Source organism: Galendromus occidentalis, unplaced genomic scaffold, assembly GCF_000255335.2.
Source record: "Galendromus occidentalis unplaced genomic scaffold, Mocc_1.1 scf7180000077427, whole genome shotgun sequence".
Taxonomy (NCBI): Eukaryota; Metazoa; Arthropoda; class Arachnida; order Mesostigmata; family Phytoseiidae; genus Galendromus; species Galendromus occidentalis.
Genome location: NW_003805415.1, coordinates 177,590 through 246,643, shown reverse-complemented (window position 1 = coordinate 246,643; position 69,054 = coordinate 177,590). Strand labels below are relative to the sequence as shown.

Sequence of the window (69,054 nt, the reverse complement as noted above, 5' to 3'; positions counted from 1 at the left end):
CGCTCCGAGTTTGCTCCATCGAGATTGTTATCTTCACATGGCTCCTAAGAAGACTCTCCTGCGCCTGGTAGATCAGGTTTACGGGATCGGGGATAACATGAAATTGAAGCTTCAGGGTAAAACCTTGAGCTTACGCCCTGATATAACGTTTTCGAGTATTCCTAGGAGCAGGGCACCATAAGCCATAACTTCCAACGCCTGTGATCATCCTCTTTGTTCAGTGGAATGAGATCTCCACGCCGCAGATATTAATGATTCCAAGTGACAGACGCAATTTCCATTGCAGGTCTGCCTGCATTCGCAATCAAGGTTTCACGTGTGACCCCGCAAGCGAATTCAGCAATGCGCGACTGATTCGATTCACGTCAGCATTCATTAACGATGCATCGCAATACGAGTCGACGCTCAACTCGGATTTATTAAGGCAGTTCAGTCACATAGGTATATATATACAAATACTTGTCAATATTTTAAAATGCCTCGGTTGTTCAAATTGGACTTTCCAACCGTTGAAGTTATTCCTCGTGTGACTCATTCGTTTCCTCTTGAAGTTCTCGAGCAAACTCCGTAGTGGCTCAATCAAATTCCTTTCACACATCTTTTACAGTCGAATCCAAAGTTGTATGTACGAGCGTTTAAATATTTTTTACACGTAGTTTAAGAAGTAGAGCTACCCGGTGGAGTGAAGTCAGTGGCCGTCAACGATCCGCGACTCGAAACTTCATGGCTTGTGCATGAGAACTGGATATTCTCAAGCTACGATTCAATGCCTACTCTTGTTTTGGCGCGCTCGGATCCGTCGGCTTGACGTTCTTCTTCTTCAGGATGAGCATGAGTTCTTTAGACATGAAGTAAGGCTTCTCCCTCGAGCCGTCGTGGCGTTCGCAATCTTCCAAGAAACAGAGGAAGAGTGTATCTACCGCCATGTTGTAAACGTCGAAGAAACATGTTGCGATCACGTACGATCCGACCGCAATCAGGCACACGGGGAAAAGCGGGTAATTCAAGGTGGGTATGTATTCGTTGAGCCTTTCGTCGCTCGCTGAGAACACATAGTACGAAACCGCAGCCGAAGAACCCACGACAGCGAGCTTCGACGCCAAGAGGAGAAAGTCGGTGACCTTGTCTACCACAACAACGCGAACGATGTTGCGCATCAACAAGAAAAATGATTTTTTCGCGGATGTACAGAAGTTCTTGCCGTAAATCGCGCACATGATGTAGGCATTTCGATTGACGAAACGCAGGAAGTTCTCCAAACACCAACAGCAGCATCGACAGCAACAGATAATGGCTTTCGAGATCTCATTATCGTAAGCTTTCACCTTCTTCTCAAGGTACTCGATCACGGCTCTGATGAATGATACCACAGCGATGATTAGAGATCCGAATGCTAATGTTCCAAGATGATAACGGGTCGTGGTCCACATTGCGCTCGCGACGGTCAACGTCGGTATGTCCTGAAATCAACTCATAGACTCAGATAACTTTCTTTCTCATCGGGACCGAAACTTCCCTCTTATTCGACGAGAATGCGAAGTCGGAATAGATCGAGAATCTCACCTTCTTCTGACGGGTCCAGTAGTAGCTCGCGACGGAGGCAGCGAGACTCATTTCTCCGTAGGCCACGATGAAGGCGATGACCCAGAACAGCCCGAATGTATTGTATATGTGCGTGTAGTTCACGTGGGAGCTCAGGGCCTTGTCTCCAACCAGGCAGGTCTTGTTGTTGAAAGCAGAGTAGCCTCCCATGCCCTCGATGCATTTCTCGAAAACACTCGTGTTATTGGTCCCAGAATCGATGGCGGAGTCACCCGATGGCAGTGATATCAAAAGGCTGGAAATTGATTCATTGAATGATTGAATTTTTCCAAGAAATCCCACAGATATCAAATAGATGGTCCCTCGCTCCGAGAACTCGCAGCTTCGTCTCTAGACGTCGGACGAGATGCTCGGTCAATACTTACAGTGATATGCCAGCCCAGGCGAGGAATACGAAGAGCTGCAGGAGATAGGGGAAAACAGGGAACACCAAAGCCGTGGGCATGTATCCGATTGCTCTGCAAAAAAAGAGAGGGTTTCAACTTGGAGTCGTCGGTTCAAAAGCTTCGGGCCCAAGATAGCTCAGCCATTCGAGCTCCCGGAATCATCCAGATCCTGACTCACTTCGCAGCTTCCTTGATGAGCGCTATGGCGATCCGGATCCGGTTTCGGAGGAAAATGATGACGAATAGAAGGATGAAGAGTAGAATCGATGAGATCACGCCCAAAATGAGCCAGGTTTGCCGGCTTCCAGTGTAGTAGGAGATCTTTCGTGAGAATCCTAAACCTTCATCAGCTCCCGGTACTCCTTTCAGCGAAACATATTTTACCCAGGAGAACGCGGTGCCTGCGCAAATATGATGGTTGATCGACGTTAGACTCCCCTGTGTCGACCGGTGTGACGGATACGAGAAATATAATGAAAAAAAGATTTCTCGGAATAAATAAAATATACAAATTATATAAAAATATATAACTCACTTGCAATCAGGAGCGCCAGAATGCTTAGGATTCCAAGCCAGATCATCCACCCCGCAGCGAATCTCATGAGCACGATCCAAATTAAAGCAAACACCATGGAACACACCAAACCAATGAGGATAATTTTCCATGTGTTACTGAGATCGACCAGAAGACGCTCAATGTATCTGCGCGCATTGAGAATCCTGTCCATTTTTCGCTTCGCTTTCTCGACCAATTCGTCGCCGCTCACATCTTTCTTGTCTTCCTCGTCCCTGACAGTGAAAGTTTCGCCGATCTTGAATTCATCCGTCACTGTCGTGGGACTTGGGACGCAGCGGCCTCCGACTGGAAGATCAATCGACGATTCAGTCAGTTTCGAAGTACGATTCGAGAAGGAAAGCGGACTCATTACATTTCCCCGCATTATCGATGAGCTCACTCACTGCTAACGCTGGCGATGTAATAGTATGCGCAACTGGCGGGCTTCCCCGTTGTGAGCTCCGAGATGGATTTCGACATGTCCGTCCCGGGAACACAGATCATGTGTCGTTTTATTTCCGCGGCGTTCTCGGGATCCGACGTATAGCTCGTTGTGCTGAACGTCTTCGTCGGGCATTGCTCCACGCACACCTGTATCGAATGAAAGCCTCTGAGTGATCGGCTATGCTCGATGAAGCGCCCGAGCATCGGAAACTCCCTAAACATAGAGAGCTACGGAACGGGGATCGCTTGATCGGGAGCGCCAGATCTCACCTGTGGTGTGCGACATTTTGCGCTTGGTATCCATTCGTCGGTCTCGAATTTCACCTTACACTTGAATAGATCAAAGAAGAAGAGATAGGGCTTCTTCCTGGAAGAAACAAACGAGGACCTCAGTGGCGTACAGCGAGAATCAATCGAGCGTCCCGCACGCCCTCAGTTCCGTGAGGAGGTGAAATGCGTTGAGAGGACTCGGAGCTAGAGGACGTTAAGGGTTCGACGCGGATCCGGCTGATCACGACGCCGACGCCTATTCTGATTTCAGAGATGCACAGTACTATTGCTGATCGCTATCGACGTCAAGCTCTTGTCAGAATCGCATTTTTTTCAAACATGACACAGGGGATATGGCTCGTGACTGCCGCCTCCATTCGCTCTTCAGCCCAGACGGATGTAATCTGGGAATTGACCCTTTGTTTATCTTCCTAACTCACTCATTCTCTCCGGTACCACAGAGGTTTCCATTGCTGTCCGAAGGATGGATGACGCGCTCTATGTTGCCATTTTTGATCGCTAAAAATAATTGCGTAAATGAAGTGTAGGATTGGCATTGTGGACTCGAATCGATAAGAGATAACCTTTCGAGTAGGAGAATTTTAGATGACTCACCTAAAAACGCAATGGCTCCCCATCCTATGACGAATACGATGAAAAGTATGAGGAAAAGGACATCGGTGCAGCTCCTTCGGAAGACTGGACCTCTGAATTCCGGGTCATACGGAGTGGGTTCCCCTGGAAGACAGAAACCGGGTTCAGTATTCACAGATTCTCATCGAACTCTTGCTTGGCGTATGCTCCTGCATCCGTGTCCGATTCGGAAAACCGATGCCCGGAGGCTAGATCGGATTTTACGCAGGGAGTCGTCGTTGTCGGTGGCCACGAGGTTGCTTTCAGACTCCGTTCCGGGTCGGCCCGAGCTATTCATGATATCCAAGTTTTAAATACAGCGTCAGCAAGTTCCTTGACTCGTCTGACAAAACAATCTCGAATGCTGTCCCTATTGGTAGCGGTAACAGCTCTCCAGCCGTCCGAGGGTCAGGTCTATGGGAGCCCGTAGCGAAGAAATTATTCCGCTCGTGACCGGCAGAACATATGAAACCCTTATACGAATCTAATAAAGCACACGGCGGATAGAACAATTTTTCTCTCAATGGGCGAGTCGATCTCGATCCAATCACCCAATCAATTTCATGATCCCAAGGTCGGGGAGGGTCCTGAGACGTCCCGACCGAATCAATGAACCACATAAAGGCCCAATAGCCTTTTGATTGTCCGTCTATTGAAGCGTCACTGGCAGGCTACGACCATTTTACTTGAGTTCCACGGCATCGTAGTCGTAAATGATTATTGGTACAAGCCTGACTAGATTCGTCCGAATGCCGAAGTCTATCGTTTGACAGAGTCGTGATTCGTCCTACCTATTCTATCAGAAGCGAGATCGACTATTTTCGGCGATGACAAAGCATACAGTCACCGCTGCGACCACCCATTGACAGCGTAGTTGAGAGTTAAGAGTCGAGTTTCGTCAAGAGCGTGACAACAAAGGCTGTTCTGAACAACAATCCTGTCACCAGGCCATAAACAACTTGTTGCTAGAAGACAATTCTCTAGATCAACGCTCACTTAATGATGCGCTGAGACATCGACGCAACGCTATTGAGTTTTTTGTTCTTATATCTTACTCTGGGGATCCTCCGTCTGACACGGATACGAATGAATTGGGGTTCCCCGAATCCGCTCAATATTTCAATATTCAATTTAATGTTTCAGCTCTTCGCACTTTTTTTCTCCAAGGTAGAGCGGCCTAATAAGACATTCGCAGATCATTCGCAGGATACGGGAGGCTCAACGATAGGAGTGTCTTTTCTTTAGAGCAATGGACTGCCTAGCCGAGACGAAAAAGGGCCACTATACATCAGATCACCGTGGCTCTCTCGCGATCACGTTCGGCCCCGGGAGGCTCGGACCCGAATGACGGTCCCGGCGTAAGTCGGTCGCTGAACTAATCGAAACGAGACTGATCCGGAGATTGGTGAAGTTTTCCCTTATCGTCTCAAATTCGAAAGCTTCCCATGAATGACTGGGTCGGAGGTCGGACCTCTACGAGAATTCCGATGGAAACGCGTTCGATAATAATTAACCCACCTTCTCCTCGACGTACTTGATCGTACCGATGCTGAAGTCTGGGTCTGCACATGCCGGCGAAACTTTGCTCAGCCGGAATTCACCGCTGTCCTGGGAAGCGACTCCCAAGCGGACTGACTGCTACCAGAGGGCGCCGCGCGGAACAAACCAGAAAGACATCGACGCATCGAAATGCGAGGAAGAAAGAGCTCACGTGGTTCGCGAAACAATGCGAATCGACTATTGAGAATTCCACGGGGATTCGTGAAAATTTGCAGACACCAGGCGCTCCCAGGGTGACTCAGATCGATTGGGCTTGTGTGATACGATCATGGAATGTTATCGCGTAGGTCGTGCCGCACAGAAATCATCTCCTCTATTTCCCTTGAGAGAGCTACCCCTATGGATTCATAATGGCCTATATCAGATTTCGTCGCGAAATCGATACGGCTCGTCCGAGATGAGCTTGAGCTGATCTTAGTCACTCAGCCGAAAGCCACGTAGACTCACCGTGAGACATTTCCTCTTACTCCAGAGACTTCAGAATCGTATTTACAGCACATGAGTGGCAACGGATTTCAGAAGAATAGCTCAGCGATATCGAGCGGGATATCGCAGTGACGCTGAGTCACAAGTGCTGACGACCCGAGCCTCTCGTCGTGTCAAACGAAATTCTCACCGAGTCTCACCGAATGAGCGAGAGTTATGCCTGATTGAAGCCGTCAGCACGGGAACACGGATCTGAGTTCTGCTCCCGCTCTCCGAATAACTGAGTTTCAAGCGTTCGAGTCCCTGAATCAGCTTCTGCACTGGGAAGCTTTACGCGGAATCCAGATCAAACAGCTTCCCTCAAGCCGCCTGACAGAGTTACGACAAACCTCTAATCCCGATAAAGTGTCGATTCGAGATTGTGGCGATGGAGCTATTGTCGCCGCTTGAGGGAACTTGTGAGCTCACCGGTCGATCTCAAAGCGAGACGGGGCGATCATTCAGCGTACACCAATCTCGCAGAGCCGGGAAAATGGAATCGTCGAATGACACAACTTTCCCGCTGATACAGGGAGCTAACCCTTCCGGTCCAAAAAAGCCCGTATCCTCGACCGATGAGTTCATCGAGATATCCTCCTCTGCTTGAGTTTTCCACTTTACACACTTTATGACTTGGACTTGAAAGATCCAGATACAGCTGACATCTGACAGATGGAATTTTGATCTCAACTCTCCCCTCAGGTTTAGTGGGCAGCTCACCGTATACGGGATCGGGAGTACCGGCGAGTTTCTCCAGGTGACGTTCGACATTCGTATCCGCAGCGTGAACCGCCATCGCGGCCGAAGTTCAGCTTCCAAGCGCAGGATTGCTTTTCTAGAGAGTATCCGCTCTCTGAGTGGACAGCTCACCGCGGCGCAGGCGATCAAGGCTCACTAGGGCAACTACACGTTACCCACGCAGAGATTCCAAGTAAATTCCCGATCGATGAACGCGCGCCGTCGTCGGAAGTTACGGCTGAATAGAACGCACGCCGCGCAGAAGCAAACTTCGTTGTTTCTCCGGCGGCTGACTCGAAGAGAAAAAAGTCACTTCAGACAAACCGCGATGCGCGGGCGCAGAGGCGCCCGCGGCCGCCAGCCGCTGATGTCGAAGCGGGAGTGATGGCAATTTTCGTCTTCCAGTGAGTTTGCTCGGTACAAATCACTGCAGCGAGGCACATACAGAAGCTTATTTTCTGGTTCGGAGGAGATTTCCTGGCTCCAGCACCAACAGTACGATGAACATCAACCGCGCACCGGAAAGGAACGAAACACGCCGAGATACGTTTGACGTCGGTCAATCGACGACGCTTCGGAATCCAAGAGAACGCTTCCACTTGGAGAGGAAGAGCGGGCCCCGAGTGTTCCGTCCAAAGTATCGAGTTTTCCGCTCTGTTTCTCTCCTGGAGAGTGCTTCCTCTCGACTCGAGAGACCGAATTTTGCTCTAGTTATTAGCTCAAACACACGGGATCTAAAGTCGACGCTAAATGAAAGCTTGCGTGACCTGCCAGCCGTCAACAGTCTGACTCCGAATGCAAATACGGCAGATGACTCGAGCTCGGATGAACGCGGTCTAGTGCGACAGAACATTGACAGTTGCTCGCCTCCCTGTTCGGTCACATGCCTATTGCCTATTGTAAAACGACGTCGTCGTCGCCATCACGACCATTGTCATCGACATAATTTCCGTCAGAGCCGACTTCGGCAAAGTCATGTCGGGGCATCGTGTCCGCGAGCTCTCCGTTGATCTCTAGAATGTTTCGATACGCCCGTCACCCGCGCTCCAGAGAGAGAGAATGACGAATGCGCCTCCGATTCTGGGACTGACGGTGCGTCTCGTGCGTCTCTGGTAGTGAGGCTGTGTTGTTTATGCGATCGACGGAAGGGCAGACGGACAGACAGACAGACATCGTTGCCTAACAGAGGAGCGATCAATGCGGTCGGAAATTATGACCGCTGCTTGCTCGAACGTATCATTCGTCCCCTTTCTTCTCTGGAAAAAGCCATCGGGTATTCTGGAGGAATGTCGGGAGTATTTATTCGCAGCGCCGACATTGCGCGTTAAGAAAAAAAACGTATAGCATTCCTGAGGCACCGGAGCCACACAGAGAATGATGGCAATAAATCGCGCACTGGGAGATGGGTGGGGCGCGGTAAAAAAATTAAGCAAGATCTCCTAATCCATTCTTTTACTGTAACAAATCGTCGTGAAAGACTACTCAAGGTCCGAATCCAAGACGGGACGCGCCCTTTAAATTCCGAATTTCTCCTGGAAATTTTTTTAATCCACTGTCTCGGCCGGGTTCCCGGAGTTCTCAGGTACCCGAATAAGGACGAGGAGCAAGCCGGATAGTGGCACGAGAGATTTCTCGGTTCCCAGCGTACATTTTCGAAACATTCGAAGTCAGTGATTTTTACTAGGCTGCGACAAACTTCGGAGCGTTTCCGACTCTCTGAATTCCACTGGGCGTTCCGCTCCGACAGAGGAGACTTCCACAGTCGGGGACACTTCCCTTGAATCATTGTCGCATGGAACGGAACCGGGATTCGCCGCGATATCACCCTTTTCGAGTTTCCGTCAGCAGCTCAGAGAACTTCCAAAGATTCGTGCGAGTGCATTTCGCAGCCCGGGGAGATTGTTCAGGCCCGGATCAGGAAGGGCCACCAAATGCTCTCAGTGAATGCTAGGGCCAGTCTGATATCAGGCTGCAGTCCAAACAATTCGGCGAACACTTACTGTATCGAATGACGTCACCGTGACCCTTGGCATCGTGATATTGCCTGGTCGGCTCCAATGATTCATGGTGGGTCGTCACAATCCGCGTCGTGGTCCAAGTCAGGGCGATCTGATTTGAATCCGTGGTCCTCATTCTCATTTAAGTGGATCGGCTTCAATCCGGATTATCGAGCGACATCGTTGACTGTGTAGTGAGTGACGACAACACCGACCGATAACAACAATCAATACCGACCCCAATAGGCTGCGAGTCGGTCGCAAGTGATACCTAAGTAAGCAGCATTCGGGGCAACGAGTTCTTCTGGCGCTCGCATCCGAAGGGAATGCTGCTCAAGATTTCCTTTGTCGACAGAAATCATGAATATACAGGCCAGTTGCTGATGCTTGTGCGCATGTGAATCATTTGGCACAAGCTCAACAGCGGCGCTCACTGACTCAAATCATGCATAGTTAGCGTTCCTATTCAACTAACGAAGCCCTGGATCTTTTCCAGCGACAGCATTTCATACCGCCAAAGGAATGAGTCGCTCAGAGAAACGCGAATAGGAGCAAAGAGCCCTTGTTTTCCCCCACGGGTCGGGTGGGCTTGCGATCGATACGAATTATCACCCAAACTCTGGCCGAATAAGGAGGACCTCCGTGCTCCTGATGTTTAAGACTCGATCCGAACTCACGCTTCATTGGTAGAGGAGCTTTCCCAATGCCGGGTTTCGGCATATCGCAAGTATCGCCGAAGGAAGCGTTGCGGGAGACAATTAGATCAGTTTCGAAAGTTAAAATCCCAGCATCACATCGAGACGGCTATTGCCCACATCTCGGGTACGATCAGAAGCGATTGATGTTGTTTTTGTTGTCAGCCAACCAGAATATGCAAGTGCGACGCTCCACCTATTGTTTCAACGTCAACCTCTCAGTCTAATCCCAGCGCTTGGCGTGCTTCACACAACATCGATTCCAGAGCTCTCGCAATATATTCGCGAGCTGGTGATGCTAAACGCCACAACGGCTTCCGTATTGAGCGGGAAGATCTTGTAATAGACCTATCGGCCGTTCCATGGTGAGAACTCTCGCTGGGGAAAAGTCTGGGCGAAGCTCCCAGTGGCGGCCCTCAAAAGCCGAAGCTAGATAAGCACACGGGGAGTTTCTATTCTGATGTTGACGTTTGCTGCTCGACTCCCACTCAAGGTGTCGACTGGTGGTTGCTGTCGCGGACGCTCACGTTGGGATGGGTTCTGTGAAGCCCAGCTTCCACTGTCGCTTTCCGTAGTGACTAGCAGAGCTTTACTCGCGAGGTCACGGGCGGATCCGACCATGAGGTGCAGAATTTCTGCCCGACAGTGACAGCAGATAGATTTTTCGCGCTGCACACTTTTCCAGGACGTGACCGGATTCGTTCCGGCCGAAACGCTCAAGCGTCATTGTAATTTTGAATAGTTTTAGACGGTTCTTCAAAGGCCTCCTGCATCATTTGTCGACGTTCAATTGACACAACGGAATTGATTCATGGACGATGTCTCGCAACGATCGGGACATGGGAGTCTTTCCGTTGAATTCTCGCATCACTTTCGCGACAAAGGCAATTTTGAAATTCGAAAAATCTGCCATGTGATTACCTTGGAAGGGAGAAGTTTCAGCACCGCCAGATTATACAACTGCTTCAATCGAGGAATCCCACTTCCCACTCGCAAACCGCATTTTCGGAAACGTTCCTCGGAACCTCTTGCGAAAGACCTCGGACGACTCAGAAGCAGCCTATAATCGAAACACTAGAGGTTGCCGCTTCCCTGTATCGAAGGCCCGCTTAGGCAAATCTACCATTTGGATCCCATCCGACTAGGATGGGCAGATCAAATCTACCATTTGGATCCCATCCGACTAGGATGGGCAGATCATGGATCATCTTCCCTTTTTGAATCATATGATCGCGGCCTCCGACTCTTACCGAATCGAATGTCATAGATGAGCTGAGCTCAGGACGTCACGGATCCAAGTTCGATTTTCTGTTCCAACGTAGGGCCGATAGCATGGACAGACATGCGACAATCCCAGATCGTCCCGCAGTCTCATGGTGCGGAATCGCATGTGCTGCTCCGGAGCTGGCCTTCCTGAGTGAATCGTTCGCAACATCCGAGGCTCAGTCTCACGAATTACGCGAGTGCCCGACAATTCTCTGAGAGTTTGATGACAGCAGAGGAAATAATTGACATTACATCAAAGAGGAATTGCTTCCCATCCGGGTAGAAGAGTTCATGGGCTGCTTTCCAGAAAGTCGCGATCGCGGTGTGTCACCGAGCGCTTTGGTTCAGGAAATTATGCTCAAATACCACAGCGACGGGCAACAAGCATGACGTGGACAGCTGCGCAGTGAAGTCGGATGTTCTCTTTTCAGCTTGGCACCGAGCATTGTCATTCGCGAAGACCCGAAAAATCGAGCGATGAGACCTACGTCGCGCGCGGAAAAAAGTGAAAGTGGTTGGATCCCTTCCAGACCGACGTCCGATGAGTTCGATGCACTCGGAAGGCTATTCGTTTCCAGAGGAGAGTCGCGGGGAGGACGAGGACCGAATCGGGGCTCCGACGCGATACGTGTATGATTTGTTCTGATTTCGGAAACCGCAGGAGCGGGCACGATTGACGCATTCCGATAGACTTTGGACCAGGGGTGTCAAAGTCGAATCTTCGGCGGGCCACGAAGGAGCACTGGGAGAAGCCGGCGGGCCACATCCACAGATTTTTTCGACATTATTCTTAATTCACGCTGTTTGCGCGGAAAGCTGGAGGGAAACACATAAGTATATGCATGATGAGTCACAATCGATTCTCGATTTTTCAGAGTCGACTCGTTCTATTCGCGATTCGAAAACTACAAGGATATTATCCCATGGAATTCCCGAGGATCGGCCGCCTCTTTGACACCCCTGCTATAGACTATCGGGCATGAAGATGAACTCCTTTCCCAATGAACTTAATTTCGTTCACATTGCGTTCGGGTGGGGGCGATTGGCGGAGAAGGGCCGGAATGTGAGATTTCCAAGAATATATCCAAATAACGCGAAGCTCACGAAGAGCATTAGCCCTGCGCGCGGACCATCTGATCCCTCTCAAGTCACGCAATCAGCTTGGCGACTTTGAGTTCTTCTTCCTGATGCAAGCCTTCCTTTTGCTGGCTTCATGTCCGAGTGCTCTGTTCGGACCTAGTCACGATCCACTTCCGGCTATTTGATTTAAGCGTGACCCTTTCTCCAAGAACCCACAGTCTCTCTGAGTGCCAGAGACAGGCTGCCGCTATGAAGTCAGCCGCAGCCAGCAAAGCACCGAGGATCGAGAAGAAAGATCAGATCGGGAAATTGTTCGCTCGTGGAAGACTTCTCAATGACTAGAGAATGCTGGAATGCTGGCTAGTCTAGTGAATGCCGCATCGTACGGAGTCGAGGCTGTGTCATCGTTCCATGACCGAGAGAAAAGAACGACGCGTCAATTTAGTCGCTTGTAGGGCAATACGGAACAGATCTCCCGACGCTCCGAGCAGAGCACTTCCTTAGTAAGGAAACAGCTGACTTTCACTATCGGAGACACGAAGCGAACGGAATCCATTCACTCACTGAGTGAGGATAGATTCGATGACAGCAGCAGATCTCGCGATCGTGATGGCGCTCGAGGGGAAAGTTCGATTCGAGAGGTCCCTTTGAGTTCCGAGGTTTTGTTCAGGATTCATCGAAGCTGATGGAAACCTACCATCTAATTTCCGTCTCCTGAGGATCCGATCCTGGGGTGGGACATAGCAGCAACAGTCTGCGATGCAAGACATTCTCCAACCACAGCCTCCGCTCCTCAGAACTCATCAGTAACTACATACTAGTCCATCTTGAACGACTTCAGCCTTAGAGATTCACCATCATCACAATGAGACATTTCTGAGCTGAATAGTCTGTGCAGCTCGCATGGTGTTCTGGCGCTCACCGGGACAGGGATGACCCGGGAAAGGGGGATGCGGATTTCTCTTGCGGAAAGAGGGCTGAACCACAATTGCGATGGACAGCCAGACCGGGCGGGTGAGTGAGTGGGAGAGCGCCCGATGAAGGCAGATTTGTCAAGAACTACTATCATTCTCGACGAGGTGTTCATCAGTGGAATGACCGCGGACAGCGAGCCTCATTCCCGACCATAGGTCATTCCTGAGAGCATCCGGATATCTTCACAAATCGAACTGCTGCCAATTTCTAATGAGGGCCCATGCATCGGCCCTCCTTCCCTCCCGGTCGAGCTCGATGACCGCGTCATGATGCAATGCGTGTTTGAACAGCTTCGGCACAGCCCAGATCAGGATCGCTCGCGATCGGACCTTTTCCGATGACGCTCCATTCGGAACACAAGCAGCAATCGATTAGAATGTCTCAGGCTCGATCTGCCTCGATAAAAGGAGGATCTCTACGGTGCCGTATCTTCTCGCGCTCCGTCCAAGTTTTGATGGGCACGATTGCGGGCTGTCTCCGCGAGAAGACGATCGCGAACCCGATACTCTCAGATCCGAGCCGAGATTCGGCGTATCTTCTTGACGTAGATAGCCGGGAGTGCAGATCCGCGGGAGATTTTAATTATTCTCGATAGGTTCATTTTATCGAGAGTACAGAAATTGTGAGGCTCCATCAGCTCCAGAAAGACACTCCCAGCGAGAGGGTAAGGCATCGGACGCAACTATCCATCGAGTCTTTTGTCGGGTGCTCATCCTCGCAACGATACTCTTCACTGGTTTCTTTCGTCGGCCTTGAGTCACTTTCTTGCTTCGTAAGACTGAAGTCGTCGAACTTGATGGCATCGGCGGCCTGAGCCATATGATAGACGCGCGGCTCCTGTTGATTTCGTTCCCGCCCGTCGTCGCTTCGACGCTCCCTCAAGCAGGGGCGTACGCGGAGGGGGGAGGGGGGGGCGGGGGGGGTAAAGGGGCTATAGCCACTCCCCCTCCGGAAAAAATCCTTCATTGCATGTGCCATGTGCATATGCCCTTGCCCTCAGGCCAGCTCTGGAACGCCGCAATGTTCTTGAAAACCTCCGGAGGAGATCTAGGAGGCTGGGTGCGGATTCGCTCCAATTTGTTAGCGATTCTTATTCTTCTCCCGGGTATTTCGCATCTGAACTCTGGGGTCCGCTGTCTGTGACTTGGAACCGCGACAGATTCGATCAATCGAGAACACCGGGAATCGAAGGCAGTTTTTTTTAGGAGTTTCAGACGACCGCTGCGGGGACGTCTCAACCATCGATCGCGAACTCTTGGTTCGAGGGTGAATCCTTCCGAAATAAATATTTTTCGCGAGATGCGGTCGTTTTGACTGACGTTCAAGCAGCGTTCGGACGTACTTCATCGACTACCTCCGTTAGCGTGGCGCCCTCATGATTAGCGCGGTTCCGGCTCAACTGATGCAAAATCGATGATGTCTTCGGAGGTATACGCACCAAACGAAGCATGAATTAGAACAATCTTTGGTATCGAGCTGTGCTCATTATATGTGTGCCCATACTTTCCGCCACTGATAGCGAGCCTGTGGTGGTCTCGACGTCGGGTCACATCAGGTCGCTTCCGGGCTGACCTGGTGATGGATCCCTAACAGTGAACGTACCTACTCTCCCCGACAGTTGTTGCTATCAAAGCGCGACGTGCTGAATACGGAACATACAAACGATACACGTTCCAGGAAGTAACGCTCTGGCTTTCATGAATGCTGGAGAATCGAAGATCACTCGCAGGTAATTCCCTCCAAAACATCGCTAATATGGGCAGGGTAACATTCAGGGTTTCTTCTCTACGGACCTCCCTGCCCCTACAGCGAGGCGGTCATTGTGAATTCCGGGTCACACTGACTCAGGAGGAATTCCCCGTAACTCAGCCGAAAACCAGCACGCATTGACCGATCCAGGATCGGAATATGGCGTGCTGCTGACGTAGAAATCTCGAGGTCGTCATCAGAACGAGTCTTTCGCGCTCATGAGATTGATCCCTGGGTCGCGGTTCTCGACGTTCTCGCGCCGGCAAAATAGCTTTCATTCCCTCATTTCTGTGAAAGCACAAATCTCTATGTCCGCGGACTCAGTGCAAGTCTAAAAGGTATTCAACTTTCGAGCCCTGATGCGATCCGAGGCTGTTTCAGCTTTGAGGTTGATCAAGACCTTCACCCGAGGCTCGTTTCACATCCGCGTAAATCATATGTCCGCACTCACCGTACTGTTCATCGTACTCGAAGTCGGGTTCCATTTTGTAAGCAGCGTCGAGCTCCTCCCAATTGTCAGCCACGAGGATCTCCTCTTCGACAGGTTGAGGTTCCGTGGGCTCAGCCGCTCTCTCAGGCATCTCCACCGCAGAGAGGGATCCATTACTCTGATCACCCATTTTCCAAAACTGAAATCAAAGAACTAAGTCATTTTCGTGATGTTGAATCAGCGACGACTCACGTCAATATTCTGGTTCCACAGGACGAGACAAGTCCTCATCGGGAAGGTCTCGCGGGTCTCCCGAGACCTTCCACCAAAAATCGACGGAGTCGCTCCTTCAAGATCTGACTTCAGAATTTTCGAGTCTGCCCTCGGCATAGAACCCGCGGCGTGGCTACGGCTCGCTCCGTTCTTAGTTATTCAGCGAGGAATAGATCAACATCGCTAATCACCTCACTACCGATATTCACGCCAGTGTATCTACCGCGATCTAAGTGCAGGAGTTGTATCTCCGTCCGACCACCGAGAACCGGAGCGATCCTGGTACCTCAATATACATATTTTTCGCTGACTCTCGCTGCTGATTCGATCGGTACCTCAGGAAATCAAAGGTGGGCAACACCCTTCTGTGCCCGCCTTTCCCTTCTCCAGAGGAAGCCTAGGTGCTATGAATTCGCTCTGCTAGGCCGAAAACCTTGTCGTAGATCGGGGACGTTCTCTCGTCGGTGGATGGGGATCGATAGATCAAGAGCACAAACCTATAGTGTGGTTAGATCGATACCTTGATTCTGAAACATTTGTTTCACAAATCACGCTAATCTTTAGGTGATTTTCCGGGAAATAATCAGTCTTTCGTCACTGGAAATCAGCGAGGGTTTTCGAAATTCTCATCGAAGAACTCACGGCGAGGGTCGGGACAATAAGATGGCTTCAGAGCTGATCTATTTGAGTTTCGAATCCATTCGATTGAGCGTGTCGAGTTTTTCTCTTGGGCTCGTCATACTGTCAAATCATCTCTCTGATCAGATATTCCAGAGATGGTACGCAATATCTAGTCGTGGGGCGGATATTCGGAGCGGGAGAATCGACAATGTCACACTTCTCCAATCCAGGTGAATCAGCTCCGTCTGACGTTCCCGCCAAGCGGGATGGGACACGTACTTGTATTATCTCGAAATCAACCCGAAGTACCGAGGAAGCTTTATGAATTACCTCTCTCAGGCAAAACGACACGTCTACGATCGTGGAGTCGGATTACACTTGCTGATATGGGGAATAATCCTGGCGCTGTCTAAGAGCGCGTTCGATGGAGGAGTGTCGATCGAAGGAACATGCTTTATGAGAGTTGAATTAGCACGAACAGCCTATGAGGGTGAACTGATTTCGGCGTCCGAAAAGTACGGCGGCAGCACTTCTCCAGCGATGGTCCAAGGTTCTCAGAGCGCTACCGCGGTTCTCGCGCAAGCGATTCACGCCGCCGCCAAACGTATCGGGTTCGGGAACACGGTTCGCGCGCGGGAGATCAATAGGACCCGTCACGAGACGCTCCTCGGCGGAAATTCAATCGTTGACAGGCTCACAAGTCCGATACAAGAACAAGATCGATTTCTAGACGACAACTCCAATTTGCAGGTCGCCGGGACCCAGTTCCGAAAACGCTCTCGGAACGAATGCGTGCTGTACTGTGAGCAACGGGTGAGGCCCCTCGCAGAGGGCTTCTCATAAACAGAATGCAGCGCCCTCTCTAGAGTTCTGCCGCCAATCAGCAACAAGTCGTACCGGACCATACACCCTGAACTTGCGAAACCTCTGTTGGGTCATGACTCCGACCCCCATTCGTGGGATGCTTGAGAGCTCAGAGTAGGATCGCTCGCCAAGACGGGGGTCCCAGGTACCGTGGAAGAGATCCTTCGCTCGGATATTATCCTTCCATGGTATGAGTGCGAGTCAACAGCGGAGTGCTTTGACAGCGAATTTCAGCTCTGGGTCGGCGGAATGAGGTCAATCGGGGAGCTAGCCGCCCGGACTTTACGCCCTCTGAGATGACAGCCTCCACAGACACTGGACAATATTTAAACTATGGACGTATTCGACTAGATCTCAACCCATGAAATGAGGAGGCGGAAAGAGCAAGTTGTCACGAGAGCAAGTAGCGAACGATCGGTGGACATCACTATACCTTCCCTCCCGAATTCGAGAATAGACGGTGCACTATATAGTTATGTTGTACGGGGAAGGTCCTCTCCACCAGGAGGCGGTGAGAGCTGACTATTCCATCCAGCCCGGTGTACCATCTGCTTGAGGGAGTGCTTGGAGAAGACAGCACGGTCGTTTCCGGAAGAAGATGATCCAAAAAGATAGCGGGCAAAAAGGGGTACCTATTCGAGATCCGACACTACGGTAGAGGAACCGCTCCGAGTTGAAGCACTCACCTCCCACCACTTGCGTTGGCCATCGAAGTCGTAGCGTCGGTTCTTCATTCTCAACTGAGACAACCGGAGAGGCGAGATTCTGGAAGATAGAATATCGCGTTAACTTTGATTCGGTGTACATTCCCAGACACACTTTCTCTGCCGATTCGAAACTACGCTCACCCAAACTCGGGTATGCCATCTTGTGAACTCCGCTATCCGGATGAGGCCGAGCGATTCGTCACACGAAGAATTTCAGGTCATGGGGAGATGTGCCAAGCACATCCAAGAAGCCTCCGACGGGGCTGACGGATTGCGAACGAGCCCGTGTAGGCTCTGAATTCGCGGGAGTGAGCACGGAACATCCGTGATGGCCGCCCCGATGATGCAAGCAACAATCAAGACATGTCGGACATTGCTATCAGGAAGGAACCCAAATCGTATTCATCGTATGCAAGGCCCTGTCGTGAATCCTGGAACCTGGAGAAATTCCGAATGCGATCACCGCGCCCGCGAATGAGCTCGGATCACTTCTAGGTCCAGAGTTGTAAGTTCAGATTCTGGATCCGCATGACTCTCAGCTCTCAGCGAATCAAAGGATCGATCCGGAGAGCTCTGTACTTAGGTGTCTGCATCGTAAGGAGGTGTCTCCTAGCATGGAGCACTTCGTGAGACACACCGCTTCAGGTAATGAACTTCCTCTCATGAAGAACTCGCTCAAATAATGAGACTTCCGAGGAACGAGCCCCCTTACGTCACGTCGTTATCGTCGGACGGTTTCTCCTGAAGGGGTCCCTCTCGCGGGAGTTTCTTTACCCGAGAGAGTTCTTAAAATAGGACATTTGATATCTGTGGGGAACCGCTGCACGTAGCTTTCGCCATATGCTGCATATTCACGCGCAATGAGGGCTCCGTCATATGAGGAAATTAACGGTGATCATGAGTCCACATATGTCAATGATTGCCCGAGTTATCTCCGAGGGCAATCAGACGGGGAATCCTCCCGGACCGGCCATCCCTCTGGAAGCCCCTCTCTTACCATGGAGGAAACCACACATAGGAATGCCGAATGAAATACAAAATTTTCCAGCAGTGTGAGAAGAGAAGCTGCCCTCCAGTGCTACACGCATACGAGAGGAAGATGAGCTTCTTGAATGTTCTAGCAGGGTCACGGGATCTTCGGTGTCAACAGGCTGGACACCGAGAGCCAAGTCAGAAATGTCGAGACGGCAGTTGAAGAGATTTGCAAGACTTCCTCATCCTATCCAAGAGCGGATTAGCCCGGCTCTAATGACATTTTCGTTTACAGGGTCGGACGGCATATGCGCTCTCCGCCTTCCGATTATCATGATTACGGAGCTGCGGTTTTAGGGATGTCTAAGAATCAAGCCAAGTCAAGCCGAGAGCGAGCGATTTCGTGCTTTAAGAGAAAGTTTCGGGAGCTCGCCTACCGCTCAGAGTATTGGTAGCGAGCGTCGCGGTGCCGACAGATTTCCCGCTTATCGTGGTCGCCGGCTGGCGCTTTCAAAAAATGGCGCCCTGCTCTTTCCGGCCGCAGCTCTCCTTTCGTTCGCGTGCAATTTGGCCACAGTCGTCAGAACGATCCCCAACCGCAAGAATGCTGTCCTCGAAGGTACGCCACTTTAGGCAGAAATCGACTTATTGTCTCATGAATTCGTGATCTGTTGGCTGATATGTTGCTCCGTAGAATACGTCGCGTGTCAGAATTTTGAGGAATTCATGCAATTGGGCTCGATGTCACGCATCGGTCAAAGTCATCTAAAAATAGTTGTTTTTATCCCACCTGTATTTCTACAACATCGCACTCTAGCTCGCCCAAACTAGAAATTGCAAGGACTCTCATTCTCGAATTTCACTGAGGCTGTCCGTGATCGAGCTCAGTTTCGTGAAAGTTGAGTAGATGATCGTCGCCGCTTCGGGCTTGGCGTGGCAAGCACAACAAGTGTTCCGGTATGGAGAATCGGTACTCGATTCTGACAATCATAAGCCGAGTTTTACCCCATGTCGGTCGCGAAAACTATCGAACGCCACATGATGCGCTCAAAGACAACACGCAGAAGTAATCTTTGATTTATGCAGGGCTCAAGTTCTACCACGCCTATGTACAATACAGCGTTTTTCCGCGCTATTGGCTTGCAAGGCTCCGTATTTCTCGCTCGGGAATCGAATCTTGGTCCACACTCACCAAATATTGTCGAATCGCCTCAGATCTGAGCCCACTGTGAACTGCCGAAACTCAAATCAAACAACTTCACGAGCGTTATCCGCTCGCTGTACGTCACATGAAGGAGGCCTCCCTCTTCGTAGCTCCAACGAGCAACCGCTTGATCCGTCTACTTCACTCGCCGACTGTTTTGGCCACAGCTTCTGCTGGTGCCGCCGCCACCACCTTCGCCACCACGGGCAGCAGCTATACAGACAACGAGGCTCCAACGAAACGCTCAATCCACAGACAACTGGGTTTACGTTCATGCAGACGCTGACGTCGTTGATCGCGGAGTGGCGGTCTCTGAAACAGGCTGCGGAAGCGAGTTTTCACGAAAGTCGCCTCGACATCATTTTACTCGGCTGATTCCATCTCCCCAGAAGTTTCTTGAGTCATTTTCTTCCTGTGCTGATGAGTGATGCGGCGTTCCCTTGTTTCTTTTTTTTTCGTTTCTCGCCGGCTCTGAGAGCCTGGCGACATCTGAATCGGTTGACTAGAACAATGAACGATGGATTGCGAGAAGCGGAAAGGAAAATCATTACTCCTGCGAGGCCGCTCGCCAGATTCGGCGCTCTAGGAGGTTCTCTGTGATGAGCTCAGCTTTGGAACAATATTTCATTTTCAATCCAATTTCAAGCCTCGTTTATTGCTGGCAACAACGGGGTGGGGGAGATAGTTTACATAGGTAAGCTTTGATTAAATCAGGAGCTTCACGTATGCGTTCAGACATTCTTCTGAAGTCTTCTGCATACGCGAACACTCGATTCATCAGCGACAAGTTTGATTGATGAGGTCACGGATCAGACACACCACCGATCGGGCTCACATGCGTCTTCGATTGGAGTTGAGAATGAAAATCGAATTTTACCCTCGGAGAGCATTTGCGACCTAAGACGACCTGTCAACTCTCTCGTGACCGAGGCGGCCGGGCGGTTATAAATATCTCTGACGAGCCAAATGCGTTGCTCTGTGTAGAAGAGTCGGTTTCCGCTTGCCGCTAATGTTCCTCCCTTGCGTGATTCCTATCGATCAACGATTTTCGAGGAGCCCTTTCGTCGACATGACTCTATCCATCGAGGACTGACTGTATCTTGCGCGCACTGATTCTCACGACGTGTTCACGTAGCTTCCGAATGCGCAGCTTCATAATGAGATGGCGGCCCGTCTGTAATGATGAAATTCTTCGTCTTCTCAGGTGCTCAGGGTTTTGCCCGCGCAGGCCAGACAATGCTTCCGGTCGATGTCTGGAATCAGTTTCGGTAATGACAGAAAGCATTCAGACTGCATGACTCTCACTGATAGCTGCGGTAAAAGCGGATTCTATTCCCCGAAATACTTTCTCAGCGTTGATCACCCTTGGCAGATCTGACGGATGAACAGCGAGAGATGCAAACCCTGGCGCGAAAATTCGCTCGGGAGGAAATTCTGCCGAAAGCGGCTGACTACGACAAAACTGGAGAGGTAATTATACAGACTCAGTAGAACCTGATGACGTCGTGTTCTCGGACCCGACGCTCCCAGAACGCAGGCAATGCTTTTCCGCTAACTTTCTTATCGAGTTTTCATACATTTCAGTTCCCATGGGACATCGTGAAGAAAGCTCATGAAGTCGGTCTCATGAATCTCGGCATTCCGCAGAGTATCGGTAAGCGCTCCGGGGAATCTAATTCGATGAATCCATGGAGTCATCCACCCATTCGATAGATACCTGATTCGTACTAACTTGCCTCACGACCGGGAGGAGGAATTCGGGAAATGCGGTAGCGACTGATTGCGCGAATCGATGAAAAACTCGGAGCGCGAGTAGCCGCTTGGACGCTCTTTGAGCGAGTTATCCGTGACTGCCAGTACCGGAGTCCAGAGGGGGCAAAGATCATGGAACAACCTTTGGCAGGCGAGCGATAGCGCGGGAAGCTTTAAGAGAGCTGCGTTTCCCCGAGTCATGGTGTAAATGACCGCGCACTTTCCGAGTCGGAACTTCACGATCATAGAGACGATTGCTGATACGATTCCAGCTGGATGGAATCGATCTGGGTTCATATCGGGCTCCGCGAAGGAATGGCGACAATTGAATCTCAACGAGATTTGAACTCTGTAGGCGGTATGGGCTTGGGAGTTTTGCCTTCCTGCATAGTCACTGAGGAACTTGCCTGGGCATGCACTGGTATCTCAACGGTCATTGAAGCCACCGGACTGGGGGTATGAGAACCGCAACTTTTTCTCCAAGTGGATCTCACCCCGAGCTCAGCTAAGGCTTTGTAGAGACGGAAGATTTCCGAGACTATCCACGCAATAAACGAAAACTACCGATTGCAGGCGGATTGGGCCTCGGAGTCTTCGAAGATTGCATGGTGGTCGAAGAACTTTGTTACGGCTGCTCCGGTGTAGCATTAGCAATAACTTCCACTGAGCTCGCGGTGCGTTCTGCTTTTTCGAAATCAATGGTGGATCATATATGAACGATTGTGCCCGGTTGATCACGATTTAAAACATGGAAAATGAATCCCCAGCAAACTCCCGTCATCCTGTCCGGCAACCCCCAGCAGCAGAAGAAATACTTGGGACGATGCCTCGAGGAGCCCATCGTAGCTGCTTACTGCGTCACTGAGCCCGGAGCCGGATCCGATGTGTCTGGGATCAAGACTAAGGCAGAGAAGAAAGGAGACAAATGGGTTGTCAACGGACAAAAGATGTGGATCACGAACGGCGGTGTCGCGAGCTGGTACTTCTTGTTGGCCAGAACGAACCCTGACCCCAAGTGTCCGGCATCGAAGGCCTTCACAGCCTTCATCGTCGATAGGTGTGTTGCGTGAATTCGAAACCTACCCGGGCTTCGTAGGATGTTCGTTTCTTTTGCGTCTCTCCTGCTCACTATCGAATCGACTGGATGAATTTCTCGTTCCAGGGACTCCAAGGGTTTGACTCCGGGTCGCAAAGAGATCAATATGGGACAACGGGCGTCAGACACTCGGGGCATCACGTTCGAGGATGTTGAAGTGCCGGAGGAGAATGTACTTCTTAAAGAAGGAGACGGTTTCAAAGTTGCCATGATGACATTTGACAAAACGAGGACACCTGTCGCTGCCGCGGCCACCGGCCTCGCACAGAGAGCGCTTGACGAAGCTAAGAATTACGCCCTTGAGAGGAAGACTTTCGGGAAACCGATCGCCGCGGTAAGTTCCCCGGGCGAGAGAGAGATTTCTCGGCACTATCACGTGGTCGTCGCTCATTCTGAATTCCGACTCCACATGAGTCTCCAATCGACTCACTAATTCCTCTTTACTTGGGCTCCAGCACCAAGCCGTCCAGTTCCTCTTGGCCGACATGGCGATTGGCGTCGAGGCCGCACGTCTCACCTGGCAGCGGGCGGCATGGGAGATCGATCAGGGCCGAAGGAACACCTACTACGCCTCGATTTCGAAGGCTCTGGCCTCCGATGTTGCCAACAAGTGTGCCACGGACGCGGTTCAGATTTTCGGTGGAAACGGATTCAATACTGACTATCCCGTCGAGAAACTGATGAGAGACGCTAAGATCTACCAGATTTACGAAGGAACTTCTCAGATCCAGCGCATGATCATCGCCAGAGAGATGATGGGGGGAAAGTAGTCAGGCAGATTCCTCTCAGTCAGAAAATGTCCCGAACGGCGAACATCATGTTACGAGAACCCTCGTACGGAATCATACCAATATCTTCCGGTGAATGACCGTAGACATTATTATTCTTATTGACCTTGCAATAAAGATATGATATGTTTTTCCTGGTGAGTGTTCAATGGCTGCTCCGAGAATCACATGCGCATCTATGCCTCGAGGCTTCTGTTTCTCCTTCGACCTTGTTTCCTCCATTCGTCAGTGGACGAAAGGAGAAATCTCATTGGCTGCATTTGGAATTTTTATCGGAAAAGAAATAGAGGCCTCTCTGTACTTCAGAGGCTGACTGCATCAATCCAGCGAGGGGGAAGTCGCAGAGAGCCTAAGAAGACACTTTCATTCTGAGGATAGAGAGCTCTCTATTGATTTCAATGGGCATCACAAGAGAGCGGGTTCCATAAGCCGGAAGAATAGGACCTCTTGGATCGAAAAATATGTTGGGTGTAGGAGGGGATGGGTAGAGGAAGTAAGGACGGTGGCGCTAGGTGAAATATTTTCGGGAGGAGCCTGACGAGAGGAGTTCACCCTTGGTGCTACAGAGATTGGGCCTGGAACCCCTGCAGTACACGAGGCCAAGATCAACCGCAGCGACCTAGTCTCCGCAGACGGATGCACTTTCTCTGCACCCTCCCGTCTGCGAAAGGGCTTCGAGGACGAGCTCCCATAGATCTAGATACGTTCCCCGCCTGAATCTGTTCATCATAGCGCCTGACGGACCGACGCAACCGAGGTCGAACCTCGACTTATATCAATAATTGGTGCGCGTTGTTGCGACGTAAGTTGAGGCGCGACTCAAATCGAGGGAGGATGCTCCGAGGAGCTAGAAAACGCTTTCATACGGCCCGGATAGCGTAGACGGGGTTTGTATGTTCATCGCTTGGCCGGTTAATGGTCTCATTCAGAAGACATTCGATTGGTCTTACATAGCAACAAGTCATGAATTCAGTCTTTCTCTTTTCGGAGAAGAACTTATCTGAGCAACCTGCTCATCATCGTCTCCTGACTTGATGTCGAGCCAACACGATTTCTCGCTCTCCAATGCCGTAGGGGGGAAGGGACTCGTCTCGATCCGTCGGACACAAGGTGTCAACGCTGGTGATCGCTGACGTTGCCGCCCCCAATACTTCGACTCATTCGTACCTGCCCGATGTTCTGTCTCAGTCTTTCCGTCACGTATTTTTTTCCGACATCGGGTCGTCGGAGCTACACGTGTCATCAACTGCGCGGGCGAAGACGACCTTGAGCCCACGTCGCGCGTCGACCTACTTTTTCAAGGGGTGAATCTTGGGCTTGCAAACCAAAAAGTCATAGACGCTTTTCGAATCTCCGGCATTGATGACTCTGGAATCTGCCATGCGGAGAGAACTCGATGAGGGGAGTCAGAATGTACTAAAAGCAGAATGACTGGGACTCAAATTTCGCCCAGGATCATGGTCATAGGAACTTAAACCGCTCAAACGAAATAATTGTACTCGAGTGGCTCGAGGGGAACTCTCTGACCTGAGTTCCCGAGCTGGAGCTGAATCGATACTGTGTGATACGATTCTGACGACTTCGATACTTCATAATGACTGGGCGATTTAAATTCCGATTCGGCCAAAGCACGAATTCACTCACCTTGAAGGGTCCGTTGGCCGAGAATGTTTTCTGGTGGAACCAGAGCGTCAAGCACCATGAAAGAGTAAGACCAACAATTTTATAGTTTGACCGTCGGAAGCGGAAAATTCTCCCGATCACACGTAATCTTTCCCCCTGAGTGGAAGTGCCAGACTCTGCGGATCGATGGGTTTATCGAGTACACTGAGAAGGGCTCGCATAATCTTCGATTCTATGAGCACTGAGTAATCGGAAGTTCTCTTTGAGCGGCTCGGCTGATCGCTCCATGATCCTTGTGAGCAGTCCCTGTTCAGCTCAGAGTCCACGAAGGATTCGGCGAGCTTGGACATGCTCCTTGCCCACGTTTTATTAGTAATCCTCGAGAGCCAGTCTCTTTTCGTCGGAGCCCAATTCGTTACCGAAGAGAAGGGTTTGTTCCGAAACCTACGTTTCCAAGCTCCCCAGTCCACCGGTTCAAGCTCAATTTTGGCAGAATTGATTCCAGAGCCCATCATTGTCCACTGCATTCATCTCAACTGTGTGGAGCTCGAGAAAGTGTCACAAGCTTCGAGGCAGGAGGCGCGGAAATTCGCTCGCAGAGTGTGGTATGATGCCAGAACGCCTGTCGACGCTCTCGCAATGTTTGTCGAAGCTATCGAAGCCGCTCAAGGGAATGATGACCTCATTCGCTGCTACCGCAACGTCGCATTCTGTCTGGGCATTTACTACGATTGATAGCAACTTATTCAAGGCGAGTGAAGACCTCAGCGCTTCTCGGCAGCTTCCTGTCGAATCGGCATCGTTTCAGCGACGACGCGAATCATGTTATGTCTCCTGATGTTCCACGGCAATAAGTCAAATCAGCATCTTGCATCCGTGCAGACCTGAAAACATTATGGAGGATCCCTCAGGAATTTCGTTGACAACCCGAACCTGTGACCGACGATGGTTCTAGGCGCGGAAGCAGCGGCGGAATCGATGAGAGCAGCGCTTTGTCCAAGGGGCGTCTTTGGTTCCACATTCGTTTGCTCGATTCAATGGAGTCAAGAATGTTGCGGTTTGCATTCGACCTTCGATGGCACAAATCGGACTATAGAAGTTGAGCCCCACGAATTACTTACATCTGTAGCCCTATTCAAGTCCATTTTGCACCGCTGACTCACGATACCCTCATCCATATATCACCGCGGGAAATATTAGCAGTTTTCCTAGCGGCCTTAGACGCCGGATATCAGAGCGGGAGCATTCTTATCGGTGAGAGCAGACGGGATATCGACGCTTGGAAAGCAGGTTTTGGCCTTCGGACTACGATGTGTGATTTGAAGATCGAGTTTCTTTCCTCATGTCCGGTCAGATCCTTTCGTCTTGAAGCGTTCTCGATACCCATACCCGTCCAGTCCCCGGACAACGATCGCTGGGTCCAGCGGCAGCCTTCTATCGGGACTCCTTCCTGATCGAAGAGAAAAGTTTTAGCGGTGCGTAACCACAGATCACTGAAGAATCAAGGTCACGGGCTGGGAAAATATTTTTGATCGTATAATAGTGCAAGTTTTTTTCCGCGCTGAATGGTCAATATACTGCATTCAAGGACTGCAAGCTTCAGGGCTGTCCTCTCTTTCTATGTCACCGTTCATCAGATGCGCATGATTAGTTACATCCAAAATCCACATGTATAGAGCTCCGCCCTCTGAAAATGAGTGCTCCGAAGTCGCGCAGCTCAGGATTCTAGAGAGAAACAAATATCAGAAGTGAGGAACCATCGGAGGACTTCGAATCCAAGTTGAGTTTGACGTGGTGCCGCAGCGTAGAGAGCATTCTCACGAGTATTCCATGGACGGCGGCCGGACAGATGCAACCCCCTCAGCTGCCAAACGTTTTCACCTCCTCAGCCAAACAGCGGGGTCGGTGCGGCGCTCACCGACCAGCGGTGAGAGGAACGAAAGCAAGTTGCTATCTGCCTCTTGTGCTACGCCCGCGTAGACTTGTCGGACCGTGGTACCGCAGTGATGGCGGTCTTGTTCCTCATCTCGGTCGTGGTCCTCGCCGTCCATTCTGGTAAGCCTCACGAGTCTCGGTTCAAGCTTCGGGGTACAGTGTGGAAGTCTGGATCCCCGACGCTACGATGGAAGCGGAACCGTTATTTGCCATATTGCGGAAGCAGACGGCCATATTGGAGAACCAAGTCACCTGTGTACCGAGCCAGCTCATCCATCGGTTTGGCTAGACAACTCCGGACTCCTCAACAGCGGAATATTGAAGGCTCGATCCGCTTTCCGTGAGGAATCCACGCACCCGAGATGATGTTTGTCTTTATTCGTGGAAATCGCTCGTGGAATTCTTGGCCGACGTACCTGAGCAGCCTGGTGGCCTTGGCAAGCTTGCCGCTCAAATCTGTGCGCCCGCATTGTGGTAACATTCGGCTCCACGCGGTTGCGATACTTCTGGTGAGCAAAAAAATAAAAGTAACGTATTCGGGGCGTTGTCACCTGCCCCAAGTGGTGCAGAAGTTGTGCTAGAACGTTAGAAAAAAGAAGATCACAGAATGGTATGCTTCCAACGGATCTGGTTCTACGGGAACTTCCGGCGCGTTTCGCTATTACGGAAATCGATTACCACCTCTCGCTGATCCGAAATTCGGATCGATGCTCTAGGCTTCGCGCCGATATTATTCTGATGCTCAACGAAATAAAAATCGGCAGCGTGGATCCATGCCGCGCAATTGACCTGGGGAAAAAACCGAGAACACCCATAAGTGTGCACTCAAAGTGATTCCACAGACCTCTGGTTGCTCGACGCAAGTAAATTTTTCAGCGGCCTCATTAGAGATAGGAGTCGCGCCGGCTCCATATAACTGCCCGCCAGTCTCCTATCATGCCTGGGAGGATCCGAATGAGTGCGACCGTTACGTGCGTTGCGAAAATGGCACCGTAACCGATGCGCAATGCCCCAACGGCCTCGTCTTCAGCCCTACAGGCGGAGCCTACGACTTCTGTGATTTCAACTGGAGGGTCGATTGCGGCAAAAAAAGGTCGGTAGCTTATCGAATCATAGGACACAAGGATCGGATCCAGAACGCCGATCATCATTGAAGTTTCGTTATGGCTTCCCATGAAACACACCGTGTCCCCAGGTGCCCCCGCCAGTCTCTTCTCCCGGCTGCTACTATCAATGGGGACTGTATCCCGCCGACAACTGCGTGCAGTACGTGCGCTGCGAATTCGGGACCCCGTACGTGAAGGATTGCGAGCCTGGACTAGCTTACGATGACCGATCGAAGACTTGCAACTGGCCCGATCTCGTTGATGGATGCGATCCAGAATGTGAGTATTGTAGAAGTCCGATATGCGATAGATTCCGACAGTGAGCGTTACCTGCGGTATGGGAAACTCGATGCCCCTTGAGCGTACTCCTTTCGGTCTTCAGCCATCGTCGGGTTCCGCTGCCCGGATAAGTCCGAAGGTCTTTCTGCCAAGTTCGAGCCATTCCCTCGTTATCCCCATCCTGGAGATTGTACGAAGCTCATCACCTGCGTGAACCAGAAGCCTCGTCTCATCTCTTGTGGCTACGGCACCGGAGTCTCCTTGTATTCGCTCACTTGCGAAGACCACCGCGATGTCCCCGAGTGGTGAGTACCTAGCGCGAGAACATTCGGAATTTTTGTAAAAAAAGGGAATTCGGAGCACATGAGCCAACCCGCTAAAGCGGAGTGAATTTCGCGATTTCAGCAAAGCAGCGGCTGCCACCGCCAACGTTGTCAAGAAGAAATAATGAAACGGTGCCAAATAAAGTGATTCAAAACAAAGACACGTCCCTTGTTTTCTCAATGAGATGTATCAAGGATAGGGAGTCGGATCCGCGAGCGAAATGCGAACAGCGAGGCGACGAAAGCCGCGACAAGCTCGCCATCAGCCAGCCATAGACAGTGTTTACTCAGATTGGCTGAAGGAGGCTTCGGCAAGTGCACGGCAGAGCGGGAGGAAATGTAGCGAGGGTTTAGGGCCCATTAGATGTGTTCTTTTTCGTTCACACTGAATGTGTGTATCCATGAGCGTCCCGGTGGAGAGCGAGTATGCGACGACGATAGGGAGAACGAGACGCAGGCAATTATGTTTGGATTGAGTGTCGGTGGAGCCTAAGAGCTAGCTGCTGCTGCCGCCACCCATCTAGCGGTCTCACATCGAGGAATCCTGAAGTGAGAACGACCACTTGAGCACGCAGCGCTTTTAGCAGTCGTGAGGAGACGAGCACGCTCGCTCGCATATACAGCTTGTGCAAATCCGTGCCAAGCCCGCTGCGGCCTCACTGTGCGTCAGGTGTGCCGACTCGCGTGAGGCGACGATTTGATGGAGTTTTGAATGGATCCTCCGCGAGCTCCGGAGATTCCATGAATCCATCCGAAATACATTCATACGAAAATGAGAGCGGTGGCATGGTGTGCGGCCGATGTTATCTTATCGATGCCCAGAATCGGAGGAAATCATCTGCTGTTCTACCGGATCGGAATACTCGAACACCACCCGAGCAAAATAGGCATATTCCATCACTTCATTTCCCAGCTGATCATACGGGGTCATCGTGGGACTTGACTCGAGGCTTCGAGATATCTTTCATCATCCTGCGATAGCTCCTTCGCCGAGTCTGAATCTGAGCGGGTCCCTGATTTTAAATGAAGTAATGAGGCGTGAATGATGCTTAAATAATAATTTTAGAGAAATAGTCTGGGAATGAAAATACGTAGTTAGTGTTCAGTGTTTTTTTTAAATTAGAAGTCGAATCGGAGTTTATTTTCTCAATTATTCGTTTAGCTCTCAAGTTTCATTCGTTTGTTGTTCTCCGTCTTGTTGTCGATGCTTCTTCTCGCTCCGTGTACGTGATGATGATGATTGCACCAGATGAGAGTTCATCTCCGCTCATCTGGGCCAGCCCGCCGCTCTACAGATCGCTAACTGCCTTCTCATCAGTACAAGCCTATATATACAATCACGTCACATGGCGTCAACGAGTTGAGTTCCGCGACGTATCATCTCTTCGTTCGAGTTGGCCAAACGACATCGTATCAATGTATTGGAAAAACGTGAGACGTCCGATCGAGAGTGCAGAATCTCACACTCTCACTTCATCGGGCGGACCGTCTGCGCGCAGCTTCTGATCGATCGACGAGGCCGAATCGACAACAGAGTCCCGGAAACGAAGCCGTCATCGCCTGATCGGGTAATCAGTCAGCTGCTTAGTTAATCAATCATTCAATCAGTCTACTAAACCGCGTGAGACGCAGCAAAGCAATCATGTCAAAACAGCAATACTTTGCGTCACTCCAGCACTCATTCATACATTCGTCCGTCCGTCGTTGTGTACTCCCTCAACTATCACACCTGCTCCGCTGCCGATCAGCGTAGTCCGATCCGAGTGTGGTTCTGAGGACAAACATTTTCTGCGGCATCTACCAACCCTACAACAGGCGATTCGGGCTGCTATACAGGAGGAAGGACGGCGCTGTGGTCATTTTCAGGTGGATGGAAACGTTGTTTGGACTGTATTGTTCGATATTGATTTGTGAATACGTTTTTTCGCTGCTTGTTCGCTTTCCTGTCGTCGGTCGAGAGCAACAGATGGGATCGATCGGATCGTAAGTCAATCGATCGATCGCACCATCGGAGGATCGCATCGAATCAAAGTGATTCTCCCTTACGGATATCATCAATTATCGTATTAATTAAATTACTCTTGTTAATATCATCGTTATTGTTATTATCATCCTTATTATTATTATTGTCAGTATTGTAATCGTCGTCAGTGCGGACGACTCGTCAGTATTCATATATTTCAAGTCTGATGGCGTCGTTTATAGATCAGGCTCATGTCATGAATCATGACGAGCCGTGTGTTTTGGTTTTCTGCTGCGAGTATGCGAGACAGCATTGAAAGAACAGTGAATATATCCCTCCGATTCCTGTCAGCTTTACAATCTTGTCTCTATTTGGGTTTTTCTCTCCGATTGATACGTCTACGATTTGTTTAAACGCAATAAGAACCCGTATCGAAATCAATCTCCATTAGAAGGTGTGTAGGTAGTCGTCTCCGGACGGGGTCGGAGTATGTTTGCACTTGAGTTGACTAGAAAGGGAGTCGGTCGGCCCAGCGGAGAGATAACATCAGTAATACATCACCTTCTCGAACGAGGGCTCGTTCCTCGATCGGCCGGGTGCAGAAAGTTGATTGCCAATAGAAATTCCGCTTGATTCATCAGTCAGCGCCGATCAACCGACTCGGATAGTCCGCTCTACGATTTTTTCGGCAATGCATAAAAAACTTCCGTGAATAACTCAACGTCCCGCACTCAGAAGGCAAAACTTGAACCGGAACGGTTATCCGTCACCCGAACGGTGACACTGTGTTTACATGGTAGAACAGGGAAGTTTGCCAACGCCGTTGTTGTTCCGATAGATGATTTGCGCTGGAATTTTCATCTTCGTTTTTCTTTTTTCTTCGGCCTGTGGTACAGCTAGAGTTCCAGGTGTTTCTTTGGGTTCGTCTGTAACCTATCTAGGACTGACTAGATGCATGACCTACTGGACTGGATGCATTGTATACAGAGAGAGAGAGAGTGAGACTTATTTCGTTCTTCAACTACTCCCGTTCCGCGTTAGCTGTTGCTGCTGCCGGTTGTCAAGAGGGCCTGCCGCTTCCGCGCTGGCGAGCAGACCTGTGCTATTTCGCGGTTTTCCGTCTGTTTGTTTGTCTGCTTCATACTTCGTCACTCTTTGGTTTCCTTCTTTTTCATTTATACAGCATTATTATCGCTAGGCCCTGGTGGGTAGCTGTGAGCGTTGGTGATGTGCGACGGCGGAGTCGGCGATAGAGGTGCTACTCTTGGGGTAGGCGTCGTATTAGGCGACGAAGTTGATGTGCTACACGAGGGCGAATACGGGGAAACTTCGTTCGCGTAGCCAGAGCTGAGCTGTTTTGCCTGGAAAGATTCCGAAGACTGCTCCGAATTAATGCGAGTTCGTTCAGGATGAGTTCTTAGATTTTTCCCTCGAAATCCCCCCTCATTCGTCGCCGAAAGCTTCAGATACCTTGAGTCGCAACGAAGCGATGCTGTTACTGAGGTTCGGTGTAGCATTGCCTTGGCTGAGAACTGATGACGTTGACGAGGCGACCACTAGGTTTTCACTTTGTCCACAGTTGATGCGTGAAGAATGTCCGCTGTACGCGTACGGTAACGTTGGCGCGGAATACGGACCCCCCGAACGAATTGAGTATTCATCTGGTGAATGGAAATACATCCCGCTCAGTCAGAGCCCGCAATCAATTCGATGCGACACGCTCTCTCTGAAGGGCTCCGACAAACGAGGCCAGCCCACTGCCAGAACCGGATTTACCTGCACTGCTTGTGGAGGAAATAGTAGCCGTCGAGGTGGCGCTAAGTGAGGACGAAGTGCTCTGTGGCGAAGGAGGGACGGAGGTAACCACCGAACTGTTTTGAAAGCAGCTTCCCATACCTTGCGGGAGGGGACTCGCGGCCCCCGTGGGGCCCAGGGGCCAAGGAAATGGCTTAGATCCAAGTGGACTGGATACCTGCGAAAGCGATCGATCAGTCAAGTCCGAGTTACGTACCCTATACGGGTTTCTCCCTCCGAGATGGACTATGCCCGACGGACGAAATTATGAAGCTGATCGTTCTCACCTTTCCCCAATAGGTATTCGTCGGATAGGCGGAAGGGTATAGACCTGCAGTATCGTGGGGATCTGTGAAAGGCTGTATGATGCTGTTGAACTGAGAAGTTCCGAAGCCGTTTTTCAAATCAGTAGAGTTGCGTTCCCTCTTGCGCCATTTGGCCCGACGATTCTTGAACCACACCTGGAAGCGAGCAAATACCGTTGTTTAGTACGAGACCAGTAACTTTTGCGGTTCCCAGGCCTTCTCGCTCGGAATCGGCCAGGAGGACGACCCGATCGGAGGTCGGCGTCGCCGTCATCGTTAAGAGCAGGGACATTTCAAGAACATTTCGATGGGGAACCCTGGAGGATTTCGGTTTCCAGGGAACTCCATCGACCCCCACCGAGAATTCGGATAATAGCCGCGGAGGACTCAATTACGACTCGTTGAAACTGGGGAGCAATGATCATAGGAATAATTATATTGTCGGTCGTTCCTGTCCTCTCAGTCGGCGAAGCCAGCGGTAGCGGTGCTTGTGATCGTCTTCCTCGTCGCCCGGGATAGGGAGGCGACCATCGCCATGATGCTCCCCATGGGCGGGACTTGGTTTTCCCTATCCCCTACGCAGCAGCAACGACACCACCACCACCACTACCGTCGTCCGAGATTTAATGCGTCACTGAGGAACGGGAGGGGAATAAGCGAGAGGAAGCTGCTAAGGGAAAGGACAACGCAACGATTCAGGAGCAGGCCAGGAGTGCAGGCAAACAGAGTATTTGTTCCGAAACAAACGTGTCGCCGTAGACCGAGTTATCCTACCGGGATATCGGACACGGTCTCAAAAATGCGATATCCACGGGGGGATTCCGGATATGTCTCAAAAATTGAATCGAAGACCAGACTCGGCTGGATACGGCCGATTCACTCGGAGCGATCGCCGATGCGCTTGCGCAGAACATTATCGTGCGAAGAGTATAATTTGGTCTCCGCAATCCTCTCGGCGACCTGAGTGTTACAGTCATGAAAGCTATCTAGAGTTTCGTTCCCGCCTGAAGCGAGCATCGCGAGTACCTAGCGACGAAACTCAAACCCTAGTTCATTTGAGGGCCTTGCGAGCTCCTTTTGCCGCACGACAGGAGTATTGTTGCTGGTTATGCAAAAGTCCATAAAGCGACAAAGCGAGCACGGAGTGGGATGAGTCGTAGAATTATTCAGTGGTTGGTTTTACCCTTTTTTTGGAAACTATGGCTTCCCTCGTTGCTGCTGCTTTCGCTGTTTGTAGCTGTTATTCGATTCACGCGACACTGTGGCTCGACACTTCTTCAATTTATAACAATTATATTCGCACGTTGCGCGGTTGAGCATCAGTAGTTCCACTATTGCCGGTGGTTATATTCTCATAGGAATTCTCGCCGGGAGTTTCGACCGGAGTCTAGCGGGGATCTCGGGGAGAAGTCAGACTCTGCTGCCGGATAAGGTTTCGCTGTGCACAGCCCAGTATGAGGAGAGGGGAATTCAGCCTGCTGGCTCGAAAAGCAGCTGGTGAGTATAGCTATGTAGGTACTTTCATCGCGGCGATAGCGTGCGGCTAGACGTGTCAGCTTGGCTCCCGAGGCAATCCGACTCGACGAAGAAGCTTCGACGAAATTCGTCAGAAGGGCACACTACGGTCGAGCGGCTCATCGGCCGCTCTTGGATACAATAACTTCGCGTCATGAGTCTGGTTTCTCGATTTATACACCGTTCACTTTTCCCGGAAAGCCGTTTGTTCCGCGGAATGCATGCGGACGAGTGCGAGGCGGTGCTGAATGCGGCTCCCTCGACGACACAACGTCACAGCCATCATCTCAGGATGAAAAAATGCCGAATGCAAACGAGGAATGCTGCGAGGCGCAAAGCGGAGAAAAAAGAACGACGTGATGGAGGGGTGTCGTTCATTTTGTCGACGTCCCCGTTCAAGCGTTCCCACAAGTTCTCTGCATCATTTTCTCCCCACGTCACTTTTCCCGTCCTCGTTTTTTGTTCCTGTTCCCAGTTTGCCATTCCGCTCCACGACGTGGGACGTGACGTGGCGAAAAGAGAGGAACACGATGCTCGAGGAGCTTCTGCCTTCGCTCAAAGAGCATCTCCCGGGACCTAAAAGCTCTGCTCACGGATGAAACACTGAATTCCAATGCATGATGTAGCGGCGCTCCCTTGGACTGGAATTTTCCCGGAGGGGATCTACAGAGGACATCAAAATAGAAATTCCTGTCTCATCGCATTTCAGGCTATTATTCCGACACTGTCCCCTGCTCTTGATGGCACGAGGCTCGAGTTCGGGAACAGTGAAGAGGCGCTACTCCGATTCGAGGTCACGAGTTTTCGGAAAGGTTAACCTTCTCGCCTCGGACGGCGCGGCTCATGATGGCTCTAAAGCGGTATGGATCTCGATATTTTGCATATATCTCAAATTAACACCGTGGTCTCGTCTTCCGATCCCACCATCCATTCCTCGAAGCCTTAAGTCTAGGAATCGGGCTGAAAATCCTCGAGCCGCTGACGAGACTCCGGCTCTGTTCCGAGACCGCACCGTAGCTGTGCTCGTAACGGACGGGTCCGGGGATTGTTCTCGTTCTCCTCGAATGAGAATTTTACTGAATCTGTCCTCATCCTCAGAGCCTTCTTCGGCTCCTTGTCATCTCGCGTATGGGAGAATTCGCACGACGCGCTGACCTTACGTGTTTGACCCACTTTCCGTCGAGTCGAGACCGACGATCAAGCTGCAATACTAGCGGTTCTGGCCCGAGGACGTTAATCGAAGCGTCGTGAAACTCGGTGCTTCCAACTACCGAAGCTATTCCCACGCAGCTATCGCAAACTCTCGCAAAAAGGCATGCATATCTCTTCATTAGATAAAAAAAAATGGATCAGAGCTTTCGAGGGCAACGGAATATGATGAGATACCAATGAACACCGTTCAACTTTGTATCCTCAGTATCCTGTTCCGACCATCGCTGATGAAAGATCTCCATCCATTCGCCCTTTTCCACCATCTCTCCGTTCACTTCTCTCCCACCACCGGAAGCATAAGCAGAGAAATTTTAAAGAAACTTTCTTCCTCCGCCAAAGCACACTTGGGTAGAAGATCCAGGGATTGAATATAATTTGCATAAGAAAAGCAGGAGAAGAAAAACGAAAAAGACGAAGACGACGAAGGGTAAAAGCGGACCCGGAGATACCGACTCAGGCGCGGACTGACAGACCGTCCTCTAATGGATTCGAGGATCAAGACCGAAGCAAGGATTCTCAATCTTCTTTTTTTCTCTTCATTTCCCCGGCCTTCTGCTCCGCGATCCTCGTCGTCTTCTTCCCGCGGTGTTCATTCGATAGGAGTATTCGGACGATTTGTCGAGCCCATGAAATCGAAATACGAAAGCCCGCATCCGTGCATGGGGAAAACGCTTCGGCACGTCGCCGTCGTGCGGATGACGCGTCCCTTTCAGCACGACAGTCTGTTTCGGTCTGAGAGTATCGTCGCAAGTCGTAAACGTGGATGTTGTTTGAGTGGCCGGCCGCCCGGCTGGCTGGCTCGCTTCGGCGTTAAATGACGATTGATAGCGATTTGAGTCTAGGCGAGAATCCGTGCTTGTGGCTTACAAATGGCTTCATGCCTACTTGAGGTTGTATGTCTTCATTTGGAACGCTTTGTGGCCCGGTCGGTCGGTCGATCGCTCCGCCGAGCGAGCGAGCGAGCGAGCGGCCCCCGTCTGTCGGTCTGAGCTAAATGGTTTGCAGACCGTCCGTCCGGTCAGACGCAACGTTGCTCAGCGCGAAGGTCGGTACACGAGGAAGAAAGCAGGCCAAACGAGCGAGCAAGCGCCAAGCTACGCTATCCTTGCGCTCTTATAACCACGGCCGACACCCACCGAGAACGACCACGGGACAACTACGTCGTCGGCGACCGACACGGCTTCGACCAACAACGACAGCAAAGAAACAAATCAAGATAAATCGAGACTCCCGCTATTTGCGCTCGTTTTTTTCCCTTTAGTCACATAAGTTATTAGATGGGCGCGCACCGAACGGACTACGCGATCGCAACGGACCTTATGAACTGAAGGGGAAGCTCCGGAAGGGAACCAGCCGTCGGCTCGCGAACTAAGAGACGTGTACTGCCAGATGCTTCAATCGTTTCCTCGGAGACCATCTGGCTAGTTTCGTTTTGGAATTAGGCGATTCCGGGATGCAACTCCTGGTCGCTCGGAGGCAGCTTTCGCTATCTTCGGGGTAGCTTCCCGTCGTATCAGTTGTTAGAGCAACAGTGGGGAATCGGTGTCAAAACCGCGGTTGCAAACAATTCAATTGGCATTTATGGCCGCTTCTAGTCATCGACAACGTCCTTTGTTTACGGTTATTCATCCTCGCTGCGTTTATCGCCCACTTCCGCAGGATGTTGTAGAGACGACGTCTTGACTCCGATCAGAGACAACCCTTATCATCACATCCGCTGCCGACTGAATCGCCGGCGCCACTGAAAGGGCTCGTTCTGATCTGCATACTTGAATCGAGCATCATAGTCGACACGTCAACTCAAGTTCCCCTATAATGATACAGCTCACGCTCGAATCCACAAGGGGGGAGGGATCAATTTGGAAAAGGGGAAACGTTTTCTCTTTGGAAAGATCGAGAGATCAGCTAGAGGGGAAAACTCCGCCTGGGCGAAGAGTTTCGGAAAGCCGACGCTCAGTGAATCCGAACATTCGAAGAAGTCACGGTCCGCTTGATAATTGGAATCAATACGTTCGCGGCAGCAGAACCTGCACGACTGCGGACCACGCTGAAGACGGTCGTCGGTCGAGATCCGCCACAGCAGCGGCTCCTCCGGGCTTAGGCTCAGATGGGGATAAAGCAGGATTTAGAGTAATCTTTATTATATCATTGGCGGCTAAAAGTGAGCGGCGGCTGCGGGGGTAAGACCTCGACGACGGAGACAACGATTGCTAGGGCGGGGAATCAGACGAAGGCTAGACACTCGGACATCTTAGGAGAAGACAGTCAGTCAGTCGGCCAAGGACGTTGACCTTCCGGAGGAAGCAACGACAGCCCTCGAAACGATCCGGGACAATTTCGACTCATGTGATCCGCTCCAGCATTATCGGTGACTGCGTTGGAAGGGCTGAGTTCCCGACTGAGAGTTCGGGATGACGACTGCATGAAACTCATGAAGTTGAGTTTGGAAGAGGATTTTGCCTTGTCAGGGAACTCGACGATTATTTACCAGCTCGTTAGTCAGAACGTAGAGACAAGCTCATCCATCAAATGACGGTCTTGCCATCATTGTCTGCCCATTCAGCTGTACCCTTTTGCTCGCGCGGCTGGTAGCCGAACCTGCGAGACGCAGTCACCATGTCTTGGTATTGTTGAATTTTAACCATCCACCACGACACCTCCTCTGAGCTGATTTCCTCCCAGGGAGACTCGCTGGGACTGCCTCTGAGGAATGGACGGGAGAATCTTTGAAGATCTTCCGAATTCAGGCGAAGCCCGGTGTTCCTGATCGTTCCTTTTGCGTTTCCCAAGTGCCCATCGCGAACTCTAGAGTTTGCCGAGCTCGAAGCGGGATCGAGGCGACACTCGAAATTTCGTCGGTCAGAATCGAGTGCACTTCCTGTTACAATGACGACCCCTCAGCCCGGAGCGATGAGTTGTAATCAACAGGTCGAGGTTTTTGACGGCTCTCGTCCCTTGGGCTTTGCCGAGCTCGGGCGGTGAAGGGTTGGGTTTCGTTGCTCCGCGAAGGGTTATCGCGCGATCTTTGCTTCCGATAAAGTTACCCCACGGGGCTGCAAACGAGTGACAACTCGACTCAGTCAGTGATTCTATCTCATCGAGTCACCTGATAATTGCTGCAGACAGCGAGTACTTTCCATATGTGTCAATGAAGGGTTGCACTCCGACGAGCTAAGAAGCGGGAGCTGTCGGGGTTGATATCACACAAGGATTCCAAAGATCACCAGTCCTCCTTGTCCTCGTCGATGTTGTTATTCTTATCCCTTGTTCAATTTCGGAAATCCGCGGTATAACAGCATCTGACAGTCATTCACCGTTAAAATTCATCAAGGCGGATGAACCGGCCGGTATCGACGGATTTTTCAGATGATTCCTCCAATTGAAATCTTGTAGCGCATTGTCTCGTCGGCCTCCTGGGAATTCGGTTGGATCTCGTATCGAGCCACACGTACGAATTTTCGAATCCCGGAAACGATCCTCTCGAGCAGCCTGCTCGGAGGTGGCAAGCTCCTCTAGACGAGAGAAAAGCGGCAGCCGAGTATCATGTCGAAATTTCAGGCGTAACGAAGGTAAGTTTATTTTACCAACGTTCTCCCGCTGCTTGTTCGCAGCCAGCGCTTGCCACAGCTGCTGCCCTCATCGTGCCTATGAATGGAGCAGAGGAGCAGCGATCTGCAACGGTGAGTTTGGAACAAATGATCCTTCATTTCCCCAGACACCGCCGCATTTCTCGAAACGGGCCGCCGGCAGCCTCTATCACCTCGACTACAACCACCACACCTTAAAGAACATGTTTTACAATCAATGCTCGCTCCGTCGCCCGGTCCACCTGTTCATCCACTCCAAAATGGTCTCAGTCAGTGTTTCGCCTGTTGCAAATGGGTGAGGTTGTCGTTGTATATGAGGTCGTCGATACGAACATCACCGCTCCGCTGCGACTCTGCTCGTTCACTCATCGTGAAATCATCTTTTGCTCTGCGTTCTACTTAGATTGCATCGCCGCCTGGCCGGCTCTCGGCTCGGAATCTTGAACTCCGTTCTGGAACCCGAGAGGAAGCCGTCGATTCGCGGAACTGCTCACCGGCACCTGCTATGGATTGAGTCGACCACAAGCGACTCGACACGAGTGGCGTGCTCGTCAGAATCCGAAACCGAAAGCCGCATAGGTTCGGATTTTCGGGAATCCTCTGGGTCGCGTGGCGACACGCGGTCGCATTCTTCGCGAATCGAGAGAGACTCCGGTTGAACATCACATTTTGTCCCGATGACAATCAGGTGTGATCGGCGTTCGTTTTTCTTTTCTGACGAGCCGAGAGTGGTTTCGATGAAGCTGCGGTTCGATCCAAAGCGACGTGTTACCGAGACGAGGGATGTCGATGACAGAGGAGTCTAATGAGTCGAAATATCGGATCATACGAACCGATAGACCCAGTGAGTGACAACAACTACCGAGAGCGGCTAGGCACCTGTCACGGTGGCGTGGTGACAGACGCTCATCAAACTCTGATCAGGGCATTCGGATGAAGTTCATCGAGTCACTCGTCGAGTTCATCAGCAGACGACATCGGTGGCGGCAGCTGAACGGCCATACCGGTTAGCCTAGCGGTCCTAAAAGAGGTTCGACCACACTCGAGTGGTAATGGTGGTGGTGGTGGTGACACCGAGCGACGGGGTCGTTGTTGCCATCGTCGCCCTCTCTGTCGCGAATGTCACCTCTGCTCCCAGGAGAGCGTGATTCACATAGCTCCCCTCAATTCGTTTCTTTGGATGGAGCGAGTCGAGTGAAAGGACCATCCTAGCAACTGACGACAGTGAGCAGCAGATTGTTCCCAAACGATAACAAAGGCATCTTTCACTCTCGCGACAGATTTTACACACTCGTGCGCACACTTACCGGACATCTATCTTATTGTTCAGCGGCGCTGATTGTCGACCGGGGCAAGGAGCGGGAGCGAACTCGTCCTTTGACGTTTCCACGCCAGCGATCCGATATCTCCGCCGGCGGGAATCGATATCTCGAGTTGGGCCGGGTTCCGTCGAGACGGCATCGGCAGTCGGGTCATGCCACCTTGCTGGTGGGAACGCCGAGCTCTGGTGGCGCATTCTCGAGAATTCCGATAGCGGAATGGATTCGATCGCGTTGTAAAGCAAACTTCGAACGCGAGTTTGAGGAAGTCGGGAGGTATGAAGATGCAAGGGAACAATCTCCCACGCGAAGAGCGCTCTTGCAACAAGCGTGAAATCGCTCAAGGATCCGGATGGAATCAATTTGCTGGCGAGGTCGCGAACGAAGACATCAGGATTAGACATACCCGCCCCTTTTAGCGATCGCAAAAAAAAGCGTGGGAGACTAGCGCCGAGTAGGGTACAGCCTATGCACAGAATCGCAGAGTCCGGTCGAGCAGAGACCACTTCTTAACAGACGGTCCGTCCATGTCTCCATCAGCAGATTACGACGCCTTCTCAGTTCTTACTTAGTTAGAGTTGATTGATATTCATAGGGAACTGATCCTAGAAAATCCGCAGTAACAAGTGTTGGGCTACGCCTTCGGGGATTTGGGGGATAAATCGATCTTGTGAGTTCCATAAGATCTTAGTTCGAGCGTTCTCCGGAATAAAAAGTAAAATACAAAAATAATCGAGGTACTTAAGACGTCGATCCGAATCAACGGAGACGGGAGCCAATATCGCTCCATGGGATTCTAGTCTCTTGGAGATACCTACCAGTCTCGATGCTGAATAGGTGTGTGAGTTGTGTTGTGGCCGTTATCCCCGAATCGAGTCGAATACCCAGTGTCAGTCTATTACTCTAATTTGCATATATCGGTGTCATCCTCTCCCCCTCCATATATCGGCGGCAGCGCGGAGCTTCTAGCCGCTCTGCGGAGAGTTGACTTATGAATTGAAGTCAGTCAGCCCGGAGGTCTATGTGTGTGTCGGTCCGTCAGTCAGTCAGTCAGTCTGCTAGGTGTGAGAAGGAGTGAGCGATGGCCCCGCAGGAGGGGAAGCTGTTCGGTACTCCCAAACTCCCGCTGAGCGAAACCCTGGTCGTCGGTCGCGAGGGTCGTCTATGGCGGCTCTCGTATTGCTTGTCCCTTGCGCTCGCTGACGCGGTTAGCTTTGATGGCAACTGACTCCTCGACTCGCTTCGAGAGAAGACTCGACTCAGAGACGCTCATCAAGCTCGGTGTCACTGGTTCCCTCGAACTCCGCTCCTCAGAGGAGCGGACTCCGATTACCTTCGGCTCGGGGAAGTGGAATTATCCCCTCTCTATTCCCAATGAAATGTCCCCAGAAGTCTAAGAGGATATTCAAGACCAGCCCGACGCTTTTCATGACAGTTTCGACTTCGGTCGGCGTCGGCTCATGTTTTCATGAGATGAGAGCGTTTGTGCCATACACAATATTTACCCGACAAGTGCGATCATCCGGGGACGCGGTGGATCTTCTTTTCCTTGTTCGCGGGGTATCATAATTCCTACACCCAACATTCCCCCCACCGGTCGGACGAACAAAAACTGTCCTCTCCTCAAAAGTAAACGAGGGAGATCGCTTACCGCCTGCGCGCCCGGGTTCGTACCTTGCTGTTCATAGCTATCGCCACCACCGCCGCTACTGCGAGCGAGCTCATCCGGAGAAGACACCAGAAGATTCATCAAACAGCCATTTGCATATGGGGTGTGACACTTCGCTGCCTGTCTCGGGTGTCTGCCGCTGCGTGTGGGCTCTGACATCGTTGCATCTGAAGCTGCTGCTGCTTGTCTCTGCCTCTCAGGGTGTCTCTTTGTCTCTCTAACTGTTTTATGACTCGGCCGAAGCAGATGCTCTCGCTCGTAGTAGAACGATCAGCATTGTCACCCGGTCGCTCGACTCCCACCCGCCTTCTACCCGTCGCCAGTTGATTACTCTGGCTCGGTCATTTTATTTGCCTGTTGGTCATTCAGTCACTTGATACCCGTCGCCCATCTTCTGTGTTCTCGCTGTTGTCTCGCTGCTGAACGATCGAGATTCCCTGCAAACGGAGGGCTCCCCGCCTTTCCAGCTTAGTTTTTCTAATCCGAAGAGTTTTTCTCGAACAAACACCACGTTGCCGGACCGCTCTCCGGACGTAGGTGTCGAGTCATCGGTGCGGTTTCGATCGCCGGCGGTGATAATAAATTGCGCTTTCAAGACAAAATGATGGTGGTCTCATAGCGATTTCTTCTGAACGGAGTCTACTGTGGCGTATTGCGAAGGCTGGGCCATTACTGTAACCCGTTGATATCAGCACAGGGAAACTATAGGAAAATAGCGGTTGGGCGGGGGGCTCGTGCATCAGGCTTAACCATAACCACGACACGCCACGCTCCAGGAGATTGCTATTCGATGGCAACACTATTCTTCCGATGTTTGCCGAATCGCTTCGGCATGAGCTCCCCCACGGCGGACAGTCAGCGAACTCCCGTAGAGATTGAGGAGTGAGCGTTCACTACCTGAACGCCATGGCCGAGACCGGGGATACCTCGGGAATCCCATTGTCAAGAATCGAGCGGTCTGTCAAACGGGAGCGTTTACCTCCTTTCGGAGTTCAGGAAGCGTGAACAACGGGCGCCAATTCGGAGCAGACGGACTCCCGTCACGCCAAAGAATCGCAAAGGAACGTCCCCGCATAAACGGTTTGGCTGTTCTGCATCCTGTATGAGATCTGTATCGGCGAACGAGTGCTTCCGACACAAATCTCGCCTGCATCGGGAGAGCGGGTGTCTCAGGTGCACTTGTAATCCGTGTACTCATCGGGGAACAGGCGCTTTTTCTCTCGGCTTCTTCTTGCCTGTCTCTCTGGCTGTTCACGTTCACACAACTCACATGCGGAGCTTGGTCGTGCTTGTTGTCTCGGTACTGCAAATATCGAGAGAGAACAAGCCTTGGTTGTTTCGCGGGGACGAAACGAGGACCTCGGTGGAGCACGAGAGGCTCTTAAAATAACAATTCAGGCACGTATCTGCATAATGATTGGAAGCGAACAACTCGAGTGAGATCTCCTATGTGTCTCCACAAATATTTGCTTTAGTCAGCCCAATCAGAGGGCCATCAATCGGTGCTCGTTCCTCAAGTTCGCCTCCAATAATTCAAAAAGGATTGCAAGGATTGCACCGGCGAATCAGATCTGAGTGAGATTGAACAATTCCGAGATTCTGTGAAGACTCAACTCTTTTCGACATCAGCGACTTTCCGAGTCTGCGCTCAGAGACGGCCAGGAGCTGGGGTGCTCGACTCCTGGTCAGGGAGCCGAGGGCGTCGCGATCGAGAGCGCGAACTAGAGAACAAAAATTGTTCTGGGGAATCAAGCGCCGCGAGAAGGAGGGGGCATTGTTGTATTATAAAGCAATATCCGTGGGTTGTCCATTTTGTCATTTCCTGGGGTGCGGTGTGGAGTTTCCTCCTGTTGAGGGAGATCCGTCTTCATTTAGCGGCTCCCCGTCCGCCCCGGCGCTACCACCTACCCTGTCCACCAACACCTTCTCTGGACGTGCCGAGACTCACTGAACGGCGGTGGCCAATATTGGCTTCGGCCAGTTGGAACTCGCTCCATTCAAGACAAAAACATCGGCTCGGATTTCGAAACACCAGCCTCGTTCAGTTACTGTCGGCCGCCGTCAACTGTTGAGCCTCGAAAACAAGCAATATAGCGAGAGTTGATCAAACGCAGTCCACTGTTGCGTGGCCCTGCAAGAACGCCGCGTGCTGCGGAGGCGGAACAACGCAAGTTCGATTGAATCTGGAGCGGCTCCGTTCGTTAGGTCGGACAAAATTCAGAAACCCTCCAAACGTTCTCCCAGGATCCGTGTTGCGGTCTTTCAGGATATGAATGAGAGTTTCCCGCTGAGTGTACAGGAGAATCTCTGTTATCTCGGCAGGAGTCCCACAGTGACTGCGGGCCGTGGCGGCGGCAGCGTCCAATAACACTTAGGCAGGTGTTGCCGCTTTTTATTAGACTTCACCGTCTATCAAGGGTTATTCTGTAGAGGAGGCCCCGAGAGTGCGTTTAGCTGGTGAGGTTTATTCTTGGACGCTTTAGCTACATTGAGGGCAGCTCGTTCCCGGTGAGCCTTCCAAAGTACACCTCATATCACCGCCACAGGCTGCCCCGCTAGCTCGCGATCGTAGGGGGACCGACCTTCCTCCGAGCAGGCTCGAATGCCATTGAGTCGGGAAGGAAGTTCGAGTTAAAAGTCGATCCGTGTTAGGAATGAGATGCTTTTGAAAACGCGTTCGATCGCGATCGAATCGGAGCCAGCGATGTGTAATTATTGCTGTACATGTGTATGTGCGCTACTCCATGCGCGAACGCTTCAGCATGCTGCGAGAAGAACACACATACATATGCATGTAGGGAGCTCGAAACGATTGCTGCCACCAGCCATGATTTGTTGAGACGGGTCGCCTTTAAGGTCACCTAGTGTTTCACCCGCCCCTCTATTAATGTTTGTGTTCGGGTCAATTGGGACAAGACACCTGTGTCGTGTGTGTAAGAAGTACAATTTAAGATCGTGTACCATTCACCGGAACAAATCGTCGGATAATGACATGCACCGCTCCTGGGCTGGGTCAGGTGCAAACCTTCGTGCAATTTATAGATGCTTGCGCCGCTCGCTCCCGGTCCGTGTTTACATAGAAGATAACAACGTTCTTCCTCCCTTAAGCGCCCACAAGCCGAATTCTCTGTCCTCTGTTTGTTCAGAGAAGATTCGCCATCGCATCCTCATCATGTGCCACTGAGTGAGATTCGCGTTCTCCCCTTGTGATGATCTTTTAGCGTTTCGCTCTCTCGCCACCTGCCATGTTAAGCCGTGTTTTGCTTCAGCTACCGCACAAGACTCGATATCGGGAATGATAACAGACAGGTGACCCAAAGATATCGGGTTCCGAATCTAAATCGAGCATCCGACTGATTGAACCGGAGCAACACTTGGGCCGAAGTCGTCGAGAAAACGATTTCCCTCCTGAGGTGAATGGAAAGCCCACCCGAATCAGAGTAGCCAAGCATTCGAGAAGCTCTTGGCTATTTGGGCGTCGTAGGTCACGATTCTGATATTAGGAGCTCGTGATCGCCGAGATATAACTTAATTATCAACTTCCTTTAACTCTGAGTGAGCGATCTGAACACACCCAATCTAGAGCGCACATCTGCTCCGATGCTCATCGCTACTGACTTGTAGCGATTCTCTAGTCGCGAATATCAGCGGAGCCCTCGCTAGCATCGCGACGGAAGCGTACCGAGTACCGAAGATCTCTCGGACGAGAAACTGCGATCTTTTGGTCGGGCTGAGAAATGTTTCTTTGTTTGCACTCACTCTGACTCTGGCCTCGGTTAGATTTGTCCACATGGCGATTTCTTCTCGCGTAGACATATCTGGATAACGGTTCCTTGAGAAGGTTGCTTCCAACTCCTGCAGTTGTTGCGACGTAAAGTGCGTCCTCTGTCTCCGTTGCCTCTTCTTGCTACCCCCTCCGCCCGAACTAACGACCCCACCTGTCGCGGATGCGCCTGAAAACAAAACGGCAGAATGAGAGAGAAACCACGCGAACCCATTGGAACTATCGTCCGTTCTTTGGGGCCTGGTCCGAGAGTTCGGGCTCGGATCGGAGGGACTTTCAATGAACTCACAGTATTTGGCCTGAGTGGGGTTGAGGTGGCTTGAGGGGGAAGACGGAAGGGAAGTTTTACTCCCAGGCTTCAGTGAAACCAAAGAGTCGGAAGCGGCGTCTGGACCTCCGATCTGCTGTGAGGAGTCCAGCAACCTGCCCGAATCAGGAGGCAAACTAACTAGACCTCCATCTACACCGCATCCTTTGAGGCTATCCATCGATGGTGAGGTTTGACTAGGCACTGAAATGGAAAGAACGAATCATTGGATGGTCAAAGAAGGTCATCGTTCCCGCTCTCGTCATCATTCTTGCATCCACAGCACATACGAGCGAAGACGCTCTCTGATAGGCATTTCCACATGGGAAGCTTTCCAGCGTTGACGTAACCCCGCACCCTTCCAACGAGGTCCCCTTAAAATTTCGACTAGGAAGTCTCCCGACCGGGATGAGGGTCCGAACTCCGGATGTTAACGCTCTGTGGACAGAGCGCACGTTCCGAGAGGAGGAGAGAGATTCTGAAGCGACTCCGAAATCGATTCGCCTGGCCTGTTTTGAGGCTCGCGTCCTCATCGCATTCGCGGCTTCTCGCATATGCTCTAATGGCAGCGCTTGCCGCAGCCGCCTCCCGCTCGTTCGACCGCGTGGAAGCCTCTCCATTGGCATAATAGGCCTCGGGGCATCCGGGTCTTCCATCACTTCGCTTATGGCGCGTGGCTTCTCTTTCTTTTTCCATAGCTCACTAAACCGCCCCCCGCATCAGCGAACTCTCCAGCTCGGCAAAGTCGAAACTCTCTGGCCGCTCGCGAGACTTTCTCCAACTTTCACCGAACATCAGAGAAGAGGGGAACGGAGCGTTTTTTTCCCCTCCGGAATTACGCGGTCGATGTCCCCGTGACACCAAGCATCGTGGATCAGCGTTCCAGAAATTGTGAGCGATCGAGCTCCTGGAGAAACGAATCCAGAAAGGAAAAGGATTCCATGACCGGTCTCGCAGCTCCGATCACCAATTTCGAAGTCCTGGAGTCTTGGGACTCCAATCTATCGGTTTCGATTGTTTATTTGAGTTCGGCTCGCCGAGAGGGATCGTGAACTCTCGAGCCATGATTCGTCTAATGACGCTCACTTCCGACGGGGAGAAACCGAATCGAGTGTTCATTCAGTCCAAGATTTCAGAGCGGCGGTGGTAGTGGTGGCGACGGCGAGCATTACCCCAGGAGCAAAGGCAGGAGAGCAGGAGCTGGCGCCTTCCTCGCCGCCGCCGTTGCCACCGCTGCTGCGGCGGCGGCGGCGGCGGCGGCAGCCAAAACACAAATCGATTTGTCCGCCATCATGGCGGTGGTGGTCCCCAGGCACCGCCCTTCGTTCGCTCCGCCCGCTCGCTGCCAGCCTGCTGAACAGAGATACTTGCTCGCACACACTTTGAGCGAGTGGGGCCTCCGCTTTCCGTCCCTGACGACTGACTGGGAGGAAAAAGAAGCATCAGCAGCCATTCATCAATCCATCGATCCTCTTCACCCGATCCATTCACTGAATCTTCCCAGCTCGCACCATCAATTCGTCCGATCGCAGTCTCAGCCGTTCCGTCTCCCACTCAACGGCGCGGACGGAGTGACCTGTCTCTGATCTATATCGGCTTGGCGAGCTCTTGAATTGAAACCGCGGCCCTCCTGAGAGTCCTCACTGCTCTTCCCCGCCGTTGAAATGTCTTATTCCCCATCAGCATCGACCCGCCTGAGAACGCTACCGTCAGTTGGATCCGATCTGAACTTCTGAGCTCGTTACCCTTGAATTCGGAATCCGGACCCGAAATTACGATTCCATGTTGCGACATTCCTCCGGAAAGCGCACCACAATCGAAATCGAACGCGGCGAGAATGCCCTCCGGACGACCTCTCGGCACTCCGAGTCATTTAATCCAACGGAGACGCGCCGACTCTTTTCGCCGTGTGGCCGAGGATTTACGCCATGTCCGCTAAGCCACTGCCGTTTCGAAGAGTTCCTTAGACTACTCCTCATGATCTCGAAATGGTTCCACATTTTTCGATGAATCGCATTCCGTGGACAGCGGCGGAAAAATCCTGTACGTTTCAGATCGGAATTTCGAACCTCCTACTATAGCTAGCAAGAGAAGAGATCGATCTTGAGCCTCGCAAGCGTTATTTCCATCGCTCCGGACACCGCCGGCGCCGTCCTCATATTCGGTCGCGTCGGCGAGTGATTAACGAACTTCAATCGACAACTGCTCCAGCGACCTACGAAATCGGCAAGGCAATGACGGTAATTTCTGAACGTTCAGATGATGCCAGTCGAGTCATAGACCTACAAGAACAAACGAATCCTCGGTGCGGTTCCCGGGCCGCAGGAGAAAGAGATCGGAATTGATGCAACCGCAGTAGCCAGTATCGATGTTGTCAATTGGAGGCTGCTGGGGACCAAGAAGAAACAAAGAAGAGAAACAAGTACCGTCAGACAAGCCCCAGCCAGGCAGCCATCAAGCCAAACAGCCAGTCAAGCAGGCAGGCATTGGAAGAAGAGGTTGAGCCATCAGTGAGTGGGATTAGAGGATTACGACAACGACGACGGAGGAGGAGAGGAGATGCTTCGGGAAAAGTCAGACAGACCGAGAGCGGCCCAGCGAATGCCCGACCGAATGACTGACTGACACTCGCTGACTAAGGCACTCACACGCACGATACTCTCCCTCCCTCCCCACCGGTTCGACAAGCGGCTTCATTTGTTTGTTCCGTTTCAGTCTGGAGACATGCCCTGATCGAGTTGCTCGGCGACTACGCATGCCGTTCAGCTCGCCGGAAAAAGTCCCATCGCAAACCCTCATGGGAGTCATCGGGACATCATGCTTGCACATGGGGGAATATCGATTGGTGGATTATCTTGCTCGTGTTCGGAACGATGGAATTTGGCGGGATGGAGTGCATTGTGCCCGGAAAAGATGGAGCAGGGATCCAGGATCTCTGAAAATTTCTCAGAGGTTTTCCACATCGTCTGCGACACTCGTTCGGGGGAGCAGGCGAGCGACCGGCCGGTAGCCTCGTCGAGCTTAAAAGATTCTTACGTAACTTGTTTGAAATCGGACACTCGTTAGTTTCGACGCCCATGAAACCAGCCCGTCAACCAGTCAGTCAAAGAGCGGGCGAGCTAGCCGGCTGTTTACATTTCAACCCCGTGTTCGTCGTCGATGTCTGGAACCCAGGGCGCCCGGTACCGCATTCTGTCCGTTGAACGGTCCGGTAAGCCGCTCACTCAGCGTCTCTAATCGATTCATAGGAAATTCATCGTGGATTCGTAATAGATCCAGGAATCCGAGTTCATATGTTTTCCAAACTAGCCGTCTTTCTCCTCGAGGCACGTGTCGAAAATCACCCACACAGAGATTTCCAAGAAAAAAAAGATGAGAGACCAAATATCGTAAGAACAATGGACTCGGCAGAAAATCTCAGAGTGTTTCTCACGTCCTCGTACCGGACGCTGTAAGCTCGGATCGCGCGGTGAGTATTTAAGATCCTAGTCAAGCTTTCCAACTTTCGAGGCGGAAACTCAAAGACTCTTGAGAAGGAGCACAAAGCCGACTCCTAGGAATTATGCGAGTGCATCTGCCGCTTGCTCTGTCACAACAGAAGCGGCAGAAAATAAAAAATCGTACTTTATTCCAATTCGGAAAAGGGAAACGAACGACTGTGGTAATTCCGAATGATTTACAAGTTTTCGCGGGAATGGAATGAAACGTTAGCGAAGGGAGAATCACGACCCACGATTTGTCCTCAGAGGGAAGCGACCCGCCTAGCAGACGGGCAAGCGGTCTGTCACTCTGGGCGCGTCTGAGAAATCGTTCGCACCACAGTCGGTTCCGGCACTGGAGCTCGAGCTGAGGTGGAGCGACGGAGCTCTCTGATGAGCCGAGCGGGGAAATTATGGATGTGGAGAAAGGTTCAGAAAAGGTGTGGAAATCAAATCCCCGCTCCAGCCAAAGCACGTTGCGAATTGAACACGAGAACACGCTGCGGATCGTATGTCGAGACAGAACACGCCCGAACGGCTCTCCCCCTCGTCTCGTTCATAGAGTTCTCTCATAAGCGTCCCCTAGAGCTTTCCGTCTCAAGGGGCGGCGATTTCGACTGTTCCTCGTATTCCAAAAGGAGAGAATAGTGGAAAATGAAAATGTAAACGATTGGTAGCATGCATTCGCTGCACCGATAGGACACAAACGGAATATAGGAGGGACGAGAGGGCGGTTTTGCTGGATACATCTGTTTGACTAAACCCTCCTGACTAATGGCGAGAACGCTGAACGTCAACCACTGAGACAGCTGACTTAGTGTGTCTGAGCCAGCCCGCGCTTGTTCGTCGCTTCATGAAAAGCCAGAGTAGACCAGACTCCCTCCGAATTTGACATTGAATAAGCAAATTTCCGAAGCGACTGGCCAGGATAAGACTGATCGCCTAATAAAGAATCGAAGCGCTCAACACCGACCGAGCCCCAGCCGAGCAGTGAGTGGCCCATCACAAGATCATTCAATACATGATTCGATTCGCCCACTCGAATTGTCCCAGCCGCTGTACACTTCATGATGTTGGAATTATTTTTCTTATCCCGTCCTTATTTGAGAAAAATACCTGAGGGAACTTACATTTTGACGGACAAAGATAAAAATCTGTAAGGGTAAAAAAAAAAAAGTTTAGTGATAACTCGCTGCGGCAACCTTCTCTGTCCCAGAGCCGCTCCTTGAAATACTACACTCTCATATAGAAAGACTCTTCCCGAATATCAGTATCGCGCCCGTTCATCTTCTTGATGAGTTCCTTGTAGTAAGACCCCGAAATTCTGAATCTTCCACGTCTCTGCAACCGACATCGCGCCCGCCGGTGAACCCTAGCGCATGACCTTCGTCGGGGCTTCATGTTTGGGAAGAACGAGATCGCGGATTTTGAAGAGCCGAAGCTCCGAGACCGGATCAGAAGTCTTCGGAAAATCGACTCTCCCGTAGGTTGAGCTAGCGCAGGCGAGAATGCACCAAGATAAGCCACAATAGAGGCCAAGCCCGGAAGGGAAACGAAAGTCGGGACAACAACAACAATAATTACCGAGTTCGCTTCTCACTAGACGAAACTCGTTTGCTACTTTCGAGCTGCTTCGCTCTGCTAGCAATGCTTTGCTACCCTGAGCGCCCCGCGCACCCGCCGCCAAAGCGACGGAGCGGCAGGAAGGGGGAAGCGGCTCGAACGAGCCACTGGAGGGAGGAAAGCCGGCACTGGGGAAAAACGGGAGTAAAGAGGTTGGGGCATCCTACCCTAGCTGCCAGCCGCCCGCCCGCCTGCCCGACCAACCAGCCAGCCAGCCAGCCGACGGACCAGGCAGGCGGGCAGGCAGAGTAAGAAACGAAGGAAGGAAGGAAAGGAACGAGCCAAAAGCGGTGCGCCTTCGTAAGCTCTAAATCCCTCCCCATTTGGGAACCCCTCTCTTTCTCCTGCATTTCTCCGCCGGAGCTCCTCTTCTTCTTGCCCGTAGTCCTGCTCCTGTTCGTTTCCCCGGACTGCTCTCTGTACGTTCTCTCGAGCAGTCCCCCACTCCTGAGCGACACCGACGGCAGCGAGGGGAGAGACACACGCTGCTCTTCGTACATTCTTCTACATTCTAGTTGCTTGAAGCTTTTCAAAGCAGAGGCAGCGGACAGCCCGTCCGCGACAACTGAGAGCGAGGAACCATGGGCGGACATTCCTCATTCCGTCGTCATACTGTGTTGTTGTATCCGACATAGAGCCCCTTGTTCCGGGAGAATTCTCTCTCTCTCGCCGACTCTCGTTCGCCGCCCTCAGGGAGACCCTATCGAGTCTCCGGATCGCTACAAATAATGCACCTTTAATGAGTATCCTCTCAACGGGAGGGAAGGTGCTTCGTTAAGGGACGGAGAGGTCTCGCGAGGCTCGCTGTTGAAAGGAACTCTTGGGAAACACTTTGCGAACGACAAGTGCCACTTTCAACAGGAAAGGAGACTTTCACCCTAGCGTGTATCACAGCGCCAGGCAGCCGGGCGAGCGAACCAGCCGTGTCTTTCCCAAGGACCGTTCCATTCCAGTTTCGGTGATGCTAGAATGCACTTGGAACTGCCAACGTAAATACAATGAGACACCGCAGCTTAGACACACGGAGTCGCGCACACGAGAGCGACCGAGCAAACGAACCAGCGAACCAACCAACGAACACTAGCCACCTATTGAAAGTAGTCATAGGCAACCAATCTGATAACATTCACTTCCATCATCAGTGACAAAATGATGATCACCGTCACAACCGACATTGTTCCTTTGCGTACCACGGTACTTGGTATGGAAAGTTGCTTGGATGGACCACGAAGCAGTGGCGGCATCGTTCGCCCACCGCTTCGATCCGACCAGGGCTCAGAAAATATCCGCCTGAAGCCCTCAGATCGGAGCCACATTTTAAACTCGGAGCTCCTGGACGCTTTCTTCTTCTTGGAATGATCGAGCGAAGTTTCGTGTGGCGACTGTCGTTCTGATCTCGATTTTTCGCGAATACAATCTATGGGAAATCAGCACCTCAGTGTTCTACTCACCGCGGCCATCCGGGGCATACAGAGCGCCGTAGGGCGCGTAACTCAATCCTCGGTTGATCGGCGGAACGACTGGAAGAATTGAAGATCAAATTAGTCCTGGTTCGAGGTTCGAATTCCCGCATCAGCTTCTGGTTTTACCTAAGTACATTTTCAGCGACGATACTATCGATCTCGATAATTCCGGTTCGGGAAACAAGATCGCGGAATGAATCTGAACCCGGTTGCCGAGCTCCGTCCACACCCCTCACGTGCTGGTATCGAGAAGCAGTGGAGCTCAAAAGTCACAGTCAAGGTCGGGCGAACATCTCTCTACCTATGTATCCAGACCGCCAGATTCATGAACGTCATGAAATTCAATTTCGAATGGAAACATTCCCCACACCTCTTCGGATGTATTCCAGATATCAAACACAGAATCGATTCCTCCCTGAACAACGTGGAGGATACAGGGATCATATCGAAAGGTCGACGAGACTCGCAGCAAAAAATGGGAGCCAGACCGAAAAACAATCGCTTGCGCTCTATCCCGATGACGTCATGTCCAAACGGTCACGCCGAGTTCGATTGCCAGCCTTGTTTTTTTTCACCCAGATACCTATAGGAGACCTCCCACTCGGGAAAATCTGGCGGTTAGAACGAGTTAGACGCCTCTGAGATATGGCGAAGCACTTGCTCCATGGACAAGGCTCTCGATCCACCTGTCAATTCCGCGAAGGTGTGGAATCCTCCGGCTCATCCACTTTGACAGGATCAGGGAGCATGGGCTCCCGGGTCCCAGTGCGACTTATGTGCAGGACCGTATCCGAGCCACGCTCAATGAGGACATCGTACGTTTCGGCACGACATTTACCTGGTTCCAAGACGTGGTATTCGTTAGCAGAAGGGTAGTACATTACTCCGTGAGGTTCATGCGCTAGTTGAGACGTATAGAGGGCCGGCGGCATTCTCGGATGCCGTAGCTGGAGCTCGTGCACCTCATGCGCTCCAGGCATCAGAGGCACGTGCACATCACTCATTTCATGCTCAACACGTTCTTCGTGCTGGACCACTCCATCGTTCTGCTCGACGTTTGTGAGAGCGGGCCCCTGGGGAGCCGTATTCTCGGCCGACGGAGATTCAGGACGCGGATCTACTTCTCCCAACGTCACGTATTCTGCGGGCTCACTTTGAAACTCGTATTCTTGCTGACGTACTTCCGAGCCTTCAGCTTTGACAATCACAGCACGATGAGGATTCTCTAAGGGCACCATGTCCTCGGCCATTGTTCAACTTCCTTAGTTTGAATACAAACTAGCTGGCCGCTCGGATCCACCTCAGCAGACACGCCTCTGGCAAGCTCCACACATGCTTTCACGACGGGCTTCAAGAAATGTCGGGAGTCCGGCAGACCGAAAATCAGGTTTGTATCGAACAACGCCAGTCGCCGTTGTGCTCTTGGGCGAGCTTGTCGCATCCGCCGCCGTTGATCGCACAATAGCTTTCAAATGGAGAGCAGCCTCTCTCGTTGTTTCACTTTTGTTCCCTTATCTCTCGAATACTGATTCCCAATCGATGGATCGAGCGTCGACTCGACCGGACGTCAAGTTGCGTGAGGGTATCGCTCGTTACGAGCTGCCCGCAGCAACAGCGAGAGAAACTTCCATTGGAGTCTGCGGATGCTCTTCAGATCGGCGGAATCAGACAGACGAGCCCAGACGCGGCCTTCAGCACCGAATCCAGGATAATCCAGGATTTCGCCGGATCACAGGGTCGGGCTCAATGGTTTACCGTCTACGACGACCGTCGCGGCGGCACCTGCGGCGGATCTCACTCAGCGGCGACAAAGACTCCTCTGTTCGATACGGGAAGAAACAACGACCGAACAGAGTGTCAATGGACAGAGAAACGGTTGCGGAGAAATATTCTCGAGCGCATTGCAGCAGTCTCGGATCTTTCCAGATTCCCCCGCCGTTGCTTGCGATCGCGAGGAGTGATTTTCTGCGAGATACTGCCGATCGGGAGCAGCACTTCCTCCCTCTGATTCGGCAGAGACGCGCGTGCTCCATTGAATTCCCTCGCAGAGAGAGAGAGAGGGATTAGTCCGAATCGGGAAAATGCTCGGGTCGTCCAGCAGAGCACCAGTCGGATATTCGTCGAAATCGGTATCGTCCCAGATATCGGAATAATATCCCCTGCCCTGGGAATGGACAGGTTGTTGTCGAATACGCGGGGCATCTCAAAGCTAGATGAACCTGCCGCGAGCCGATGACACAATTCGTGGTCATTCCCAGGTTCTAAGAAGGACCCTCTGGGGAAGCCGGAGAGACGTCATTGACTCCGAAGGGCATCTACGAGAATCGCCCTGCTGCCATCGCTCAGCTCGTGCGAGTCCCTCATGCCGTAGAGAATTATTTAAGGCTCTCGCGTTAGACCTTCGTGAGGCGTCGACGTGAATTCCTGTAACGAGAAACTTCTGAATATTCCCCTGGAGCGGACCTCGTACCATCTAAGGTGATCAGATCGCTTCACGGGAAAAACTCTCAGAACCGAGTTTCAACCGAATTCTCGAGCGATGTTTCCGACGACGGTGGAACTTGGCAATCTACTCACGGCAAAATTCGAGAGCTATATCAAAATGGGACGGTCACAGCCGGTACTGTGTCAGGGATTGAGCTTTTGCACGGCGACGCACAAATCACAAGCGAGAACTCCCATCGCTCAAGGCCTTGTCATCACGTCATCGATTCTCAAAGTCAATTCAAAGTGAACGTCGGAGGGTCACCGAGGGGAAAGCTCCTGTTCATGGACAAGGTTTTCCGTGGTCCCTCAGAGAATCCTCACGAGATGTAAGGGGGATGAGATTGGGGTTTCCTGAATGCCGAAAGCTCCTTCATCCACTTTCAGGATTGGGTCTTAGTCGAATGATTCCATTTGGTGTTCCGGTGTCCAGGTGCCAATCAGTCTGGGGTTTACTTCGAACAAGGCGTCACGGAATCTAGCCGATTGAGCCTCCTTTAAGTCTTGGATAAAAGTCCTCGTCTCCCCCTTGTACATACACGAATCAGGGCAAGAACCGCCAAATCATTTAATACCTCGTGTAATAAGCTCGAGGAGGCAATCGAATGGATCTCAGAGCTGAGCTGCGGATCCACTCCTAGAGGTCCTGCATCCTCATTCGTAAAAGTGGTCGAACGGCGCTATAGGTGGCTGGAGGATGATCGCAGTCTTGAGCCGACTCGATGGTTCTATCATTCAATAATCAAAAGTCAATTCGATCGTTCCAGGTGTTTTCCGCTCGATGCGGATCTCGCAAGGGGTGTGTGGAGATTAGCAGATAACGCTTAGATTTCGCTTCGGGTCTCGGCCGTCTGCAGCGTTCCTCTCAATTCAATTGTCTATAAAATGTGGAAACGGCACACGGACCTTCAAAGTCGAAAGCACGAGTTCCCGTCGCTCCCAAAATTGCTGACACAGCTTTTTCATTGTTGGTGGCTAAGGAACGATAATTCGGCGCGAGGGTAAGACAGGCTGCGGAACATGTACACTATTGGCGATTCGAATCCGATCGCTCCCAATAGTCGAGCTCGGAATCAAATATCGTGAGATCTGGCGGACCTGAAGTTTTTCGATAGCCAGACTAGCGTGACTAGTCGCTGCTAACGAGATTCAAATTAGAATGCGTTAAAATGAAATGTGTCAGCTATCTGTTTTGCTCTAGTTTCTCCCTCGTTGTCCGTCGCCTGATAATAGATGTGAGAGCACTGTTCGCTCATGCTTGCTCTCTTTGGTGTTCATCCTCTCTGTACTCGTCGTCGTCCGCCGCCCTCGCTGTCTTCGCCTGCCGAGCTCGGTCGAAAGCAATCGGAAACTGTCATCCACTATTGCGTTGACATATTAGATAACTTAGATAAGTTGGGTAAGCGACACACGCGCACTTCGATAACGAGGTGAAAAGGACACGCGACCCCGGCAAGCAGGTCGCCAACCAGTCAGGCAGCCGACCGAGCGGCTAGCGCGAGGACGAGTGGCGGCAAATTGAGACTAGATAAGAACTAAACGACGAACGACTTCGAGATCCGAAACCTTCAAAGGAAGAGTCCCTTTTCTCTCCTTCCCTTTTTCGAAACATGTTTGTGAGCGTCGAGATGCATACGACGGAATCGTCGGCGGAGGGAGTCGTCGGCGTATTCAATGGTGCTATCGCAAAATATCGAGCTTCGATACCGTCTCGATACTTCCGGACTGTTTATTTTTCAGTGAATTGAATGGATCGCGAATGAGAATTTTCGGTCGGCTCTCAGGGAGAGTTTAGCACATAGCTCGAAACTCCGTGGAGCGAGAGCGGCCAGGCTGTTCTCGCTGCCTCTACCAGCGAGTACTTCAGGTAGGATGAGAATGTAGGCCTGCGGCCTGGAGATTTCCAATTAGGGTTCGCTTCCTTTCGGCGCGGACTCCACCCTAGGTTCGTGCCATCTTGAATAGCACTTTTAAAACATCTTCATCAGCCCCTCGACACGTTAAAGAAGTCAAGTCAATGCTCCTACGACGGAGATCTCTAGATAATCTTTCATTCGAACACAATTTATGCCGCAGGTAGAGTTTTTTCCTCATCGCAAGGAGGCCCCGAAGGCATAAAAATCCCAGCCCCACGAAAGGTAAATGATTCGAGGCCTAACTCCAGATTCCCGAGTCCCATGAGTTTCACGCAATGATTTTGAAAAAGAGTATCTGGTCTGACTTGAGGACGCCCAGAATAAAATGTATCGAAGCATCCCGGATGCCATAAGCCAGATTCGGACGTTCTCGAGATCGATCTTTGAGATTGGAACGTATCGAATTCTCGGAGAAACACGAATCAAGCGAAAGAGTCTCGAAAATTGTTTCGACCCTTTCTGGTAAACGAAGATTTCCCATCTTTTTCACCGTGTAGATCGGTGCCGAGGTGCAGGAAATGATAGTCGGAGGAAAGGTTGTGACAGTGATGTGAGCCCTCAAGACAAAGTGACGGACAGGCAGACAAGTTCGCAAGGGGCACATTCTGTTGCGATTACTCGAAACATCTGATCACACGACTCCTCGCAATAATTAGCCTTCAAGCTCCCCGCCCGTCGCTGCAGCTGAGACAAAGCGAATCCTTGGGGAGTGATCACACTTACGGGACGCCTCACACAGAACATGGGGATTCTCGTTAGGAGCGAGACAGCCGCAGATCGTCGCCGGGGAATATGAAGCAGAATATCACCGACGCAGTTCTTCTCGTGGGACACCGCGAAATAATCTGGCGCGAATCCTTTGCATGATGTACGCAGGAATACTTAATTTCCTTAGCTTCCGGAGTATCAATAGGGGTCTGCGAATTTTTCCCCTAAACTCTAGCTCGGTCCGTGCCTGCTATCTCTTCTGCGATCGTGAGATTCCGGCGACAGAGCCCACGACAACGGGGAGACGAACAATACAGATGACCCGTTTGCGGAGCTTCGAAAATATGTTGGTGATCCCTAGACGTCACCGGAAGTTCGCGCCGCGCCGTCTCACGGAATTCAGGTCGGAACCGAGTGTCCAAAGTCTTCATCATCCTCCTGACGACGACACACGATGTTAAGAGGTTCGTCAGGTCCGTCGTACACACGAACAGCATCAAACGGCGAAATTCGCCGAGGAAACCCTCCGAACAGATCCCAATGGACATATTGGAAGTTCATACTGTCTGCGAAATCCGCGAAGGAATGTTTTGGTGGAAAGTCGAAGACAGCCGTGGAAGCTGTCTTCTTTGATCTCGAAGTATTGCCACATCGAGCGATAAGAGTACTTGAGTCGAGGATTACTTCAATCCAAGGATCTGCGTAAACCACTTTTGAGGAGGTGATGTCATCAAGAGGCTACCGATTCCCGATTGTAACATGAAAGCGGGTTCCCTCTTCCGGTGCCAACCCCGGAACCGATGGGAAGGGGAGCCTGAACTCGTTGGGAAGAAAAATCATCCTCGTTTGAAGCCCCTATTCCTAATCTGAGATCGTCTTGCTGTGAGAGTAGACGCAAGTCTGCCCGAAGCTTGGCGGATGAAATTATTTCCGACCTTATTCACGTAACTTCGTCGACCCGGAATGCTTATCCCATCTCGAGGAGATATCTCATTGAATGCCGTTCAATGTAGGCTATCGCGGCTCAGATGAGATATGTAGACGAGGGAGATACCCTTCGGGCGAGGCGATGTCTCGCTATGCATAGGGATGACCCAGAATGAGCGGCGAAATCCTTGTATGATATTTCGCCTGGTTCTTTGCTGTTTTACGGAGCTATGATACGCCGAGCATCCTACTCACCTCGCTTTTTCTGATCCATATGACCCATAGTGGAATGGTCCATCTGGAAGGGTCCACACGACGAGTTGATCGGTCCCAAGTGATGAGTTCCCATATGATGATGCATCGGCGGGGCTAGCGTCGTCAAAGACAACGTCGACGGGTCTGGCGGAGGCACCAGATCTTGCAAACACAGGGCTTCCGTGCCGGACAACGGGTCCATCATTTTGAGGCGGGGAATTTTCACCTAGTAGGTCTCGGTGTCCGTTCGCACGCTTCCTATCACTCGGCAGTTTCGGAGAACCGCGCCCGCGCACCACTTTCGCAAAAAATCGAAAACTAATCAGCTGACTGTTCCGAACACAAACTCGGGGCCCCCACTAAACTTTTCCACAGCCCTCTGCTAGACGTACAGAATGCATCGAGAAGACAGGGGGCACAACAATGCAACGCAAGGCAATCACGATATGACGGTAACCGGCATTCTGTCTGCGACCAGAGCAGTGGAGAACTCGTGATTTCAGTGGGCACTGGAATTTTCCCAGGCCGTTGTACCTAGCATCCAGCAGCATTCAGGAATCAGAGAAGCTTCAGCATGATTTCGCATCGAAACACCGACGGTTCACAGAAACTCAAGCGTCCCAATGCCTGTGGAGGGGGTGGCGATCACTGGATCTCTTCCTCGGGAATTTCCCTCAGCGATCGATTGCGACGTTGCTCGAGCTCCCCAGCCGCTCCACAGACGTTCCCTCGAGAATCACGGGGTATGCGGGTGGACAGAACGGTGCTGATCCGATCACCTGTCCTCGATGAACATCGTACGGTGGAGGTTTCCTCTTCTTTTGTTTCTCGATCCGCGTACCGTTGTCGTCGGTGTTTTCCTTCGGCGTCACAATTCCCTGGGTGCGAGTGTTCACTTCGAAATGGACGGTGGAGGTTTGATGTTCGCTGTTTACTCGCTCAAAACGAAAGACTTGGGCTCGAAACTGTCGGCGCTTACTTTCTTTTCCACAGGCTACCCAGTCGAATAGAGAGGCTGGTCGCTTGGCATGCAGGCTCGTTTTCTTGGCTGGCTGTCTAGGTGCTGGTTGGCCGCGCGCGCTGCCGAACTCCGAGAGGATATGCAGCGACCCTACGATGGTGGCGCCCCACAAAGCTCCGCCCCGCCCGCTCATTGGAGCCCGTGGCGCGCTCGTTCGCTAGCCGGCTGGCTCGAGAGAACTCCGCCCCGGCAACCCGTGTGTCCTGCCACCGTCACTATCGTTGTTGTTGTTGTTGCCGTCGTCGTCGTCGTACTGCTGCCCTTAGCCTCACTCGCACGCAGACTCTCGCGCTCGCTCACCCACACACACACACACCCACAGAATAACTTAAGTACGTGTTTTTGTCTCCTCTGGCTGCTGTGTCGGCCCGGTGGTGCTTCTTTCTTTCTTTCTTTCGTTCCTTATTTTTTCCTAGCCCGCTCCTTCCTGCCCTCGATCATTTGGGTTCGTCCGTTCCTGCGACGAGCGCTCGGCATTCCGACGGCAGCAGCTCCCTCTCTTGGTGTCTTCCGCTCTTGACGCCATCGCTTGCTGAAGTCGTTGACGATGGACTCATAGCACGAATTTTCATGAATGAACCGATGACACGGCTTTCACTGGATTGCGCTAAGCTTACACGCTACAGTCACTCTCTTGAAGGAAAACGATGACGATATGCAGCAACGCTCTTGTCCCGGTCGAGTTCCATACCGTTGGCGCTGACCGATCCGCGACTTTGTCCGAGCTTGGGAAAGCGGTCAATGCATCGAGGACGGGAAGCGGGCGTCGATTCCCAAGCCGACTTCCCACCATCGATTCTAGTATAGAGGGGGGGAACCTCCTTCCATGGGACAGATTGCACCATTTTTTCACCTCGGCCGGCTCCCGGCGCCTCTCCGAATCCACGGAAACGCCTATCCAGATTCCCGTGAGCATTCAAATCAGCTCCGCTCTGATACGAATCTCCGAATAAGTGGGTAAGTACCACGCAAAATGGAACTCGAGTCCTGTCAGTGTTCGAATAAGGCCAATCATGATTAGGCGCTCGGAGTTCTGGCTCCGAGGAGGAGTGGTTCCCGTAAAATTGATTCGGTGCGTTGATCGGAGCAGAGCGTAGACGGAAATACGATCTCCGCGTATGGTGGAAAGGGCACAGGCGAAGCGCAGGCGAGCTAAAGAGGGGGAACGACTGCTTGCGGCGTGTGATCCACCAGGATTTGCTTAATCGCCAGGCTTAAATCAGCTTCAGAGCTAGAGTGCGCGAGAGAAAGAGAGCGCGAAGACAGACACAATATCTTCAAGGCCAATTAGATGAGGTCGTAATCAATAACAGGACAATCACGCGATTCGGGCACTTGTTGAATAGAGGCGCTTATCTCTTTCAATGAGACGGGGCACGACCCGAGTCCGGAATCGACGCGCATACTATACCCACAATATATGCACGCTCGGAAGTTCTTTTTTGCCCAAAGACGGAAGGATCGAATTCGCTGACGGACTATCTTCAATCGAGAGACCGAACTCGACAACTAGTTTCGGGGTTCAGCCGCTTATTCGTGGAGTCTTTCGATTCTCTCTTAAAGGAGGCAAGCAGGCTCGATGGCTGGCGGGTGTGCTTGCTCGCCGGCTGGCTCCGGTGCTCAAACGGATTTGTTCGAAGTGCCAATAGGCTCAAAGGATCTGCTGTGGCGGCATCGGAAAGGAAAGAAGAGACGACAACGACAACGACGACGGAACGGAACACCCGAAGCGGGAAGACGACCGAGATAGAAATGGAACATTGTTTCAGCAATTGATTTCAAATATTGGCGCAAGTCTGTGCGAGTGTGTTCCCCGCGTTGTGGGGAAACGGTCTTGTAATAAAATAGACGCGTCCTTGCCGGAGCGGGAAGGTTGCTGTCGACGATCGATACCGCTTACTCTTGAACGCTCGCTTTGCATCGGGGACGCTCTCGAATCTCTATGAGCTTGCGACAATATTCTAGGGACCCCCGTATTCCAATTGAATCCAAGCCGGATTGGCTCTGAGCGGTGGGTCCCTACGGAATTGATCTCCCGAGATCTCCTCCGCAGTATCCAGTCTTTGGTGGAGTTTTTCTTTCCGAATGACCGATCCTGAGGGGGCTCATTGACGGAGGTCGTCTCAAAACATCTTCAAGTAGCCCCGACCAGAACATGGGATTCTCCCGATCCGTCTCGACTTGAGGACACCCAGGGAGGACCGTCTCCTTCTCATCATGCTTTGCCTCTTGGAGCTCCCAGGTCCAGCGGAGAGGACACCGCCAGTGCCGACTAAATTGACTTGGCTCGTTCTGGCAGAAGCATAAGAACAAGAACAAACCTCCTCGGTAGCTCGGGGAATGATCAGGGAAAACGCTTCGACCGTTTGTGGCTGCTTCTCGTGAGAGTCTCTCTGCCCAAGGCGGGAACGGTGGTGTGAAAAAAAGATAGGGAACAGCCGAAAAGAATGGGGGAAGAGGAGAAAAAGAGCAAGTCTGAGAATATCGTGTTCCATGAATAAGGGAGTAGCTTGAATAGACGCGGTGGGGGAGCCGAGGGGCTCGCCTTGAGTCGACGACTACCAGAAGGCTACACTGCCCCTGCTTACATAACTATTGTGTATAACTCAGGTCCCGAACCATTCCCAGTGGGCTTGGATCGGATTTTATCAGATCGATCGCGAAAAGCGATGAAGCTATGAGTTCATGATCAGCAGGTCCCTTGACCTCCGGACGAGCAACAACTTCCTATTCCCGCTCGATATTCAAGTTTTGTCCTCGACGCTCTCAGTCAGAGAAACCAAGAAGCAGCTCCTTGACGTCTTCCACACCTTGTGGCGAATCGGAGAGGGACATAGAGCCAGTGCGGAGGATTTATTTTCAGGAACAGCAACAGTGCAAGATTTGTTAGAAAATCAGACGCAATAGGAAGTCAACTTGGAGTGAACGGCGCCCTTGGAGATGCAATCTGGAGCCGAGCTTCTCTTCTCTTCCTTGTTCGGGCAACAATCGACCGCTTTCTCCGAAAATTCCCTCGCACTTTCCTCTGGCCTTTCCGCTCCTCCGAAACCTTGATCCGGGGTGATCTTTAAAGCCGACAAAGTCCGAGTCGACTGAGACGCAGAGATCCGGAGCTTTCGAGCACCACCAGATTGAATGTCAACGAATTTTGCGAATTGATTCAAGCTGTTGTTCGGATTACTTTGGAAGAGCAAGCGGAATTGAGCTCGTTTCGGGGTGTGAATCGGTCTCGGATTGGAATCCTCCAGAATACGGGTCTGCAGGAATGCATCTCAAGGTCTCCTCCTCCTCAAATTCCATTCGTGGGGAACTAATCGCCTCCCTCAAACGACTCCCGCGAGCGGTCATGAAGGGATCGTGAATTGGCGTTAGACCGAAAATCGCTTCTCCGAAGTCGGGCGCAACGCGATGCCCGTCTGTCTGTCGGTTCCGCGGAACGTTATGATTGTGTTATCTCCAGGAAAATGTAGAGAGGTGAGCATAGGAGCAGAAGGTAGGCAACTGAGGAGGTGGAGGAGGAGGTGGAGGAGGAACGCGTTGGGCACGCAGCCAGCGAAGCGGCGACCGCCTGATCCCTTAATGCGCCTTTATTACAGAGGGGAGTTGAGGAGGGGACCAACCGACCAGCCAGCCAGCCAGGCGACCAACCAAGCAGCCCACCGACAGACCCTCTGACAAACAGACGGGCCGAGCAAGGCAAGCGGGCAAGTGAGCCAGCGACGGGTAAAGCAGGGAAGGGCACTCGGGGAAAAGTTGGGGAGACGGACAGCGGGCAATCAGGGGCTGGGCTGAATCACCAGAGTCTCGGAACAGCAAGCAGAGGCCGACGGTCGCGCAGGGCCATTGACCATCAATAGTCGAATAAAGTTCGCTCACAAAACTTCACTCTACCAGCATCGTCACCAGCGGCCTGAGAGTCACTACTACTCGTCGGTGACAGCATACAACATAAAATATATATTGCCTTGTAAAATGAGATTCTATTGACATGAACCGAATAGCCACCGGAATGTGCAGGATCCTGCCGACGCGCTCCTCCGTGCGCTTGATGCGCCGCCCAGATTGTAACTCCAGTGTTCAGGGTTGAAATTTCGTGGAAATTTCCGAACGAAAAAACGGTCTGAGAAAATCTGCCGCCATTCGTGACGTCGTTCATCGTTTATTCCTCGTTCTCTGGAACAGCACTCAAATCCCTCTCTCTAATCAGTGGAAATATCAAGTGACTTCTGCTCCTGATGACTAATGCCTACACATGTCGTCCGACAAAGTCTCGGTCCAAATGAGGTGCAAGTGATAGTTTCCATCGCTCTAACCGGTTTTGTCCGCTGAGATTCCGGCCGGTCGACTCCGCGGCTGCGGCATAGAGATAGAGAGCTCGTTCTCCTTTGGATAGGGCTGACCGCCGATCGCTCGCCAGCACCTTCGTGACCGTGCGTCGAAGGAGACTCGATCCCGAAGCACGGAGACGGAGACCACAAGTCGATGTGACTGCAACAGGAGAACCGAATGCTCATCCACGGATGTCCGGAGCGCGTGTGAGTCGGATCTCCGGAATAAACCGCTCCGATTCGTGATCCCTTTCCCATGCCAGTCGGTTCATCCGTGGAGACGTCTCGTACCGCACGGAGATTCGAGGGGTTTTCCCCCTCCATCAGCCGGGTATTCGATGATTTCCCGCGAGGAACTCGAAATTATTTGCACATTGTAGTATCAGACTCATGCTCTTGTCTTGACTCGATGGCGGAACGCAATGTCCGCAATAATTTTCCGATAGGATTCCTTTACGGATCTGCTCCGAATAGTTCCAAACGCAGCTTGAATCGATGAAGGAGGACGAGGCGTCGAACTAGTGTGTCATTGTTCAGAACGCGGGGATCTCGCTGGACTTGTGACACTCCGTCTCCGAAGAACTCCTCAACATCAGCAGCTCGCCCATTCGACCGACTGTCGAGAATTTTGATTAGCACTTGGGGATCGCGCCTCCGGGGCTCCGAAGATTTTCGGAGACACAAGACCCTGAAAAAACATTCAGCCTATCCAGGGTGAGTCTTCTTCGAAGGGATCGTCGTAATGAGACCACGAAGCCCTGAGGCTCATGAATAGACCCCCCATATGAGAGACCATTTTTCCGACGGGAAGCGGTCGCTTTTCCGGCGGAAATTCTAATAAAAAACGCACTAAAAAACGGACATAGTCGAGATTGAGCTCTCCGTGTTACAGCAGGTGATTCGAACTTCCTATGATAGTCTCTGAACTGATAGGAACCAAGAGGAATCTCCTCGAGATGGATCGCGACAAGCAATGTCATCGATCCGTAGCGATATTTTCGTGCACCGAGAAGGAGCGTCCTCCGTTAGCGCTCCATAGAAAAGAAGACGGCAGAAGCTCGTCACAAGGAACACAGATGGGCCGACGGAACCACTTCGCAGCAGAGAATTACCGCCGCTACGAATGTTTTTCAGCATCATTTCTATGGCGAGCCCACTGCAGGAAAAGATACATCTTGCTCGTTGTCCTCGAACGTGTGGAAAAGGGTGTCATTGTCATCTCACGCATCGAAATTCGAGATCGCTTGATCTGTCGACCGGGGCGCTAGATTCCACGATGCGAAAAAGACGTGGGGATCCGCGATTGAGCAGAATAAACCTTGAGAGCGGACCACTTTCGATTGCGAGCGGAAAGCAATTGAAAGGACAGAAAATGGCACTCCCTCGTATGTTGAAGGTCAACTCATGAACGAAATACGGACGGATACGGCCATGGGGAGTATCAAGCAACGTTCTCCTTGGTGAAAGCAATTGAGCTGAAGATATCAACTCATTTCCCGAATGAATCGGGAAAACTTGTTTCGTTCTCGACTGTCGATCCCTTCAGAGATGGAAGATGAATGGACCGAGACATTGTTCGCTCGTTTTGAGTATATTTCATTCTTGGGCAGATAGGCTCTGCATGCAACAGTCGGTCATGCGTTTGACACTCGAGTGCACCTGACCCCGCTTGTAGTGTGATGCTTTGTGGCATCGTCCACACCTGAAGGCACTCATAGCGACATCTATCAAAATAATTAGCTTCCCCACAGAGCTCGGTATGCAATGAGCGATACGGGGAAAACACTCGGAGGAGGACGAAAAGAGACCACCGGACTGAGAGCGCCGCCGTTTTCCACATCTCTCACAATTCATCGCTTCGTATCCCGGAGAGCTACCCCAAGCGGTAGAGACTCGTTCCACTCGAAGCTCTTCAACTGAAAAGAATAACACTTACACGCAAACAAACACACAAATCTCTAAAGAGACCAAAATATTTCATCTCGGCGAACTCGAGCCGGGAAAACCTCCTCTGATTTAGGTGCACGAGCTCGTGCGTCCCCGAAGCCAGCACCAAGGTTGCATATTTCGCGATATATTTAGCCGTTCGAACGTTGTGCACCTTCCTCCGAGACGCTGCATAAACAGAGCTCGAAGCTTCTCTCCGAGAATTATTTGTCTTTGAGTTTCAACGTGTCAGTCGCCGGGCTGATATTACCAATCGGACGCGAACGCCGCCCGCTGCTCGAAGCGGGAATCGGCACAATCGGGCAGGTGGCGATTCGACAGGAGTCGGCGATTAAACTCAAGTCGTCGTGCATCGGCGCCCAGCTCGTTCGTTCGCTCATTCGTTCGTTCGCTCGCTCGCCCGTCGTGCAGCAGCGTATCACGAGTAATCCGTTCTTCTGCCTGCCTGCTCGTCTGCGCTGGCCGAGCAAGAACTGGGCCGTTTTATTAGCGCGCCAAAGAACGCCATCCTGCCTGGCGAGAAAGGAGTAAGCGGGGGCGAGCAGGCGCACGATTGAATATCCATTGAAATTGCAAATTCTGAACAGAAAATAAAAACTTGATCCTGCTGCGGGGAACTTCCAGCGTTGCTCGCGCGCGGAAAATAAGAACGAAAAATTTGCATCCAAAGTAGGAGCGACCCCGAGTGCGAGTAGGTTTTACCGTCGTGAAGCGTCTCGCGAACTCGTTATTCTAAACGTCATCGACGACTGAAAAAAACGGATATGACACCGTTGAGGAGTTGAGCTTGATATCAGTTCCGGTTGAGCTGTTTGGATACCGTTTCGATACATGAGTTCCGAAATACATTGTGATACTAGTTCTCGAGATATGTCTCTAGTTATAGCTGAGTTTTTGACCGGGACCCGAGCTCCTAGGGCGGAATTCGGTGATCGAGGAAATCTCCCGCCGCGGCAGCTGAATGACGGCGGCAAGAACCAAGGAGGCTCCGGAACGCGCGGTAGTATCGAAGCCTCCGAATCATGCGGTTGACGGGTCCGCAGCGGAGGCAGCGTTTCTTTCGCGATGACTTTGATCCGATGATCTAGTCTCGCTGGGAACGCTTCACTCCTCCGACCGTGGTGTCAGCTTGACGTGGGAACAGAGTCGAATTCTTTACTTGTTTCATTCCTGTCATTGTCTGAAATTCTCATATGGCAAAACGCCGGCTAAACTGAGACATCAGCCTGTCGAGGCTCTCTCGATCCGATTCGCTATACTGGTACCATATGCTGCCATGGCGGCGTGCGCCGCTTCCTCACTGCACTCGGCAGGGAGGGAGAGGGGGCGCCCTCAGAGTCGGGAAGAAAGCCCGGTAGCGAATGGAGCATTCGCTTGGAAGACATTTGCGCTCATCGTGGGAAGGATTCGTAGCTCGTATAAAATGGGACATGCTCCGTACGAGAAAAATCTCTCCCCCGAACATCTTCGATACTGTGCTTCAGTTGTGCGGCGAGTCGCGGAAGATTCCGCGGAGGAGCCCCGTTCAGAAATAATGCCGACAGATAATGTTGACGCTTGGCCCGTTCCAAGAAAGACAGCCGACTCCAAATGACGCGAGAACGCTGATGGGTAAATCAGCATAACTGACTGAGAGGCGACTGGCTTCGTAGCCGGTGAATGTTTTCCTAAAATGTTCCCTCGATGCTTCCCACCTGTCTGGATGATGAGCACGCGACCGCTGCACTCATCATCACTACGACGCTATATGGATAAATATCAAACGGAGATTACAAGCTTAATCCCGCCATCAGGCGGGAGGGTGCGGATGAAGTCTCTTGAAGGCAGCCCGAAGCCTGGCTGCACCCTAGAGCTCCTCTGCTTATGTGTAAAAGATACTCGCGTGCGATAGCGTCATGAGGAATCGGCACTTTCGGAACACTCAAGCGAATAGCGCGCCACCCGAGACGTGTCGCGCTGGACTGGAGCGTCGCGTTGCCCGAAACTTGAATACCGGATCCGATCATGGCCAATGCTCCCCAAAGAACCCGGTAATAGGATTTCGAATTTCTCCCCATCGGCCCTGTCGACCGATGTGCAGTCACTGATGCGCTCGTTCAAGACACGTGGCTGGCATGGGAGATGGAAGGCGCAGACTTCGTCCATGCATCCATCTATGTATCCAGGTCGCTTTTTCTCCGCCCGGAGCAGCCTTGCTCCCGCAGAAGGCCGAATCTGTGATGGCAAAGTCATGACGAAGATTGGAGACGACGAGTTCTATAATTTCGCCGGAATTAAAGCAGTGGATGACAAAACCCGCGTGTACTCCCACAATTTTCCCTCAATTCGGATTTGGCCAGACCAGTTGAACCACATTCCAGTGATCCACCCATCGGCTTGGGCTGCGACACTGGAACAATGGAGCCTACCAAGATAATCCACCGTTTCCACTGATAGCATGTTGCTGGCGACTGATGTCATTGACGATGATGACTCCATTCGGTGGCGAATTCGGCGACGTGTTATCCAGCCAAATACGCTTCTCACTCTATTATGTAGATTCATTATTTATGTTTCTTGAATCCGAGGCAGAAGTCCCCGGTACTCCCCGTTCGAGAATGGTCCTCTGGGATGGTCTAGGCTTCGGTGGTACTTGATATTAAGTGAGGGTATCCCGGATGAGCTCAGCTGCGATAACCGGGAAGAGCTGTCTTCCGAAGGGGAGCGCAAGGATTTTCCTCAGTATCCGGGATGAGGACATAGGTAGCCTGATTAACAGCTGGGTAGCGGTGGTTCGACGCTCGGAAGGGTCTTTTGAGATCGATTATCACAATCTACGGCTCCGGAATGAGAGCAGGCTCCTATAGAAAAATCAATCATTCCACGAAACGCCGGAGTCTGATTATTATTTGTACTAATAGTTATTATTAGTAGCATCAAGATCCGATGAGCTACGGTGTTTCGCGACCGGATAGAGAATTCTTTCCACCATCACCATTTTCGCCCGACCATTCCCCAGTGCGGGCGCGAGTCGACCGGTAACCTCAGAATCTCGCAGAGTGTATATTTCGCATTCCGCT

At 51.6% G+C, this 69,054-nt stretch overlaps 4 protein-coding genes across 4 annotated transcripts; 2 read left to right on the top strand and 2 right to left on the bottom strand.

Annotated features, from left to right (window-relative positions):
- Positions 1–396: 396 nt before the first annotated feature.
- Positions 397–19,562, bottom strand: LOC100898317 (choline transporter-like protein 2). The gene is made up of 12 exons (XM_003742539.2): positions 19,476–19,562; positions 17,291–17,369; positions 14,868–15,045; positions 3,874–3,996; positions 3,699–3,777; positions 3,259–3,355; positions 2,949–3,135; positions 2,524–2,850; positions 2,167–2,389; positions 1,968–2,060; positions 1,564–1,837; positions 397–1,460 (listed from the first exon to the last, which is right to left on the bottom strand). Exons 2-12 carry the CDS (start codon positions 17,336–17,338, stop codon positions 771–773), a joined length of 2,319 nt encoding a protein of 772 aa, XP_003742587.1. The 5' UTR covers positions 17,339–17,369; positions 19,476–19,562; the 3' UTR covers positions 397–770.
- On the top strand, positions 18,844–23,256 carry LOC100898465 (probable medium-chain specific acyl-CoA dehydrogenase, mitochondrial). The gene is made up of 8 exons (XM_003742540.2): positions 18,844–18,902; positions 20,692–20,755; positions 20,860–20,957; positions 21,072–21,141; positions 21,813–21,913; positions 22,007–22,296; positions 22,402–22,669; positions 22,791–23,256. The coding sequence occupies exons 1-8, from the start codon at positions 18,888–18,890 to the stop codon at positions 23,103–23,105; spliced, it is 1,221 nt and encodes a 406-aa protein (XP_003742588.1). The 5' UTR covers positions 18,844–18,887; the 3' UTR covers positions 23,106–23,256.
- A 3,459-nt stretch (positions 23,257–26,715) lies between these two features.
- On the top strand, positions 26,716–28,548 carry LOC100898175 (protein obstructor-E). The gene is made up of 5 exons (XM_003742538.1): positions 26,716–26,801; positions 27,558–27,778; positions 27,877–28,066; positions 28,170–28,371; positions 28,472–28,548. Exons 1-5 carry the CDS (start codon positions 26,753–26,755, stop codon positions 28,512–28,514), a joined length of 705 nt encoding a protein of 234 aa, XP_003742586.1. The 5' UTR covers positions 26,716–26,752; the 3' UTR covers positions 28,515–28,548.
- Positions 28,549–31,527: 2,979 nt separating this feature from the next.
- On the bottom strand, positions 31,528–53,876 carry Ptx1 (pituitary homeobox homolog Ptx1). The gene is made up of 9 exons (XM_018639225.1): positions 53,248–53,876; positions 52,398–52,466; positions 50,454–50,477; positions 45,827–46,048; positions 45,513–45,706; positions 32,434–32,607; positions 32,249–32,324; positions 31,823–32,013; positions 31,528–31,713 (listed from the first exon to the last, which is right to left on the bottom strand). The coding sequence occupies exons 1-9, from the start codon at positions 53,657–53,659 to the stop codon at positions 31,528–31,530; spliced, it is 1,548 nt and encodes a 515-aa protein (XP_018494741.1). The 5' UTR covers positions 53,660–53,876.
- Positions 53,877–69,054: the final 15,178 nt, after the last annotated feature.

What these genes read in the sequence shown, in the direction of transcription:
- Ptx1 (XM_018639225.1), bottom strand. Translation starts at nt 53,659, where the DNA reads ATGGCCGAGGACATGGTGCCCTTAGAGAATCCTCATCGTGCTGTGATT. An exon ending in ATACCACGTCTTGGAACCAG is followed by an intron (nt 52,467 to 53,247) that starts GTAAATGTCGTG and finishes CAATTCTTCCAG; the next exon opens with TCGTTCCGCCGATCAACCGA. An exon ending in CCCCACTCAGGCCAAATACT is followed by an intron (nt 45,707 to 45,826) that starts GTGAGTTCATTG and finishes TTTTGTTTTCAG; the next exon opens with GCGCATCCGCGACAGGTGGG.
- LOC100898465 (XM_003742540.2), top strand. An exon ending in ACTACGACAAAACTGGAGAG is followed by an intron (nt 20,958 to 21,071) that starts GTAATTATACAG and finishes CATACATTTCAG; the next exon opens with TTCCCATGGGACATCGTGAA. An exon ending in CGGCATTCCGCAGAGTATCG is followed by an intron (nt 21,142 to 21,812) that starts GTAAGCGCTCCG and finishes TACCGATTGCAG; the next exon opens with GCGGATTGGGCCTCGGAGTC.
- LOC100898317 (XM_003742539.2), bottom strand. Translation starts at nt 17,338, where the DNA reads ATGAAGAACCGACGCTACGACTTCGATGGCCAACGCAAGTGGTGGGAG. An exon ending in CGAGTACGATGAACAGTACG is followed by an intron (nt 3,997 to 14,867) that starts GTGAGTGCGGAC and finishes TCTGTCTTCCAG; the next exon opens with GGGAACCCACTCCGTATGAC. An exon ending in CAAAATGTCGCACACCACAG is followed by an intron (nt 3,136 to 3,258) that starts GTGAGATCTGGC and finishes CATTCGATACAG; the next exon opens with GTGTGCGTGGAGCAATGCCC.
- LOC100898175 (XM_003742538.1), top strand. Translation starts at nt 26,753, where the DNA reads ATGGCGGTCTTGTTCCTCATCTCGGTCGTGGTCCTCGCCGTCCATTCT. An exon ending in ATTGCGGCAAAAAAAGGTCG is followed by an intron (nt 27,779 to 27,876) that starts GTAGCTTATCGA and finishes CCGTGTCCCCAG; the next exon opens with GTGCCCCCGCCAGTCTCTTC. An exon ending in CACCGCGATGTCCCCGAGTG is followed by an intron (nt 28,372 to 28,471) that starts GTGAGTACCTAG and finishes TCGCGATTTCAG; the next exon opens with CAAAGCAGCGGCTGCCACCG.